This window comes from Coffea eugenioides, chromosome 7, assembly GCF_003713205.1.
Source record: "Coffea eugenioides isolate CCC68of chromosome 7, Ceug_1.0, whole genome shotgun sequence".
Classification (NCBI taxonomy): domain Eukaryota; kingdom Viridiplantae; phylum Streptophyta; class Magnoliopsida; order Gentianales; family Rubiaceae; genus Coffea; species Coffea eugenioides.
Window position 1 is genome coordinate 30,797,699 of NC_040041.1, and position 72,089 is coordinate 30,869,787.

Sequence of the window (72,089 nt, forward strand, 5' to 3'; positions counted from 1 at the left end):
AAAATGTCTTCTACAGTATCTGTTTTCACAACTTGGATCCAAGCAAAACAGATTTTACAAAGTACTTATTCTTACTCGAACTAGAAAACTAGCACAAAGATCACCGTTGTGCAAGTTGATTGAGAATTACTTATATCACAAATAATAGAGCAGTATCCTCTTGCACTAACCTCTAGCACTCATCATCCTCTCTAGTCTAATTACTGAGCACGTAGCATAGCCTTTTAAAATGGTGTAGAATTGTGAATCAAATTCTCCCAACTCCTGAAGAAACACCCACTACCAACTGCAAATGCCAACTTATAGCTCTAGTTCATAATTTGGCATGTGATTTGCAATTTGGTCACAGGTTTACCATTCAAAATTGCACCTTTCCTCATTTAGTCGGAAACTTATCTCAATGCCATATCTACATGTGAAAGAAGATCTAGAATAGATACCATAGAAAACGAGAAAACAAGTGATTGCTATGCTTATTACAAGCAATTCACCAAGACAACACCAAAAAGATACATAAATCACTGCCAATTACATGAATCAATTTTTTTAGCAACAGTTGCAAATACAGAAAATGAGCACGAAAGCAAAACAAACGGTACATTGTTAATTTACAACAAAAATAAAACGTCAATTTTCCTTATCTGAAACACTAACAAAAACTAACACAGTAGAACAAACTAAAATCAAGAAACTAGAAATGTGACAAGAATGGGCATAAAAAGCATGATCAAGCAGAGCCGAAATTCAAAAATCCGAAACTACGAGCGAACATGAAAAAGAATGAAACACAAAGTTCAATCGAAGCTTCCCAAATTGCTTTTGCCAACGAACATGAAAAAGAATCCTTTTCACCAAAAATCAAGATTAAGATCAACACAAGTATCACACCCACAAATGAAATCCTTAAACCATACAAAAATCCAAAAGAAATTCGAACAAAGCAAATAATGCACCTACGCATTGAACTTCCCTACTAGCAGCCTTGACACCCTAAAATCGTCACCAGAATCAACCAAATCATTAGCATCCCCAATTGAACTCAATTGTATAGTGAAGCATCCCCAATTAGCATCCCCAAATCGTTATCAGAACCAGAATCACTAAGTTTTATACTGATTATATCCCCGGGCACAAGAACTGAAGCATCTTCCTAGGTTTTGACGAATAGAGAAAGGCAGAGATGAATAAAATACCCACTATAAAAATAAAAAAATGGAACCAATTAAGGACAAAATTGAAGGGGGATTTGGAGAAAGGGAACCGATTCAAGACAAATTTGAAGGATTATTTGATTTTTACATCACCTTAAACCATCGTGTTGTCTCTCTTGTTGAAAGAGATGAAGACAAGTTCGGAGTTCGTTGTCGTTCTTTGTTGTTGGAGATGAAGACAAGTTACAGATTTGGAGAAGTGTTTCTTTGTCGTCGTTGCTCCAAAAGAAAGAGAGATGGAAAAAGTGTTTCTTTATTTCCCGGTTTCTATTTTACAAGTTAATGTCCTTCTAAATTCTTTTTTGGTCCAAAAGGAAAAAAACTGGTGGGAAAAAATGGTGGGAGAACCAAAACTTTTCCTGACGAATTGACGTGGGCAAAAGTAGGGAAATATGTTTAAAGTAGCAGTGCCTTTTGAAGGATATTTGCTTGACGAATTGTCATAAAAGGTGTGATTTTTCTGACAAATAAGTTTGTTGTCAGGAAAAATTTGTCACGAAAGAAATAATTTTTTGTAGTGAAAAGCGAAAAGTAAATGAACTAATTGAAAGAAATTTAGACGAGGCGAGGAAAGCGAAGTAGACATGCATATCCACATAACACGTAGGAGCACGTAGGGTCAAATAAAGTGCAAATGAGGGATAGAGTGTACCTCCCTTGAATGGAGTCCAAATGAAAGAAAAATGGCTTCAAAACAATAAAACGGTCAAGGTACCACTTTATTTGGGAAAATTAAAGAAAATAAGCAAACACAAGCTCATTTGGTCATAAAGCCCTTAAAGTCATGAATTAAGTGCAATTAAAACAAAACATGGTAGACAAATGAAACAAACAAGCAATGAAGTTGTAGTATTAAAACTGCCAAGGGCCAAGTTGATGAAATTATTCAATTGATTGGGCCCTAGTGGAACAAGGGAAGACTTAGGGGGCCAAAGGGTAATTTCTTGGATCAATTTCCATGCATGCATGCAGACTAGCGTAAGATAACATTCTGCAACAAGAAAACAAACAATTGCTGCACTTTGTTTCACTTTCAAACATAATTTCAGACTTGATGTCACAATTTCCCAAAGCTTTCTTGATCCAACATTCAATTGTAAACTAAACAACACAAAACAGGAGCTGGACATCCGAACAAGCAAAAACATAAAAGGAAATCATGCAACATTTAAAAAACTTCATGCCAACCGAAACTAAAAAAAACTTCTCACAACAAGCAAATTGCTGCGGCCATGTTTCCAAATAAACACTTCAGATTTGAACACCAACCTTAACCATAAACCTTTCAATCAAACCTCTAAACTTTGAACTAAACATTATGACACACAAATGCAAAATCCAAACCAGTCAAGACGTAGAAGATACATCATGTTCATGCTGAAAATTTTTATGCGACAGGTTCAGCAGGTTCAGCAATCCTGATGAATTTTCCAGCAAATGCTCAAACACGATTCAAATATTTTAGACTCAAACATGCCAACTCAAACCAATCTTCACCCATCCAATTCCTTTCTCCAAATAAGATCAGACATCAAGTTGAATGGCCAAAATTGTTGAAACAAATGCAAGAAACAAAACAGCAAAAGGTAAGACCGAATGCAGCAGCCTTTGTTTCTCTTATCTTAGTTTAAAAGTATTGACATGAAAAACTCAAATAAGCTTTACCCACTTGTCATCTAAAGACTACATGTAAGGAATTTACCCCCCATTATCATCAAATGTGCGTACCCAAAGAAACCCAAAGAAGCTACAGCCAAAGAAACATCAGAACAGACCTGTCTGCAATTTTTAAGACATTTATCTGGGTTTGCCTATTCACATATGTAAAGACTGAATGTAAACTTAAAACCCATGAGTTCATCGGGTGGCTACTATAAGATCTAAACCCTTGTTATTGATCATACCCTTCCTACGGAATCATAACTTAGCAAATGGACAGTATGACAGAATCCTAGAATCAGCAAGAGCTTGAACCAGTAGTAATCATCAAGAAAATGACATCTGATGGCTTCATCTTTTGTGAAAACATGTAGAAATCCTCACAAATAAGGGAAAATCTTTACCTGAAAGTGTTAGCGTGTTTGATTGACCTTGAAATCTGCCCAGATACGCATGAGGGTTCCCAAAGACACGCTCGGGCACTTTTGCTGCAGAAATGGCTGATTCGTTGAGTGATCCTCCTCCTCCCGTTCTCAGCTTTGAAGTTTCTCTCAAATTTTCCCCAGATTTCCTTTGCTTGCTCTCCCTTTTCCAGCTGTCTTCCCCTTGGGTTTTCCTTCCTTCAGATTCGCAGCCGTCACTCGATGCTCAGCTCCCTACCTTTTTGTTTTCAGCTGTTACTCTGCAGATTCTCTTGCCGTTGCTCTTCACTCTGTTTATGAAGCCGCCAACCTCAGATCCTCTTGACGAAAACCCTCAGCCCCTCTGTTTTTCACAGCCCAGCCATCATCTAGTCCTCTCTGCGTTTCCCCCCCCGGTTTCTAGCCGTCACTCCCCAACTTTTTCTTTTGCTGTTTTTTTTCTTTCCTCCCGTCAGCTCCCTCCTCCTTTGCGGCTTCTGATTTTTCTTTTAGTTTGCAGCCGCCCACTCTCCCCTGCTCTCTTTTCTCCCCTCTCTTTCTGTTCTAGGCGTCCCTTTCTATCTTAAACCCTCGCTGTTACCTTCTGATTTTTCCTCCAGCCTGCTGTGTTATCCTTTCTTTTCCTTTTGCTCTCTTTCTATCTCCCCCCCGACTCTCTACTCTATTTCTCTCTCAGACCTCAGCCCAGATTTTTCTCCTTTTCTCTCGGTTTTGTTTAGCCCAGAAAAGCTTCCTCTCCTTTGTTTTCTTTTCAGCCGCTTAACTCTCTCCAACTTCCCCCCTTGCGGCTGTAGCTTTTCATTCTACTTATACGGGGTACCCAACCCTAAAACCTTCAGTCCTTCTTCTGCAATTTGCAGCCAGGGGCTGCCCCAAAGTTCTCTTGCAAGCTGCGACCAAAACGCAGCTTGCGTGCCGCGATTCTCATCATCATTTTTCTTTTTCTTTTTTTCTTTTTTTCATCAAGCAAAATTGATAAAAATAAAGATAAATAAATAATAATAACAAATTAACAAAATTGTCAACAAAACTAAGTAACAATAATAATAATAATTTAAAAAAATCTAAACCACTAAAACAACAAAAATGGACATTTTTAAACTCTTTTTTTCCAAAATCTTTCCCTCCTTTTTTCCTTTTCTTTTCTTTCCAAAATAACTTAATAAAAATAAAACGCCAAAAGATTGAATAAAAAACATATTTTTGTGAACAAATTTTCCTTTTTTCCCCTTCTTTTTCCATTTTTCATGATTTTCTCTTTTTCCTTTTTTCCAAATGAACCAAATAAAAAATAAATTAAGTAGAAATGACTAAAATAGATAAATAAAGCTGAATAAAACAAAATTTCTATTTTTTCATTTCATTTTTCATTCATTTTTTTTTTCAAGAAACTCTATGCTAAAACTTAAAAACAAAAACTAGAAACTAAAAACTAAAAAACGAGCACGACAAATAAACTAAAAATGAAATTACATCAAAATTTTGGTGTCTACAGTTTGCCCTTCTTTGTCAGAGTTTTGGAAAAACTTGAGACAAAGAAGTAGACACCAAATGCTTACCTGTGCCATGCGGTTGCCCCTATTCGGAGGACTGACTTAAACAAGGAATTTTAAACGTGGGACTGGCCCGAACAGAAATATAAACGGGGTAGACCCGGACGGAAATGTAAATGGGATAGACCCACGGGATAGACCCGGACTGAAAAGTAAATGAGATAGACCCACGGGATAGACCCGGACAGAAATGTAAATGGGATAGACCCGGACAAAAAAGTAAATGGGATAGACCCACGGGATAGACCCGGACTGAAATGTAAATGAGATAGACCCACGGGATAGATAGACCCACGGGATAGACCCGGACAGAAAAGTAAATGGGATAGACCCACGGGATAGACCCGGACTGAAATGTAAATGGGATGACAGAAAAGTAAATGGATAGACCCACGGGATAGACCCGGACTGAAATGTAAATGGGATAGACCCACGGGATAGACCCGGACAGAAATGTAAATGGGATAGACCCACGGGATAGACCCGGACAGAAAGGTAAATGGGATTGACCCGAACAGAATTTAAACGGGACTGACCCGAACAGGAATTTAAACGGGACTGACCCGAACAAGAATTTAAAACGGGACTGACCCGAGCAGAAATTTAAACGGGACTGACCCGAACAGGAATTTAAACGGGACTGACCCGAACAGGAATTTAAATCAGATGAATTGAAGTGAGATGGAGTGTTGGTGGGATTGACCCATGTTTATTGGTGATGCAAATGAAAGAAGTGAAATGAAGTGTTAATGGGACTGACCCATGTTTGTTAGTGATGCAAATAAAAATTGAAAGGCACACTAGTGGGACAAACCCAACGGCTAGCGGCGAATGCAAATGAAAGGCACACTAGTGGGACAAACCCACGCTCCAGTGGCGGTGAAAATGAAATGTCTTGACAATCGGACAGTGGGATCAAACCCGAACCTGCCGTGAGAACTTGATTTGATTTTTTGATTTTTGGATTTTTGGATTTTTTTGATTTTTTGATTTTTCTGATTTTTTTTTGAGGGAATCTTTTCAAAATTTGCCCCAGTATGATGAGTTGGTCAGTGAGACGACATCTGAGCCTGACGGGGTGTGGACGGTCAGCGGGATAAAACCCGGTCCTGCCGAGATTGGCGGGATAAAACCCGGTCCCAATGTGAGAAAAGCGGTCAGCGGGATTAAACCCGGTCCTGCCGAGATTGGCGGGATAAAACCCGGTCCCAATGTGAGATAAGCGGTCAGCGGGATTAAACCCGGTCCTGCCGAGATTGGTGGGATAAAACCCGGTCCCAATGTGAGAAAAACGGTCAGCGGGATTATACCCGGTCCTGCCGAGATTGGCGGGATAAAACCCAGTCCCAATTTGATAAAAGCGGTCAGCGGGATTATACCCGGTCCTGCCGAGATTGGCGGGATAAAACCCAGTCCCAATTTGATAAAAGCGGTCAGCGGGATTATACCCGGTCCTGCCGAGATTGGCGGGATGAAACCCGGTCCCAATTTGATAAAAGCGGTCAGCGGGATTATACCCGGTCCTGCCGAGATTGGCGGGATAAAACCCAGTCCCAATTTGATAAAAGCGGTCAGCGGGATTATACCCGATCCTGCCGAGATTGGCGGGATGAAACCCGGTCCCAACGTGATTTTTGTGAAGTTGGTGGCACGGAAACCAAGCCCAACGGGATCTTTGAAATGTTGGCGGCACGAAATCCAGGCCCAACGTGATCTTTGGAATGTTGACATTTGGAATCAGTAGGATAAGATCCAATCTGATTTTCCCTGAGAAAATCTTGCCAAAAATAATTTGCCCCCGTGTCGGGTCCTTTTTCTTCCTTTTCTTTTCCAATATCAGACTTCTGCCTCACTGGATGCTTTTTGACATTTTGAACCATGAATACCTGCACCAGGGGTTCATCAAAGTATAACATGCACTCAAACTTCTTATTTGAAAAGAGCAGCGTGATTGGTTTGAAAGTCTTGCTTGACCCTTTGATGAATTCCTCAAACAAGCAATAAAAAATTTGCCCCAATGTAGGCTTATTTTGTGAAATCTTGGAAATAAAAATTTTGCCCCAGTATGGGCCCATTTGATTGCAAAAAATTGGGTTGGATGCCTTTCCATTTGCTTGAACAAAGTAAGAAACTGAATGTCTTGCTTAAAACCCCACAGAAAATTTCATGATGAATTCCTCAAAATAATGCCAAATTACAAGAGATTTCTTCCCTACCTTAGCATCGAAGCTTTGGGTAATGGGCGTTATTTCTGATTTGGAATTGAGAAGTCAAGATTTGTCTTATTCATGTGCTCAGATGGTATGTAATCCCTTCAATACCATATCTTAGTGAAAGCAAAGAGTTTGTCACCCTCATGTCTTAAGAAAACTTAGTCAACGTATAAGCTTCATGGGCTTGCAAAATTTCGGGTAGAAATGATAGCTAAACATGTAAAAACTGGTTATACCCTTATGATCATGAGTGATCGATGAATTTTTATGAGCATAATCCTCACTTTGGATTGTCACGAAGGAATAAGTCAACGATGGACTTTATTAGCTTGTAATTTGGCTTGAAAACGATAGCTAAAGAAATAATTTTCAAAGGACATTGCACCGAAGATCGCATTTTTCAACATTGCCCTCATCTGGACTCCAAACTCTTGGACTTTGTTTGACTTTTTATCATCACCCAACAGCATCAAAACTTTTTGCATCTTTCTTTTGCATTCATTTCGCTCGTTTCTCTTTTCTTTTCCCCCTTTTCCAAAAATACCCACGCGGGGTTTCACATGTAGAGCAGTGTCAACCTCACACCTAATCAATTTAGCAATTCAGAAATACAGCTAAAATTTTCGACATCAGAGATTTCCTTGACAAGGCCAGTGCAAAGAACAGAAGTCAGGACTTTCGGCTTTGTAATGGGGTCAGGTGGGGTGCTTAGAAAAGTTAAGGCTTGAAAGCGGATTCCAAAAGCGGTTTGAAAAATCTGAGATCGCATTGTTGCGTCAACCTTATTTTAGGGTTAAACCAAAGCTTGCCCCAGTTTATGCTCAATTGAGGCTTTTCACTTTCATTTTCTTTCTTCTTTTGACTTTTCGGCTTTTTGCCATTCTTTGAAATTTGCCCCAGTTTATTTTTGAACTGAGGTACTCTTTTCTTCTTTTGCTTTTGATTTTGTTGCATTTCACTTTTTCACTTCTTGAAACTTTTCCTTTTTTCAACTCAACTTGCCCCAGTGTGGGGTTTGCGATTCTCAGGGGTTGCCAAACGAAATATTTTATTCTGAAGGCTCAAAAAGGATAACTAGGGATAGAACGTTTGATTGGAAAAGAAGATGGCCTGACTTGTATTCCGTTCTGAAAAGAAACTTTCATTAATTGGGAAATTTTTGGCATGTATCTGAATTAACTGATTGAGGAAGACCCTTGCTCATTCATATCTATGAAACATAAGTGATCCACCGGATAGAACTTGTCCTTTTCTTTTTTTCAAAATTGGAACCCAAGTGGAATCAAATTTCCCCAAATTGCGGTTCCCTCATTATTCTAGCATTTTTGCTTTTTCCCTTTTTGGAAAATTCTCCAATCTCCCTCCCCAATGTGGGGTACGATCGTGAGTACTTTGAAAAGAACCACCAATTTTAGCTCAAATGAGGATGCAAGAGATGATCAGTGTTTAGGTTGTAGAAATGATGGCCAAAGTATCATTCTTACGCTTCATGACAATCAAAATAATGCAATGCTCATTGAGAACCATTCCCTTTTGAAAGTTTTCCAATGTAGGGTAGAGATCATTAAGGCCTTTATTTGAAACAAAATTATCCTTTCAAAGGCTCAAATGGGAGAGCAAATGATAAAATGTGTATAGGTAGAGAAACGAATGCTCAAAGTATCATTCCAAATTTTCAAAACAAACAAGAATAATGCACATTTTTGCTTTCACTTAGATGTGAATTGAATATAATTATACACAGTGGACATTTCTCAAACAAAGATTGCCCCAACTTGCAACTATCAATCAATGTGACTGATTTTATTTTGGGGTTGAATGAAATGGGCAAAATATGAATTGTACAGCGAATTGTACAGTGAAGGAGAAAATGTATCTCATGAGGCCTTTGGAGTGACCATTCACCTTTTTTCTGAGCACTCTTATTGTATAGCTCGGATCACCAATCTAGTGTATATGAGGATTTTAGAGAGTATACACTTGCGAAATTCAGGCTATAGGTTGAAAAAATCTCAATTTGGTCTTATTTCTCAAAATTCATCATGAAATCTCCAATGAGTAAGAATAAAGAATGAAATGTACATAAATATATACAAAACAATGATTGTCCAAAAATTTTATTGCTGAAAAAGTTTGAAACAAAAATTCTCATTCAATTATGATACAAATGAGAAAAGAGAAACTTGTAAAGAGCTCCACATATACACTTTTTGTCTCCTTTTCTTTTGACACAAAAATATATTAACAAGTCAAATATACAAAATTTTCCTTGAAAACAATTATGAAATCTCTTAGAAGCTCTTAGCCTAGAGCTTTCAGATGGATCTTTCAGGTTTCCATTATTGGATCTGCCCAAGAATCAAATAATACTTTCCAAACTTTATCGGACCAAAAAATTGTTATCCAATATAGGGAAATATTTTCATCTTATTGAAACCTTTTTTATGAATGTAGGGGAGGGGGGAAACAAAAGAAAAATACCCCGAGTTAGTAAACAAGAATATAAAATCGGTATGCATGTCCTATGGGGGAACCCTTTTATGCCAAGGGTAGGCCTAGCATGAAAATGCAATCCTCTAGGGTAGGCACTATACCATACCTGATGGATCCGATCAGCTTATGGAGTGAAAAATAATTTGAAAAAATTTGGCCCTTTGGAATGAGAAGGGACGTTTGTCAAAATGAGGATTTCGTCCGAAGGGATTGATCACTTTTGATCGATACAAGAACTTGCAAAAACGCACGGGTTTGACCTTGACGAACTTCCTATCGAAGAGATTGGAATTCGTTTTGACAACTTTTCTCAGTGAAGCACGGGTCAAAACTCCAGCTGATCAAATGGCTGGATGCCATGGATGTTTTTCTCAAAATCGACTAGGTTTTCCATTTTGAAATTCGACATTAAAATCCTAATTGGTCAAATGAAATCAAAAATCGACCGGATTACCCTAAAAAGGGAAACAGGTCAAATGAATTGAATGAACTTTAATTTATCCAAAACTAATCAGATCACCCTAAAAAGGGTAAATTGATCAAATAGATTGAACGAAACTTGATTTATTCAAAATCGGCTCGGTTGCCCTAAAAATGAATGAAATTGAACTAGTGATTTATTCAAAAATCGGCCGAATGACCCTAAAAAGGGTAAATTGGTCAAATGAATTGACGATTTATTCAAAATCGACCAGGTGACCCTAAAAGGGTAAGTTGGTCAAATGAATTGATGATTTATTTAAAAATCGACCAGGTGACCCTAAAAAGGGTAAATCGACCAGGTGACCCTAAAAGGGTAAATTGGTCAAATGAATTGACGATTTATTGAAAAATCGACCAGGTGACCCCAAAAAGGGTAAATTGGTCAAATGAATTGATGCTTTATTGAATGAATTGGCAAAATGGATTGGTTGAATTGTCCGGCCATTGGTTATTTCAAAGTTATTGAGGTGCATTAGTCTATGAGCTTCTAAAAATCAAATTTTGGCCTCAATTTATTTATCGTCTCAATAGGAGGAATCATTTGTGAATTTCTTCAAATTAATGTCCTTCTCGCAAGGGATTTTTACCAATTTTTGATAAAATGGCCAAAAAGTGATTATTAGATGCTCATATTCCAAAGATCACCCTATGAAAATGATCGGATCCTACCTTACCTTGTGCACTACCCCTTTGGATGGTACAGGAAATATAAACATGCAAGTCTCATTGGATTATGTATCCGAGACACAGGGCGGTTTATTCCTAGCACGGGATCGCCTAAATGGCATTCCCTTTTCTAGGGTTTAATGCATGATGCCATTTATTAAAGCGATGTAAACATGTGACAAATATGGCCTAAAGGACATAAATAATGCATCGGGGGGAAAAGGTCTAACATGAAATGTATTTATTAAGTATAATGACTGAAATTTAAACATGTGAGTTAACTAGTGGGTGAGCCACTAAAAGAGTGCCAAAAGGCCTCTTATTGCTACGGCACATGAATGCAATTGATAGTACACATAACATATTGGGAGCAATTAAGAAAAAGAAATACAATAAAACAAGTAAAAGGGGTGGAACCCCTTCCCTCGTGCCTAATGTGCTTAAAAGAGGGTGAGGCTGACTCTAACCTAGGAAAATTCTAACATGGATGCATGAGGTTGGGGTTCACTAATGCATCTAGACTCGATAAGGCTTCGGCTCCCAAGCCTTCAGACCTAAAGGCGAAGGGTCATCACTCCCAGGGCCTTCGGTCGGTGGCTCGAGTGATCCCTTAGGTAGCGCTATGGGCGCAGAGCACACCATCCGCCTACCCAAGGCAATCGATCCTAGTCCTACAAGGCGGTGTGGGATGGCGCCCACGAAAAATAAAATAAAATGGGATAAAAGCAAGTAAACGTGCACGTATGAAGTATTCCCCTATTTTGAGGGAAGGGGTTGAGAACCAACGCGAGGCTCTAAAGGTGACACACCCCCTCCCAAATGCAATGCAAGCGCGAGATAAACAAGTAAACATACATCCAATCAACCAAACATACATTCGTGAGCGAAGGAGTAGTTTGAGACGCGAGTGAGGCAAAGGGTCCTAAAAAGGAAAAATGCAACCCTAATATCCACATGCTATACATAAAAAGGGTAGAAAAAGGAAATGAATGGCTAAATCAAATGCTTGGACCCACTTAGGAAATCCCCAGTGGAGTCGCCAACTGTCGCGCCCCACTTTTCGAATGATGTGTGATGTGTGTATAGTGTGGTGTGAACGTGTGCAAAATGAAAATAAAGGCCATGGGACTTGATAATGCGACGGTTTGGCCATATAAAGTTCAAAAAGGGTTTTTTGTATCAAAAATGGAGTCGCCACTTGGTATAGAGTTAGGGTGTACCAAGTCACCCAAAAATGATTTTTGTTTTTGAATGAAAAAGTAAATAAACCCTTTTAGAGAACCTTTGGGTCTACGTAACCAAAAGAGGGATCGGGGGTCACATTTGACGAAGGGGAAGGCAAGGATAAAAATCCAAGGCACCCCTTCGACCTAGCCAAGGCTAGTTGCGTGACTTAAACCAATTTCTCCTAATTTTTCTACCCAAGGTATGTATCGCATGTTGGATATGACTACGTGAATGCAAAAACCTAAACCTAGGGGACATGGGGCAAATTTCTCTTCAAAGGTTGAGTGGTGCCAATCACATTAATTGTGAAGCCCAGTAATAATCCTTTGGAGAGGTCACACATAAATCTAAATGACGTACAAATGAGTGGAATGCATGCCATGTGAAAATGTGAGTTTGTGTGAAATGAGAAAAATGATAAAAATAATAGGATGTAAGTGGAGGTGTGCAAATGAAGATAAAAAGTGTTCGTGTGCAAGTGAAGGGATATAAAGGTGCACGTGTGCAAATAAAAGTGTAAAGTGTGAGTAGTTAAGTGAAAACGTCCAAAAATATTGTGAAGTGAGAATGTGGCAAAAGGGTTAGAATATAAAGTAAGTGTATGTGATATTGAATGAATAGAATGCATGAATCCTATAGGAATGCAGCAAGACGGGAACGGGGAGTCCTAACTTTGTGACTTAATCTTCCCTTTGATTAGAAGGCAAAACTAGCGTGCTAAGGCTATCGAGTAGCCACACTCGCTCGTTTCCCTTATCGAAAGGGGACTCTCAAGCAAATGAGCCCTATAACTAGTATGAGATGCAAAACCTAAAAATGAGGGGAAAAAGGGGTTCGAGGAGCATGCCAATGATAAAACTAAGAAAAATGCATGACATGTAGTGAACATGCAAATATGCACTAACAAAAGGGGATGGCCTATTGGGTCTAGCGTTGGACTAGCCCTTTCTATGAATTCCTAATGAAATAATGAGCCACAACTAGCATTGGACTAGTGTGGTGACGTACATTCATCCATCACATTCATTCATGGCTATGGAAAGCGATTAGACATGCCAAACACCCATAAACACATAGCACATAACAATTAGCATGCTCGACTAAATGCAAGGCCCTAACAAAGCAAATTAACACGTAGCAACTAAGCATGCAAGACACATGAGGCAATTAAAGCCCTAACTATTACATTTGCTAGCTAGGCACACGTCTTCGATAGGTCTTCATTGAATGCTCCTCCAAGCCCTATCTATTACAAGCCAAGAGGTGTACACATACCCCACAATGAGACTTAAATAAAATTGCTCGCCAAGCCCTATCTATTACAAGCCAAGAGGTGTACACATACCCCATAATGAATAACTTAAACAAAAGCGAAAAGTAAATGAACTAATTGAAAGAAATTTAGACGAGGCGAGGAAAGCGAAGTAGACATGCATATCCACATAACACGTAGGAGCACGTAGGGTCAAATAAAGTGCAAATGAGGGATAGAGTGTACCTCCCTTGAATGGAGTCCAAATGAAAGAAAAATGGCTTCAAAACAATAAAACGGTCAAGGTACCACTTTATTTGGGAAAATTAAAGAAAATAAGCAAACACAAGCTCATTTGGTCATAAAGCCCTTAAAGTCATGAATTAAGTGCAATTAAAACAAAACATGGTAGACAAATGAAACAAACAAGCAATGAAGTTGTAGTATTAAAACTGCCAAGGGCCAAGTTGATGAAATTATTCAATTGATTGGGCCCTAGTGGAACAAGGGAAGACTTAGGGGGCCAAAGGGTAATTTCTTGGATCAATTTCCATGCATGCATGCAGACTAGCGTAAGATAACATTCTGCAACAAGAAAACAAACAATTGCTGCACTTTGTTTCACTTTCAAACATAATTTCAGACTTGATGTCACAATTTCCCAAAGCTTTCTTGATCCAACATTCAATTGTAAACTAAACAACACAAAACAGGAGCTGGACATCCGAACAAGCAAAAACATAAAAGGAAATCATGCAACATTTAAAAAACTTCATGCCAACCGAAACTAAAAAAAACTTCTCACAACAAGCAAATTGCTGCGGCCATGTTTCCAAATAAACACTTCAGATTTGAACACCAACCTTAACCATAAACCTTTCAATCAAACCTCTAAACTTTGAACTAAACATTATGACACACAAATGCAAAATCCAAACCAGTCAAGACGTAGAAGATACATCATGTTCATGCTGAAAATTTTTATGCGACAGGTTCAGCAGGTTCAGCAATCCTGATGAATTTTCCAGCAAATGCTCAAACACGATTCAAATATTTTAGACTCAAACATGCCAACTCAAACCAATCTTCACCCATCCAATTCCTTTCTCCAAATAAGATCAGACATCAAGTTGAATGGCCAAAATTGTTGAAACAAATGCAAGAAACAAAACAGCAAAAGGTAAGACCGAATGCAGCAGCCTTTGTTTCTCTTATCTTAGTTTAAAAGTATTGACATGAAAAACTCAAATAAGCTTTACCCACTTGTCATCTAAAGACTACATGTAAGGAATTTACCCCCCATTATCATCAAATGTGCGTACCCAAAGAAACCCAAAGAAGCTACAGCCAAAGAAACATCAGAACAGACCTGTCTGCAATTTTTAAGACATTTATCTGGGTTTGCCTATTCACATATGTAAAGACTGAATGTAAACTTAAAACCCATGAGTTCATCGGGTGGCTACTATAAGATCTAAACCCTTGTTATTGATCATACCCTTCCTACGGAATCATAACTTAGCAAATGGACAGTATGACAGAATCCTAGAATCAGCAAGAGCTTGAACCAGTAGTAATCATCAAGAAAATGACATCTGATGGCTTCATCTTTTGTGAAAACATGTAGAAATCCTCACAAATAAGGGAAAATCTTTACCTGAAAGTGTTAGCGTGTTTGATTGACCTTGAAATCTGCCCAGATACGCATGAGGGTTCCCAAAGACACGCTCGGGCACTTTTGCTGCAGAAATGGCTGATTCGTTGAGTGATCCTCCTCCTCCCGTTCTCAGCTTTGAAGTTTCTCTCAAATTTTCCCCAGATTTCCTTTGCTTGCTCTCCCTTTTCCAGCTGTCTTCCCCTTGGGTTTTCCTTCCTTCAGATTCGCAGCCGTCACTCGATGCTCAGCTCCCTACCTTTTTGTTTTCAGCTGTTACTCTGCAGATTCTCTTGCCGTTGCTCTTCACTCTGTTTATGAAGCCGCCAACCTCAGATCCTCTTGACGAAAACCCTCAGCCCCTCTGTTTTTCACAGCCCAGCCATCATCTAGTCCTCTCTGCGTTTCCCCCCCCGGTTTCTAGCCGTCACTCCCCAACTTTTTCTTTTGCTGTTTTTTTTCTTTCCTCCCGTCAGCTCCCTCCTCCTTTGCGGCTTCTGATTTTTCTTTTAGTTTGCAGCCGCCCACTCTCCCCTGCTCTCTTTTCTCCCCTCTCTTTCTGTTCTAGGCGTCCCTTTCTATCTTAAACCCTCGCTGTTACCTTCTGATTTTTCCTCCAGCCTGCTGTGTTATCCTTTCTTTTCCTTTTGCTCTCTTTCTATCTCCCCCCCGACTCTCTACTCTATTTCTCTCTCAGACCTCAGCCCAGATTTTTCTCCTTTTCTCTCGGTTTTGTTTAGCCCAGAAAAGCTTCCTCTCCTTTGTTTTCTTTTCAGCCGCTTAACTCTCTCCAACTTCCCCCCTTGCGGCTGTAGCTTTTCATTCTACTTATACGGGGTACCCAACCCTAAAACCTTCAGTCCTTCTTCTGCAATTTGCAGCCAGGGGCTGCCCCAAAGTTCTCTTGCAAGCTGCGACCAAAACGCAGCTTGCGTGCCGCGATTCTCATCATCATTTTTCTTTTTCTTTTTTTCTTTTTTTCATCAAGCAAAATTGATAAAAATAAAGATAAATAAATAATAATAACAAATTAACAAAATTGTCAACAAAACTAAGTAACAATAATAATAATAATTTAAAAAAATCTAAACCACTAAAACAACAAAAATGGACATTTTTAAACTCTTTTTTTCCAAAATCTTTCCCTCCTTTTTTCCTTTTCTTTTCTTTCCAAAATAACTTAATAAAAATAAAACGCCAAAAGATTGAATAAAAAACATATTTTTGTGAACAAATTTTCCTTTTTTCCCCTTCTTTTTCCATTTTTCATGATTTTCTCTTTTTCCTTTTTTCCAAATGAACCAAATAAAAAATAAATTAAGTAGAAATGACTAAAATAGATAAATAAAGCTGAATAAAACAAAATTTCTATTTTTTCATTTCATTTTTCATTCATTTTTTTTTTCAAGAAACTCTATGCTAAAACTTAAAAACAAAAACTAGAAACTAAAAACTAAAAAACGAGCACGACAAATAAACTAAAAATGAAATTACATCAAAATTTTGGTGTCTACACTTAGAAGCTAATAACATCAGAATTTCCTTCCTCTCATACACTCAAACAGCCGAGCAACAAAGGAAGAAAGACCAGAAAATTCCTCCACCCTCTCTCCTCAATTCCTTGCTCAAATTACCTCCAAATTTTACACACAACCCTCAAATCACTTGGTGATCAAGATAAGCTAGGAAAGGAGCTGCCTCTCACGGTTTTTCTCCAGCTCAAAGTGATCGAAAATTTTTGTCTTGGCTCTCTAAGAAAGTAAGTAATGATCAACCACTTAATTCTTGATTTGTGGAAGATAGATTACACTCATGAGCTCTTGGATTCTCATGGGCAGCTTTGAATTGTTGGAAAATTGGTGAGTGGGCTCTATGAAATCCCACAATGACTTTGATGATCTGACTTGATAGGATTGGATGCTAATTGTGTTGATTAAGTGCTAATTTAGTAGAGTTAAGTGACAAAAGTGAAAAGGAAGTCAAATGAGGGGTTGCATGTGAAGGTGCCGATTCTGCCCTGCCATTTTCGCGCATTTTAGTGTACTTTCTTGAAGCCCAATTGACTTGTTTCTGATGCAAATGTAAAATATAGGTTGTGTTTAAAGTTTCCTCAAAATTTTACGTGATTTGGGTAAGTGCATGTTGAGATTTAGAAAATCTGCCAAAACTGGAAAATGATTCCCGTCACTACCAGACAGCCATCTTGTTTCGGCTATAATTCATCGCTCCAATGTCGGAATCGAGTGCCATTTACGGCACTGGAAACTAGACATTCCCATCTTTCATTTGGTATAAAATACAACCCCTAATTCCACCCGAGTACCCCGTACCAACCGTTTAAAGATGACTATCCTGTTCCTCTGTTTTCCTGGAACGAAGTTCAGAAGCTACAACTTGAGGCTCGAATTTGAGCTAGTTGTGTGCTGAATTTCAAAATGATTTCTTCTGTGAAATTATAGTTTTATGAATGTATTTTTCAATACCACCAACCATGTTCAATTCCGAGTTGAATTGGGTGATTTGTGATCAAAATACGAAACCTGCCCTGTTCTCGAAAACCCTAAATTTTGGGCAGAATTGATGCTAGACTTGGTGTGGACTTGCCAATTGAGTTTCTTGGAGTTAAAACACTTACCAAATGTACCATGAATGTTCCTTAAGCTTTTCCTACACAAATGAACCATGTTTGAAGGATTTTCCTTGGCCAAATGTTTGGAATGGAAAACAAAAAATTCAAGACAGTTTTGCCTTAGGATTTTTCCAAACTTGGGTTATTTGGTTGACTACCTTTCCGAAGTTATTTCTTCATGAAATTTGGTAGAGGGACAACTATTATATGGTAGTATTATACTACTAATTATGGTGTTATTCTGAGGCCATTTCATGGCTCAAATAAATTACCAAAGTTCATGACTCGAGTTTGGAAAACCCATGTTTCACAAGGGAATTTTAGTAACTTTGAGTTGCCATATCTTAGTACTCAAAACTCCGTTTTTAATTCTGCTTTTTTTGTTGTAAACTTGGATTGTGACTCTAAAATATTTCCAAATTTCAAAAGCTAGTTCCAATCGAGTGAATTTTGCCGAATTTTCAAAGTTGGCCAAAAACCAACTTAAATCTGCCTTATGAACCAAAACAGCGACTTCGAGCTTATTTTTGAATGTTTTCCATTTGGAATCTTAGAAAAGTGTATTTTAGGAACTTTTAGTACCGTGGAAGAGGTTTCCAACGGTATCAAGTTTTCCAATTTTTGACTTGTAAAGCGTGAGATACGATTTTTCTAATGTATCGTATCAAAACTGAAATTTTTCGAATTCCAAGGAAATGGAGTTTTTCAAGTACTCCTTATTCCTTCGAGATTACTTGAATGTTTTATACTTGATTTCCAAGATGAAAACTAAATTTCTCGTGTACTTTGGAACCCCACTTGAGAGCCTCGATTTAGGATAATTTAGGCTCGTTTCACGAGACTTTCTAAGATTGTACTATGATACGATCTTCTTTAACAGTAGGGATTTGTGAATGATAGTCTATTATTATTTACTCAGGTGCACACGAGAACTTTAAAGAGGATCCCACAGTGAACGCCTAAAGCTCCGAGGGACATTTCTTTCTCATTACTTATATTGGTGAGTGTCAAGTGCATGTTTACTTGCACTTCACTTGAGATCTGTTACCTACATGAACTCTACTTGAACTTGTTGTTACATGAACTATACTTGTTGGGGAAAGTGTGTACTTTACTGCACTTCATCTCCTTTACTTGGATCAATACATGACTTGCTACATGAATTACATGAAATTGCTGGATTTTACCTGTACATTACCTAAAGTCGAATGCAGAGAAAATCTCATCGACTAAAACTTGATTTGTTTCTGAAAACCTGACCTGTGGGGACGCCCAAAACCCAATGGTTAAACGTCGTAATCTCGCAGCCAATCGTGAGGTCTTGGTCGGAAAAACTTGGTAAATCTTGGGAGATGATGTTTGATCTTTTGAGATCTTGCTTGGCATACTTGTATAGTATCGCCTTCATATGCCTGTTGGTTACGGATCCGAGAGGGTGAAATGATGGATGGAGGGAAGTGAGTGGAGATCTACGGTTTGGAAATACCGATCCAGTTGATGGAGAGTCATCGCGGGAAGGTATATGAATGACCCTGGCAATGCAAGTGGAACTTAGCTCCTGAGAGCTACCATATCCTTGAATTGTTTCTGTTTACATTTCATTGGAATTGACGATTACTTGTACTTTATCATTTGACCTATTAATTAAGCTTGTTACTTGGATTATGTGCTTGCATGTGTGTCCTTGGCCTCACGAGCGTTTTGCTTACCCTGTATATTTATTTTCCTTAACAGGATTGGGCACGGAATGAGACTTGGAGGAACCTTTTGATATACTTCTGGCTTAGGGTTTCTAATATATTTTGGGTTAGACCTCTTATTGGTTGTACTTTGGAAACCTAATGTGTGATTTGGATATTTGATGTATCCGGATGTAGTATATTTTGGGTATTGATGTACCTTTTTGGAATTTGATGTAATGATTGGATAAGCGTTATATATATTGTTAAATTTGGAAGTTTTCCACACTTTCTTACTTATCTAGTGTTGTTGAATGGTTTTGCTTTAAGTTTGAATGGAAACTGCTTGAGTCCTGGCGAGAACTGGGCAGGCGTCCCGCGGATACCCTCTGGTTCGCCTTAGGGAGAAGTGGGGGCGTCACAGTTGGTATCAGAGCAGTAGGTTAGAGATCTATATGGGAGACATACTAGATACTCTACCCTTAAGATCTGAGACCGGATAGCTTAGTCATACCTTAAGTAATATTTGGACGAAATAGTGACTGAGTTAGACATACCCTAAGTGACATCCGTGCTAGTTAGCGATTGAAGTTCTAACCAAAAAGTGTAATTGTTTTGCAGGGATGAAAAATGGAAACGGAGCCCCGACAACTAACAGGAATGGCCATGCTAATGGTCATGTAGAGCTTCCTAGGCCCATTTACTACCGAGCTATTAGGGGAGGAGCTCGTGTGCGATATGCACCTTATGATAGATATCCTCGTTGCCCATGTAGGGTGACATTTGCCTACCCGAACCACATTGTGCTAGCATTGGACGACGAGCGTCGTCAGTTGGTGACTGCCAACTTAGACTTACAGGCAGAGGTGGACGAGTTTAGACAGATGGTTAATACTCAGGGCGAGAGGATCGTTGAGCTTGAGGAGGTAGTACAGGGCGAGGTGGCTATAACTGCAGTTGTTCGTGAGGAGCTCCAGAGTACTCGGGCTCGACTCACTAGATTAGGAGAGGAGGTCCGTGATCGGGCTTCCAGGATCATGGCTGATGCTGCTGAGATGATAGAGGGAGTGGCGGATATAGTTCAGAACCCGGTCCAGGAGGAGGACCCTGAGGAGGATCCGGAGGAGGATCCTGAGGAGAAGATTCCGCCTAGTAGCCCTGCTGTGGACTAAGTCCCTAGTATCGACTCTTTTGCCCCTTTTGACTGGTGTAGATAAGATTAGCAGGGGTGATGCTAAGTGCTGAGACCATTGTATTTTGTATGACTGTGTGGCCAATTTTTGTGGCACTTACTTTTACTATAGTCTTCTGTGACTAAAAGTACTTTTGTAGCCCTTGCGTGCTATATTTTGTAATTTTTCCATGACTTGCTAATTGTATGAACTTGAAGTGATAATGAATGTAAATTACTGTTATTTTCAATGCTTTCGTGATTGGTTCTTGTTTTAAGCATTTTCTCGCGAAATTGATTCATTTCTTGCACTAGGCATATCTAGGATAATGGACGGACGAAGGAGTGGTCGAGACCGTGGGCGAGGGACTGGACAGGCCCAACCTCATGGAGATGACCAGGAATCGGCAACTGGACCGACCCAAGGCCAGGAAAATATTGAGTAAAATCAAGTGGCTACTGCCATCAATAGGACGACTGATATCCTAGAATGCTTAGCTGATAGGCAAGGTCCTGGACCACTTAACCAACCTGGGGAACGGAAAAGAGAAGAGGACCGAGTCTTAGAAAGATTTTTGAAGTTTAATCTGCCTAAGTTCATTGGTGAACCCGATCCCGAGGTAGCAGAGAATTGGTTGGAAAGAATGACCAATATATTCGCCGCCTTAAACTATACTGAGGATAGGCAAGTGAATTTTGCTGCTTTCCAATTTGAGGGAGTGGCTCGTGCTTGGTGGGACATGATAAAAGGAAAATGGGAGAGAGTTCAAACCCCTTGGACTTGGGAGAATTTCACAGGGGAGTTTAATGAAAAATTTCTTCCACCTCTGATTCAAGAAAAAAGGGAGGATGAATTTATCAAATTGAAACAAGGGACCCTTAGTGTAGCTGAGTACGAAGGAAAATTTACTAAACTTTCTAAGTATGCTCCTGAATTGGTAACCAATGAGCGGAAGAGGATAAGGCGGTTTGTGCAGGAACTTAACGTATAGATCAGGAGGGCTTGGCTACAGCCCAAATCTCCACCTTTACTGAGACTTTAGAGAAAGTGCAACAAGTGGAAACTGTAAGAATGCAAGTTAAAGACTTTCACAATAGGAAGAGGAACTTTTCTAGTTGTACTTCTGGACAGACTAGTAAGAGTTCACAACCTTCTAAAGTTGGAAGAGGAATGGGAGGAATAAAGACTACTGGACCTTCTAGGGGGGTTTTTATCCAGAGGAGGTCGTAGTGGACCGGTTCATACTAGGGGAGCGCCTTCTAGTGGTTCAACCGTGACCCCTCAAGTCACTTGTGTATAGTGTGGAAAACCCAACCACTCTGAGAATGAATGTTAGAGGAAATCTGGGAAGTGTTTGGCTTGTGGTAGCATGGAGCACCAACTCGTGAACTATCCAAGTAAAACGAAGATTGGAGGCAACACTCAGAGGCCAGAAAAGTAAATCTCTAAACAGACCAGTGTTGGAGGAAGTCGACCTAAGGTACCGGCTAGGGTTTATGCGCTGGATCATTAGCAGATACCAGATGCAACTGAGGTGGTTGAAGGTACGGTTCCTGTCTTCCACTGTTTAGCTAAGATTTTGATTGATCCGGGTGCCACTCATTCTTTTGTAAACCCTAATTTCATGAATGGAATAGACTTGAAACCAATTAAGTTACCTTATGACTTGGAAGTTAAAACGCCTACTGGAGACAAAAGTTTAATTGCTAACCTGGTGTATAGGGATTGTGAAATCTGTGTTGGTGAATGAAAATTGTTGGCTGATTTGATAGGTTTAGCAATTAAGGGGTATGATGTGATTTTAGAGATGGATTGGTTAGCCCGTTATACTGCCCAGTTGAATTGTAGGACAAAAATTGTAGAATTGGATATTCCAGGGGAGGCAATCCTGAAGCTGGATGTGAGGGGTAAGTTGGATTCGTCTGCACTTATTTCAGAAATTCGGGCTAGAAGGTTATTAAGTAGAGGAGCTCAAGGATATTTGGCCTTCCTTATCAACACCCCTAGTGATAAGGTGAATTTGGAAGACATGCCTGTAGTGAAAGATTTTCTAGATGTTTTTCCTGAAGAGCTAGAATTTTTGCCCCCGGAACGGGATATAGTTTTTAAAATTGATGTGACCCCGGGAGTAACACTTATCCCCAAGACGCCATATCGAATAGCTCCAGCCGAATTGAAAGAATTAAAATTACAACTACAAGATTTGTTGAAACGGGATTTTATAAGGGAAAATGATTCACCGTGAGGATCCCCGATTTTATTTGTTAAGAAAAAGGATGGGAGTTTGAAACTGTGTATAGATTACCGAGGCTTAAATAATGTTACAGTTCAGAATAAATTCCCACTGCCCCACATTGAAAGAATAAATTCCTACTGCCCCAATGAAGGGCTTAAGAAGGAAATTTTAGAGGAGGCACACCGATCGAAGTTTACGGTACACCCTGGAGGGAATAAAATGTACCAAAATTTGAAGAGATTGTACTGGTGGGAGAGCATGAAAAAGGAAATTGCTCAATTTGTCCAAACCTGTTTAATTTATCAACAAGTTAAAGCCGAACATCAGAAACCATCAGAACTTTTGCAACCTTTGGAAATACCTGAGTGGAAATGGGAGAACATCACTATGGACTTTGTATTAGGATTATCGAGGACACAGAAAGGCCATGATGCTATTTGGGTAATAGTGGATAGATTGACCAAATCGGCTCATTTTCTACCGATTAACATGAGGTACCCATTGGAGAAGTTGGCCAAGTTGTATTTGGATGAGATCATTAGGTTACATGGAATCCCTGTCAGTATCGTTTCGGATAGAGATCCAAGATTTGTTTCGAGATTCTAGCAAAAGATGCAAGAGGTGTTGGAGACTAAATTGAATTTCAGTACTACTTACCATCCCCAGACCGATAGACAGTCCGAGCGGACGATTCAAACCCTTGAGAATATGTTGAGGACTTGTGTGTTGGACTTTGGGGAGAGTTGGAACAAGTATTTAACTTTGGTAGAATTTCCTTATAATAATAATTACCACTCTTCTATTCAAATGGCCTCGTATGAAGCACTTTATGGTCGAAAGTGTAGGTCTCCGATTTGTTGGGAGGAAATAAGTGAACGAAAGATCTTGGACCCGACTACAGTGCCATGGATTGAGGAAGTTAATGAGAAAGTAAAGTTAGTACGTCAGAGAATTCAAACCGCATAAAGTCGTCAAAAGAGTTACGTAGATAACCGAAGGAAAAATTTAGAATTTGCGGTTAGAGATCTAGTATTTCTCAAGATCACACCTTTGAAAGAGAGCTTGATGTCTGGAAAGGGGAAGAAACTACAACCAAGGTTCGTAGGGCCTTATAACATTATCCAGCATGTGGGGAGTGCAGCCTATAAATTGAAATTGCCTTCGAATCTGTCTCGGATCCATAATATTTTCCATGTATCCATACTTAAGAAGTACCATCCAGACCCTTCTCACAGTTTGCAACTGAAAAATATTGATATTAATGAGACTTTGACCTATGAGGAGAAACCGGTGAAATTTCTAGATAGAAAGGTGAAAGAATTGAGAAATAAGAAAATACCTTCAGTAAAAGTTCTCTAGAGGAACCACGAGTTAGAGGAAGCGACTTGGAAAGTTGAAGAGGCAATCTGAGAAAAGTATCCAGACCTGTTCGTAGATCAAGGTAAATTTCGAGGATGAAATTTTCTTAAGGGGGAGAGGATGTAAAGACTCACAAAAATTTATTTAATTTAAACTCCAAATTCCAACTCATTTAATTATTTATTTGACCAAATACTCCGATTATTATTTTCTAACCTTTTTAGACCTAATTAAATGGATCCATAGCTTAGTTATATTTTTAAAGTGACTCGTCTCAAAATTTAATTTCTGAAGGCTCGTTAAGTGAAAATAGTGAATACGCGGTTGGAGTAAATAATCGATTCAAGAATACAATAAGCTTGGAAAATTGGAAACTTGTACATTAGTTTCAAAATAGGTATTTTTATAGTTAAGTGTTCAAAGGTTAGGTAGTTATATTACCGTCATAAGAACTTCTTAGAAATTTCACTATCTCGCGCTTAAATTGGAAATACGCGTTTTTACGCGCGCGAGTAATTGAGGAGCCTTAGACCATTATTTTGGGACTATTAAGAGTGAATAATAATAATATGAATGTAAGTGTATTAGAGGTTTAGTGCACTCGTGCAATAAACTCACGAGGAATCGAGTACGAAACGCACGCGCACGTGCATTATTTTAGTGGACAGTTTTGAGTAAATTTGAGCCACAAGTTTTAAGCTTACCTTAGAAGCTAATAACATCAGAATTTCCTTCCTCTCATACTCTCAAACAGCCGAGCAACAAAGGAAGAAAGACCAGAAAATTCCTCCACCTTCGAGATTACTTGAACGTTTTATACTTGATTTCCAAGATGAAAACTAAATTTCTCTTGTACTTTGGAACCCCACTTCAGAGCCTCGATTTAGGATAATTTAGGTTCGTTTCACGAGACTTTCTAAGATTGTACTATGGAACGATCTTCTTCAATAGTAGTGGTTTGTGAATGATAGTCTATTATTATTTGTTCAGGCGCACACGAGGACCTTCAAGAGGATCCCACAGTGAACGCCTAAAGCTCCGAAGGACATTTCTTCCTCATTACTTATATTGGTGAGTGTCAAGTGCATGTTTACTTGCACTTCACTTGAGATCTGTTGCCTACATGAACTCTACTTGAACTTGTTGTTACATGAACTATACTTATTGGGGAAAGTGTGTACTTTACCGCACTTCATCTCCTTTACTTGGATCAATACATGACTTGCTACATGAATTACATGAAATTGTTGGATTTTACCTGTACATGACTTAAAGTCGAATGCAGAGAAAATCTCATCGACTAAAACTTGATTTGTTTCTGAAAACCTGACCTGTGGGGACGCCCAAAACCCAATGGTTAAACCTCGTAATCTCGCAGCCAATCGTGAGGTCTTGGTCGGGAAAACTTGGTAAATCTTGGGACTTGAAGCTTGATCTTTTGAGATCTTGCTTGGCATACTTGTGTAGTATCGCCTTCACATGCCTGTTGGTTACGGATCCGAGAGGGTGAAATGATGGATGGAGGGAAGCGAGTGGAGATCTACGGATTGGAAATACCGACTCGGTTGACGGAGAGTCATCGCGGGAAGGTATACGAATGACCCTGGCAATGCAAGTGGAACTTAGCTCCTGAGAGCTACCGTATCCTTGAATTGTTTCTGTTTACATTTCATTGGATTTGACGATTACTTGTACTTTATCATTTGACCTATTAATTGAGCTTGTTACTTGGATTATGTCCTTGCATGTGTGTCCTTGGCCTCACGAGCGTTTTGCTTACCCTGTAGATTTATTTTTCTTAACAGGATTGGGCATGGAATGAGACTTGGAGGAACCTTTTGATATACTTCTGGCTTAGCATTTCTAATATATTTTGGGTTAGACATCTTATTGGTTGTACTTTGGAAACCTAATATGTGATTTGGATATTTGATGTACCCGGATGTAGTATATTTTGGGTTTTGATGTACCTTTTGGGAATTTAATGTAATGATTGGATAAGTGTTATATATATTGTTAAGTTTGGAAGTTTTCCTTACTTTCTTACTTATCTAGTGTTGTTGAATGGTTTTGCTTTAAGCTTGAATGGAAACTGCTTGAGTCCTGGCGAGAGTTGGGCAGGCGTCCCGCGGATACCCTCGATTTCCCCTTAGGGAAAAGTGGGGGTGTCACAAATATTATCTCCCATGATTATTGGATTTTATGGCTTATGATCGATCAAGTTTGAATAATAGATAGGATATGAGTTGATTATGTAATCCCTAAAATCATGGTTCTATTACCTTAAGTTGTGGCAGAACTATGATAGAGTTGTCCTATAAATGCCTACTTGTAAGCATATTTGGAGTGTAGGAAAATAAAGAAAAGCTGAGTTTTTTATTTATTTCCTTTTCTTTTAAAAAAACTTTCATGGTATCAGAGCTCCGGCTCTGTACCAATTCCTGCCATGAACTACCGAGCAACCATGACTGGATCTACTGCTCACAAAAGAGAAGACTCATCCTCGTTTTCAGTAGTTATCCAAACTACAGATTACTCTGCTTCAAATTCTCTTTCCCTACAAATAACCGTTCATAAATTAAAAGGTTCCAATTATCTGGAATGGGCTCAATCCTTAAAACTGGCTATTGATGGCAGAGGTAAACTCGGCCACCTTACTGGAGAAATTCAACAACCAGCTGCTGAAGATCCCAATTTGAAGAGATTTCAGAGAACTCTCTAGTTATCGATTGGTTGATAAACTCTATGGAACCAGCGATAGGAAAGCCACACTTATTTCTGCCCACAGCAAAAGATGTGTGGGACGCTGTCCGGGATATGTATTCCGATATAGAGAATTCGTCTCAAATTTTCCATCTCAAGACGAAATTGTGGAAATCAAGACAAGAAGATAGAGATGTTACAACCCATTACAATCAAATGGTAACTTTATGGCAGGAATTGGATCTTTGTTATGAGGATGAATGGGACTGCCGTGCAGACAGTGTTTGATACAAGAAACAGGAGAAGAATGACAGAGTCTATGTCTTCCAAGCTAGACTAAATCAAGAACTTGATGAGGTGCGAGGTCGTATTTTGGGCAAGAAGCCTCTTCCCTCCATTCATGAAGTATTTTCTGAGGTCAGAAGAGAAGAATCAAGGCGTAAGGTGATGCTAAAGTCCACGGCAGAGTATGAAGTTGAGACTTTAGCATTGGTTTCTAAGGGTGTGACAGCCCCATCTCCCCCCTAGGGCGTATCCAAAGGTTTGGCGGACCACTTACCCAACTCTCACTAGGACTCACTCACTCACTCAACTCTCAAGAGCAAGTAAAGATGTGCCAATGAAACTTAACATATATACACACATTAACACAGATATACAATCCTCAAGGTTAGTACAACAGTTCAGGATCAAGTCAACTACTAATACTATCACTATTACATAACAAAAGTTCTAATAAAAAATTTAGTCTTCCTCTAATCACTCGTCCTTGCTCTCAAACCCTGTAAGAAAAACAAAAATAACGGAATAGAGAGGTGAGCTAAAACTCAGTGAGGTTCCCATACACATAATCAAGCAATTGAAACAAGGACATTAGTCCTTTAATAAAAATCAATCGAGAAAACTCACAATATAAAAGCAATGAGAACACACTCATTAAAAGGATACATGCTCACGTGGAGCCATTCGTTCATTCATTCGCCAATCATTTTCTTTATCCCTCCAATATTAGAAAAACATTTGCAAGTGAAAACTCCTCCAGTGTTCTTGACATTCATTCATTGATTTCATTTCCCGCCACTAGCCAATTCACTGGCCAGTTCTCCACCAACCTTCGTAGTCATACTCGAGTATATCAAACATTATCCCAGAGTCACCAGTCATCCGACCGAGTCCATTTCTAGCTCAAGTTGACTGGCAACAAAGGGCAAGGGCCCAGTTCAGCCAAAAGCTTACATTTATGCACAAGTAGCATTCAATCAATGAAAATTCACTTTTACTTGGGTCGAGTGCGATAAAGTACATACTCACCTGTCGAAAATCCATTTAGCATTCATCAAAAAGCATTTAACACTCAATCAAATATTCACAACAAGTACACAGTCATTTAATACACAAACATGCAAGAAACACTCACCCTAAACAAGTCACGTTTTATCAAAATTCAGTTCAGGGCCGGCACCTTAGCCACTCTCGAAATTTGTAGTCAAATATTGTCCACAAAGAGCCAATCATACACGGGTGCAAGCTGCATAATTTATGTGTCTATATCAAAGGAGAAAGACATGAAAAGTATAGTAAGTCATATAGGCAATGTGCATGCATAATTTGTAAAAGAAAATGATCAAAATGGTTAAGTTCAAAGACAATATGTGCAACTAAAAATCATATTTTGAATACTTGTTTAGAATGTTAGAAATTAGGTTTAGAACACTTGAGAAGTACATGTTAAGTTGGACTAAGGAAAAGGAAAACAAAAGACAGGCAACAAGAAACAATGAAGATGGTAGTTTTGCCATTCTTTAGTATTTTGATCACAACTTAAGCTACACTTAGTAGACTGAGACAAATTTTATGGCGTTTCGAAACTAAGACATAGACCTACATTTCCTATGAAAACACCGACACCCAGTTCTCGCATTTTTAGGGTAAAAAATGGACGGTCAGAAACACATGAAAAACAGGTCAGGAAAATGAGAGTTTTTGCACAGTCAGGAGTGCTCTAGCCAAATCATAAGCTAAAATGACCAATTGATCTAACATTTTGTAGGTAGAAATTTAACTCAAATCTCTATAACTTTCATGTTTTGTCCAAAAGCTGATTCAGTCCATAAGTCAATCAAATTCGAGTCTCAAATTGCTACTTCATCCAGTAAAAGACAAAACAGGTATGCAATTTCAGTCAATTTTGAAAAATCACAAATATTCATGGAAATTGAGAAAAATGTTGAAATTTTCACAGTTGATAGTATTCTGACTCTAGTCAAACGCAATAAATGGAACTAAATTTTGACTTTTCTACAACAAGATATAGCAGATTTCCTAAAGTTGCCCAAGATTTCTTGTGGACAAAATTTTCAGCGGCACCTCTTTTGTGTTTACTACTATTTAGCCAATTCAAGACTTTATTCTTACCACAAAACAGTATCAACTCAAGCATATACATACCAAGCCAATACCTTACTAAATCAAGCATATGTCCATTATCTACTTAAGTTAGAAAATGGAACCCTAAGTTGAAATTTATGCACCCAAGTTGGAAATTTCTTTAGGCAAAGTAAACTAGCACATAAAAGCTAGCTATTTTATATGGTAAAACTATCAAACCATGGCAAATCCTTAAGCATCATCCATAGACAGAAAATTCACCATAAAACTGAAAATTTTCACAACATCACTTCAAATCATGAAACTTTCTCATAAAACTACCAATTTTGCGATACTAATAGACTAATTTGCATATATTTGAAGTAGAGGAAAGTGTATTGCCAAAGTTACCTTGTCCCTCCAAGAAAGATGGAAGCTTAATGCTTTTCCTCTAAAAATCTCTTCACTCGAGCCCTTAATCTTCCCTAGTGAACCACTTTTATGGAGTATTTTGTAAAATCTATGGTTGGAACTCAAGATTCAAGCAAGGAATGGAGGTTGAAAATTAACTTTGCTCTCTTGTTTCTCCTCTCCATATGGCCAGCCAAGCAAGAGCAAAAATGAAGCATTTTTGGGTCAAATTTGGTTTTAGTAAAGGTTAAGGAAAGTCCAAATCAAAGTCCAACTCCCAATAGTTTCTTGACAAATGGCGTCCTAAGGTTTTAATCTCACCTTCTTGTCTTCCAATGGTTAAACTATCTAGCTAACCTCTAATTATTCCTTAATACCTTATAACTAATATCCCTTTATACAAAATTTCACCTAGTTGTCAAAAATTTATAGCACTTACCGTGCTAGCGGGTCCTACGTCCATAGTGCGCTACGAATTTAACATGAACCAACTTATTCAAGGAAAATGATTTAAAAACTTGACTCACTTATAAAAATATCGAGAAAATTAAGGCAATAATTTAAAGTAAAGAAAATGCATTCAAAGAAATAAAATAAAATATAACCTAATTTTTCGGATTCTCACAAAGGGGACAAATTTGGACAGAGATAAACGAAGGAAGCCTTGGTGTGAACACTGTAAAAAGTCGTGGCACACAAAGGACACGTACTGGAAATTACATGGGAAACCATCGAATTTCAAGAAGAAAAATGGAGGTGATAGCAAGGTGTTGCAGACTGTGAATGAGGATTCTCAAAAGCAACAAACTGATTCTGAGACACCGGCCTTCACAAAGGAACAATTAAGCCAATTGTGCAAACTCTTTAAGTCTCCACAATTTTCAGTCACTGAGCCAAAAAGCTTCACTCCCTTTTGTTCTTTTGCTAAAAATAGTAATTTTTTTACTATTGCTCTTTCATGTAAAACATCAAATGCATCTTGTCCACGGATTGTATGAGTTATTGATTCTGGGGCAACTGACCATATGACCAATTCATCACAATTATTTTCTACCTACAGTCCATATGTAGGCAATAAAAAAGTCAAGGTTGCTGACGGATCATTATCCGTCATAGTTGGCATAGGTTCCGTTGTCATCTCTCCTACTCTAACACTTCATAGAGTTCTTCATGTTCCAAATTTATCATGCAATTTGCTGTCCATAAGTAAATTAACTAAGGATCTCAAGTGTCGGATTAATTTTTTCCCCTCTTTTTGTGAGTTTCAGGAACTGACCACGGGGAGGATGATTGGATGTGTTAGAGAAAATGGGGGACTTTACTTCCTCGAATGCGGATCAAATATGACAACACCAATCAAAAACACATGTTACGGGTCTGTCTCTATTACTAGTAATAAAGAGATTATGTTATGGCACTTTAGACTAAGACATCCTAGTTTTTATTACATGAAATATTTATTGCCAAATTTGTTTAAGAATAAAGATTCATCTTTCTTTCAATGTGAAATCTGCAAATTGGCTAAACATCATCGGTCTACATCTTCTATACAGGCTTATCAACCCTCAAAACCGTTTTTTCTATTACATACTGATATTTGGAGTCCCTCTAGAATTTCAACTCCATCTGAAAAAAATGATTTGTTACATTCATCAATGATCACACAAGAGTTTGTTGGGTATATTTGTTAAGAAAGAAATCAGAGGTTGCAAGTGTGTTTCAAAATTTCTACCGCATGGTTTTGACCAAATTTCAAGGAAAAATCAAAATTGTTCGGAGTGACAATGGAAAAGAATATTTCAATAAAATTTTGGGAAGTTTTTTTCTTGAAAAAGGGATTGTGCATCAAAGCTCCTACAACGATACCCCACAACAGAATGGGGTAGCTGAAAGAAAAAATAAACATCTTTTAGAAGTGGCGAGGGCATTATTTTTTCAAGAAATGTTCCTAAATATCTATGGGGCGAAGCAATTTTAACTGCTATATATCTCATAACCAGAATGCTCTCAAGAACCTTGAATTTCCAAAACTACTCTTTGAAATCAAAGATTTGGGATCACTACGATATGTCTTAGGGATAGAGGTAGCTCGATCCAAGAAGGGCATGGTTGTGTCCTAATGCAAGTATGTTTTGGATCTTTTAAAGGAAACAAGGATGAGTGGATGTCGACCTGCAGACACTCCTATAGATCTGAATCACAAGTTAGCAGATATAAAAGATGGAACAATAGTGATACTGCTCGATACCAAAAGTTAGTAGGTAAGCTTATTTACTTGGCTCACACTTGTCCTGATATAGCCTTTTCAGTGAGTGTTGTGAGCCAGTTTATGCATTCTCCATATGAAGAGCACCTTGATGCAGTATATCGAATTCTGAGGTACTTAAAAAGTACTCCAGGAAAGGATTGTTCTTTAAAAAGGGAGATCAAAAGACCATTGAAACTTATACAGATGTTGATTTGGCAAGATCAGTCATTGATAGAAGATCAACCTCAGGGTATTGTACCTTTGTATGGGGCAATTTGGTTACTTGGAAAAGTTAGAAACAAAGTGTTTTAACTCGTAGTAATGCAGAGGCAGAGTACCGAGCTATGGCTCATGGTGTGTGTGAGATGTTATGGCTGAAGAGAGTTTTAGAGGAGCTGAAAAGACCTATTGAACTTCCAAATGAGGCTCTATGGTGATAACTAGGCGACAATTAGCATTGCTCACAATCCTATGCAACATGATAGAACCAAACATATTGAGATTGACCGCCACTTCATAAAAGAGAAACTTGAAGGAGGAATTATCTGCATGCCATTCATTCCATTAGCTGAGTAGATAGCTGACATTCTCACCAAAGGACTCTTTAGACCAAATTTTGAACTTCTTACAAGCAAGTTGGGTATGATAAATATATATACACCAACTTGAGGGGGGGTGTCGAAGATATTATCTCCTATGATTATGTGAGATATTATCTCCCATGATTATGGGATTTTATTGCTTATCATCAATCAAGTTTGAATAGAAGATAAGATATAAGTTGATTATGTAATCCCTAAAATCATGGTTCTATTATCTTAAGTTGTGGCAGAACTATGATAGGGTTGTCCTATAAATGCCTACCTTGTAAGCATATTTGGAGTATGGGAAAATAAAGAAAAGCAGAGTTTTTTATTTATTTCCTTTTCTTTTAAAAAAACTTTCATGTTCCTTGTGTGTTTTTACAATAAGTGACTATGTGACCATTTATGAATGGTTGCTTGAATGTTAAATGCTTTCCAAAGATTGCTAAATGAATTTTCGATAGGCGAGTGTGTACTTTATCACGCTCGACCCGAGCCAAAGTGAATTTTCAATGATTGAGTGCTACTTGTGCATGAATGTAAGCCTTTTGGTTGAACTGGACCCTTGCCCTTCGTTGCCAGTCGACTTGAGCCAGAAGCGGACTCGGTCGGGCGGTTGGTGACTCTGGATAGTGTTTTGGTATACTCGAATATGACCACGAAGGTTAATGGAGAACTAGCCAGTGAATTGACTAGTGGTGGAAAATGAAATGAATGAATTGAAATGTTGAAGTAAAGGGAAGAGATGAATGATTGAATGACTGGCGGAATGAATGAGTGGCTCCACGTGAACATGTATCTTTTTAATGAGTGTGTTTTCATTGCTTTTATATTGTGAATGTTTTCTCGATTGATTGTTATTAAATGACTAATGTCCTTGTTTCAATTGCTTGGTTATGTGTATGGGAACCTCACTGAGTTTTAACTCATCCCTCTATTCCGTTAAATTTGTTTTCCTTATAGAGTTTGAGAGTAAGGACGGGTGATTAGTGGAAGACTAAACTTTTGACTAGAACTTTTGTTGTGTAATAGTCATAGTATTAGTAGTTGGTTGGATCCTGAACTTTTGTACCTAACCTTGAGGATTGTATATCTGTAATAGTGATTGTATACAAGTTAAGTTTGATTGGCGCATCTTTACTTGCTCTTGAGAGTTGATTAAGTGAGTGAATGAGTCCTGGCGAGATTTGGATAGGCGGTCCGTCGAACCCTTGGGTACGCCTAGGAGAAGGTAGGGTCGTCACAATGCTAGCTTCAATTCTACTATTATTCGTGGCTACATCAACGTGTAACAATATTGTGTATTGTGCTTGTAACCTTGTGAGAAGGCCTTGCCCATCCTTCATCGAGTTAGGAGCCTTAGTTGTGTTTTAAACTTTGCTTAGTCCTTTTCCACAGTTTTCTTAGAATGTGATGACGTTGTTTTTTTTTTTTTTTGCTGAAATTCCATTCATTTCTTGCATTGCATAGTTGCTACATAAAATTAGTAGTGCAGTGAATTTCTTCTCTTGTTCATACTTCTTAAATTGATTCTAATCAAAGCCCAAAATTCCACCTGTGTTCTTCTTTTCATCCCAATCTATAAGAAAGATTTCCATGCCGATTTTCTAGATTTACAAGAAAGCATGCTCCAAATTTTTAGTAGCTTTACCACAAACACTTGTAGCATGGATCAACTTTTTTGGTCATTTTGAATATCTCTGAAGTGGCAGGCAAGATACAATGTTAGTAGAGTTTTTAACGAATCAACCTGTTTGTGAACGTATTTGTATTCGACTCGTTCGAATTCAAAAAAAGTTTGATCATTTAATAATATTAGGATTGTTTAATAATCGATCCAAACATGAACTTATTTGCGAACTATTTGAATTGTTCGTGAAAACATATAAATTTAAATTTAAATACATTTAATATCGTTAAATATATATTATATTTTACTTAAAAATTAATTATACATAAATTAGTATTATTTATTTCAATAAATAAATTAAACTTATTCTAAATGATGTATTATTTATGATGAGAATATAAAGACCAAGGCTCATTCAAGCACATGGGGAATTGGAAGATTCAAGTGAAGACTAGTTGATTGCACAAATGCTTGAGTTTAGTAGGATTATTTGATTTTCCTCGTTGATTTTGGTTATTTCTCACTTTAGAAAGTCTAGGTAATTAAGCTAGTTTAATTGCGGCCCATTCGTTAGTAAGTGAGGCCCAAAATCTTCCTTAAGTATGTAGGGTAGTTTAGTCAATTTTTGGATTAGGGTTAATGCTTGTAAGGGCTATAAATAGCCCCACTTCCTCTTTGTTTGGGATCAATTTTTTAGCTATTAAATACAATTAGTGAGTTTTCACTTTCTCTTTGGCAAGAGAGTTTCCTTTGAATACTTGAGAATCTTCTCAAGTTATTCACCCGAACTTATCAATCGAGTATCTCCTTGATTGTGGTGTTCTACTACCTTCAATTTGGTTCGTTAATTCGAGTAGTTACTGTAACAGCCCCACCTTCCCCTAAGGCGAACCAAAGGGGTTAGCGGACTGCCTGCCCAGCTCTCGCCAGGACTACGGTACAGTTACACGCGTTCGAATACGTTTTGGGAAACAAAAGTGCGCTCGGACAAGCCATAAGTATCAAAATAGCAAAATAAAAAAAAATGGAAAACTGAATAGTGGCCTGGATAGAAGAATCCAAACATCAATTTAACATATACACATTGAAATCCAACATTTACAACCATAGTGGCATGCCACAGACATTCATTAAGGAAGTACATATTCAGTTTGCCTATCAAAAGGAAATGAACCCGTTACACATTAAGGCTTCATTTCAAGAGCTATACAAAAGACATTTACAAGCTCAACTTGGCAAGTGACTATCCAATCCATTCTCAAAAGTAATTATATCCCTGTAAGGAAAACAAATAACACGGAATGAGCTAAAGCCCAGTGGTATATTACTACATAAGCAACCAAAGTCACATAAGGATGAACTTTCATTTAAAGTGCACAAATAAGCAGTAAAACAAAACGGAAAAGGATACGGTCGGCTCTCAAGAGCCCATTTCCACGCTTGCAATCTTGATCCAACCTCATTGACCCTCCGTCAATGAAAAGTAACCATCCGTAGACATCACTTACATCCAACCGTCCAACTATCATACCCCAACCGGGCCCGCACTCCATTCAGTCATTTTGGTAATACTCGAGTATACCGGAACCAAAGGTCTCATTACCACAAGATTCCACAGTACAGTCCCCGTGGCATGACAATTTTCACGACCAAGCCCTCGCCGGCTCGATCCAATTGACTACCAAACGGGGTTGAGCTCAGTGATACAGTAAAGCCATTGGACATTCGCCCAAATGATACCAAATCAGTTTCCATGAATGGAATTCAGTATTTCATATATCAAGTGCAGTAATTCAGTAATGCAAGCACTAGCCATGCATGGAATCACAAGGGGTGAGGGCGGTCAAGTACACCCTCACCTCAATCATTTCCAATAACCAATTAAGCCTTCAAGGCATCAATACACATAGCACAAAGCCACATTATAACAAGTAAGTGAGTAGTATACTCACCAAGTAAGAAAATGGTGTTTCATACACCGCGGTCACCAAGACGTCGTGAGCTACCGTCACGCCCTAGAATCACGCAACAAATGCAATGAGACTCGATAACGAGTCATATAGAAATGCTAAACACAACCCCAATAGGGTTTCATATGCGTAAATGAGCATAATAGCAAACCAGAAATTAGAAAATGGCCTTAGTCTTGGCCCCAAATAGAAAACTGTTTTGCCCTTATTATGCGGTAATGGTGTAAAATTCTCTACGGTTATCGGATGGGGGTGTAAGACCCACCGTTTCAAAGCTATGAAACAGGGCTACAACAATGTAGAAGGTCACTCAATCCAGTTCCTAGCTTAACTAGGTCGAAAATGCCAAATACCATACCATGATCATCAAAACAGGTTTGCAAAACACATAAAACTGTAATCGGTATATCTCAGTCCATACAAGTCCAAATGCCGAAATTCCAAAGGCATATGTTAGCTAAGACCTCCATCTTCCTTTCATCAGAAGACACCAACTTCAAAATCCAAACCAAAACCAGTCAAAATGTCCAATTACTATCGCAGTTTTCGCATTCTGTCCAAAGCAGAACAGCTACAGTAATTTCGTCATAACTCATTCTACATTGATCCAAATGACCTGAAATTTACAGGCATCTCCATCACATCAATAGCTACAACTTTCATGTTTTGAGAAAAGTCAAATTCGGCCTCTAACCCTATGATCCAAAACCGGACAGAATTGGGGATTTAAGAACCCTAACTTTTCAATTGTCACACCAAATCCAAAATTGATTGCATTTTCCTATCCAATACACCTCATAGAATCATTATCAGCCATTACCATTCATCATACAAGGCCACAACATCCCATTCATATTAAACCAGAAAAATTCCCAATAAAATAAAAACTTCACCAAAACTCTTCAAATCAAGATAAAAACCAGAAATTTCAGCACTCTTATCACTAATAAGCACAACATAAGCATCATTAGGTGTAGTAGGGTGTTTCAAGCTTCACTTACCAAGAACCAAGAGAGAGGAAGATGTTGTGCACCTTAGTCCTTCAAACAAAGTTCACCAAACAACTTACTATCACTAGAAGGAAGAATTTTATGGAGTGAAATGGATGGAAGCAAATGTTTTTGGTTGATTTGCACCAAGTAGAAGCTTGAAAATTGAAGAAATCTCCTTCCTTTCTTGCTCAAGGTGGCCGGCCAACAAGGAGAGAAAAATGGTGAATTTTGTGCAATTTTTGGATATTTAACCTTTGGTCAAAAAAGTCAAAATTGTGAATAGTAATTCTTAAAAGGCATCCAATAAGAAGATGACATGTGGCACTCTATTAAATGCATTCCTATCTTTCTTTTCTCTCTCACATCAATCACTTCACACACTCTACTTATCACTTAACACCCGATAAATTTTAAACAGTATCCGAAACTTAACCTTAATGGCCGAATTTTTTCGAACTTTTCGCACTAGTGGGTCCCACGTCCAATATATATTCTTAATTTTCTAAAAATTCTCCAATACTAGAAAAATCATCTAAAAACCATAATTGCTCATAAAAGCCACCAAGAAAATATTCCTAGGCCAGAAAATGCAGAAAACATGAAATTTAAGGGGAAAAACCCTAGGAAAAGTATTAGGGCAATACGGGTTCTCACACTCTCTCCCCCTTAAAAGAATTTCGTCCTCGAAATTCCTTATCATTGACTACTCCGGGATTACATTGAGCAGTATACTTAGCTAACAGATCTGTACCCCTTCACTGGCCAGGTTCATTAAATTCTTACCTTCCACGTCCTCTGATGGGTCAACATCTAAGGAGTACACCCGAGAGGACACTTTCGATCCATCCTTGTCCCCCTTCGACTGGGCAGGGTTGGTCGTAGTTGGTGGCAGAGTCCCTTGCCGCTCGCGCAGGCGAGCTGGACAGTTAGCAATTTGATGTTCGGCACTCCCACAGAGCAAGCATTTTCCTCCTTTCCTCCAGCAATTGTCCTCCGAGTGGTTTAATTTTCCGCAATACCCGCAGGGTCCACGTGCTGTAGAAGCTGAGCTTCCTCTTGACAGGCTCTCGTGTGACACTCCCGGCATTCTTACTCCTCCCGTTCCCCGCCCAAACTTGGGAGGGGTACTTTCATCCTCCTGTCCCGAACTACTTCCAGGAAATCTCCTCTTTTTCGCCTGGAAGTTTTTCACCTGGAGCCTAGCATTCTCTACTCGTTGTGCCTTCTCCACTGCTTCGCTGAAGGCGTTAATTTGGGCTGCCGCGAGATCCTTCTGGATTTCTACGTTCAGGCCCTGGACAAATCGCCGTATTCTTCGTTGCTCGGTCATGATGAGTTCGGGCGCAAATTTGGATAGGCGGGTGAACTGGCTCTCATACTCCGCCACAGTTTGGGCTCCTTGGCGAAGTCGAATGAACTCGTCTTCCTTCCTCTCCTGAACTAGAGGAGGGAAAAACTTCGCATTGAACTCTCTGATGAAGTTCACCCAAGTCCTAGGTGTCTGTTCTTGTTCCCACTTCTGCCTAATTACGTTCCACCAGGAACGGGCTGCCCCTTCAAGCTGGAACACGGCAAAAGTCACCTGCCGTTCGTCAGGGTAGTGTAAGGCTGCAAAAATGTCTACCATCTTCTCAAGCCACTTCTCAGCCACATCAGGATCGGGTCCCCCAACAAACTTTGGCGGGGAAAACTTTTGAAAGCGTTCTAGAGCTCTATCCTCGCTCTCAATATGATGGCCAGGGTTTCCGGGGTTTCCAGGGTTAGGGTTTGGGTTCTGAGCTTGTTGCTGCACTACTTGTGCAAGCAGGTTTGTCATTTGCTGCATAGCAGCAGCTATCTGGGCATTAGGGTTGGCTTGGGGTTCAGGATCAGGTCCAGTCGAGATTTCCCCCGCACCCCTAACCGGTGTAGGTTGTCTAGTTCTGCGTCCACGGCCTCGACCACTCCGAGTGCCTTCCATCAACCTAAGTCAATCTAGGTCACCAAATAAATATACTGTTAAAGGGCACCTAACCCTCCTTTCCGTAGCACCAGACAGGAACAATGAAACAAGAATAAGCAACTCAAACATTTACTGCGAAGAGCATTTAAACACATAACACGTATACATAGATCACATAACCAGATTAAGCAATCATGCGGAACAGTCAGTCAAGTACATACAATAGTACTATGAACAACTACTAGGTCACAACTAGGTCACAAGTGCAAAAGAACTCACGAAAAGCTTTTCCCCTTCTAGGGCTTCGTCCAAATACTTATATCTTAATCAAGGTTGATCATGCTTAACCTCACCCGATCAAACCACACAAAGTTCCATAGAATCGCCTTTCTAGTTCACCACATCCTTTCGTATCCGGGCGCAAGAATCTCGTCTAAGATAATTCACATCTCGAGCCGGCCGGTCCCAAGAGTAAACCATCCTTATTAAAGATTCCTATCCGACATACATACCTAGCTTCCTTGAGTCCCATGATAATGATTCGTACACTTATCACATGCCCGGATCATAACTTACGCTCAAACGAGCACTTAGACATATCCATGAAATTAGGACCACAACACCACTTGGCCCAGTCGCACTCCGCGCAGAGACCACGCGAAGTGGCTCTGATACCACCTGTAACAGCCCCACCTTCCCCTAAGGCGAACCAAAGGGGTTAGCGGACTGCCTGCCCAGCTCTCGCCAGGACTGCGGTACAGTTACACGCGTTCGAATACGTTTTGGGAAACAAAAGTGCGCTCGGACAAGCCATAAGTATCAAAATAGCAAAATAAAAAAAAATGGAAAACTGAATAGTGGCCTGGATAGAAGAATCCAAACATCAATTTAACATATACACATTGAAATCCAACATTTACAACCATAGTGGCATGCCACAGACATTCATTAAGGAAGTACATATTCAGTTTGCCTATCAAAAGGAAATGAACCCGTTACACATTAAGGCTTCATTTCAAGAGCTATACAAAAGACATTTACAAGCTCAACTTGGCAAGTGACTATCCAATCCATTCTCAAAAGTAATTATATCCCTGTAAGGAAAACAAATAACACGGAATGAGCTAAAGCCCAGTGGTATATTACTACATAAGCAACCAAAGTCACATAAGGATGAACTTTCATTTAAAGTGCACAAATAAGCAGTAAAACAAAACGGAAAAGGATACGGTCGGCTCTCAAGAGCCCATTTCCACGCTTGCAATCTTGATCCAACCTCATTGACCCTCCGTCAATGAAAAGTAACCATCCGTAGACATCACTTACATCCAACCGTCCAACTATCATACCCCAACCGGGCCCGCACTCCATTCAGTCATTTTGGTAATACTCGAGTATACCGGAACCAAAGGTCTCATTACCACAAGATTCCACAGTACAGTCCCCGTGGCATGACAATTTTCACGACCAAGCCCTCGCCGGCTCGATCCAATTGACTACCAAACGGGGTTGAGCTCAGTGATACAGTAAAGCCATTGGACATTCGCCCAAATGATACCAAATCAGTTTCCATGAATGGAATTCAGTATTTCATATATCAAGTGCAGTAATTCAGTAATGCAAGCACTAGCCATGCATGGAATCACAAGGGGTGAGGGCGGTCAAGTACACCCTCACCTCAATCATTTCCAATAACCAATTAAGCCTTCAAGGCATCAATACACATAGCACAAAGCCACATTATAACAAGTAAGTGAGTAGTATACTCACCAAGTAAGAAAATGGTGTTTCATACACCGCGGTCACCAAGACGTCGTGAGCTACCGTCACGCCCTAGAATCACGCAACAAATGCAATGAGACTCGATAACGAGTCATATAGAAATGCTAAACACAACCCCAATAGGGTTTCATATGCGTAAATGAGCATAATAGCAAACCAGAAATTAGAAAATGGCCTTAGTCTTGGCCCCAAATAGAAAACTGTTTTGCCCTTATTATGCGGTAATGGTGTAAAATTCTCTACGGTTATCGGATGGGGGTGTAAGACCCACCGTTTCAAAGCTATGAAACAGGGCTACAACAATGTAGAAGGTCACTCAATCCAGTTCCTAGCTTAACTAGGTCGAAAATGCCAAATACCATACCATGATCATCAAAACAGGTTTGCAAAACACATAAAACTGTAATCGGTATATCTCAGTCCATACAAGTCCAAATGCCGAAATTCCAAAGGCATATGTTAGCTAAGACCTCCATATTCCTTTCATCAGAAGACACCAACTTCAAAATCCAAACCAAAACCAGTCAAAATGTCCAATTACTATCGCAGTTTTCGCATTCTGTCCAAAGCAGAACAGCTACAGTAATTTCGTCATAACTCATTCTACATTGATCCAAATGACCTGAAATTTTACAGGCATCTCCATCACATCAATAGCTACAACTTTCATGTTTTGAGAAAAGTCAAATTCGGCCTCTAACCCTATGATCCAAAACCGGACAGAATTGGGGATTTAAGAACCCTAACTTTTCAATTGTCACACCAAATCCAAAATTGATTGCATTTTCCTATCCAATACACCTCATAGAGTCATTATCAGCCATTACCATTCATCATACAAGGCCACAACATCCCATTCATATTAAACCAGAAAAATTCCCAATAAAATAAAAACTTCACCAAAACTCTTCAAATCAAGATAAAAACCAGAAATTTCAGCACTCTTATCACTAATAAGCACAACATAAGCATCATTAGGTGTAGTAGGGTGTTTCAAGCTTCACTTACCAAGAACCAAGAGAGAGGAAGATGTTGTGCACCTTAGTCCTTCAAACAAAGTTCACCAAACAACTTACTATCACTAGAAGGAAGAATTTTATGGAGTGGAAACTAAGTTAAGCAAGTGGTTTAGTTGATTTGAGCTAGGAGTTTGCTAAAATGGTGAAGAGTTTTGTCTTTCTTCTTGCTTAGAGAGGGCCGACCATAAGGAGGAGAAAAATGGTGAATTTGTGCAATTTTTTGGATATTTAACCTTTGGTCAAAAAAGTCAAAATTGTGAATAGTAATTCTTAAAAGGCATCCAATAAGAAGGTGACACTTGTCACCTTCATTAATGCATTCTTATCTTTCTTTTCTCTCTCACATCAATCACTTCACACTCTCTACTAATCTCTTAACACCCGATAAATTTAAACAGTATCCGAAACTTAACCTTATTGGCCGAATTTTTCCGAACTTTTCGCACTAGTGGGTCCCACGTCCAATATATATTCTTAATTTTCTAAAAATTCTCCAATACTAGAAAAATCATCTAAAAACCATCATTGCTCATAAAAGCCACCAAGAAAATATTCCTAGGCCAGAAAATGCAGAAAACATGAAATTTAAGGGGAAAAACCCTAGGAAAAGTATTAGGGCAATACGGGTTCTCACAGTTACGGGTTGAGATAATATCAAAATTGTTCGTGACTTCTAGGGATTAGTTGGGTCAAATTTCCGCTGCCTAAGCCATGGTGTTTTGGTTGTCTAGATCGGGGTTTCACGAAATTTGAAACCCCGATCTAGACAACCAAAACACCATGGCTTAGGCAGCGGAAATTTGACCCAACTAATCCCTAGAAGTCACGAACAATTTTGATATTATCTCAACCCGTAACTACTCGAATTAACGAACCAAATTGAAGGTAGTAGAACGCCACAATCAAGGAGATACTCGATTGATAAGTTCGGGTGAATAACTTGAGAAGATTCTCAAGTATTCAAAGGAAACTCTCTTGCCAAAGAGAAAGTGAAAACTCACTAATTGTATTTAATAGCCAAAAAATTGATCCCAAACAAAGAGGAAGTGGGGCTATTTATAGCCCTTACAAGCATTAACCCTAATCCAAAAATTGACCAAACTACCCTACATACTTAAGGAAGATTTTGGGCCTCACTTACTAACAAATAGGCCGCAATTAAACTAGCTTAATTACCTAGACTTTCTAAAGTGAGAAATAACCAAAATCAACGAGGAAAATCAAATAATCCTACTAAACTCAAGCATTTGTGCAATCAACTAGTCTTCACTTGAATCCTCCAATTCCCCATGTGCTTGAATGAGCCTTGGTCTTTATATTCTCATCAATTTATTAAAAATATAATTAAATCATCTTCAAAATCAAATTCAAGTTCGAGTTCGAATTCAAATATTTATACAAATAAACGAATCAAATTTGAACAATATTTATAATTCCTTAACATTCGAGTTGAACTCGAACCTTGTTCATATATTATACGAACAATGTCTGAACAGCAAGTATTTGCCTATTAAAAGCTCTAAATGTAAGCATTTTTGCAAGAAGTAATTCACTTTGTGCTTACATTCAACCCTGAAACTTGATTCCACAGTTTTCAATTCCTTTGGTTGAAAGGATCAATGTTAATCAAGATGGTGATGTCATCTTCCAAGAAGCCATAATGGTTGATCAAACAAGCATACATGCATTAGGCATTGTTGTTGCATCATTTGAGCTTGGCCTACATGCAATTAGTTGCAGCTAATCAGTATTGCCATCTTGGCTAAGAGGAGATAAAGAGGATTTAGTAATCTATACGAGGCTAGTGATATTTGTTTTACACGTTTGACCTCAAGTGCACCAAGTATGTGTTTATTTAACTGCAAAGGACTAACTACCCCTTCTCCTTGTGCTTTCTCACTTCTAGGAAACCTATCTAGAAAATATCTTTCCCATTCTTTTTGCAGTCCAGCCACTTCTGAGCAAAACTTTGCAATCATCACAATCCCTCTGACGAGGTTTAATCCTATACACCAAATTTTGAAAGTCTAAATACCCCATTCTCTGCAAGTATATAAATCATTTATTGAGTTCAGGGAATATTAGGTGTCGATTCTACAGGAAAGATTGTCAATTATCGATGATTTTCAAATTCCTCTATAATTTAGACTATCACAAATAGAACAAGCAAATCTATAATAAAAATGACAATAATGTGACACCCCCACCTCTCCCTAGGGCGAACCCTAGAGTATCAGCGAAACGCCTGCCCAACTCTCGTCAGGACTCACGCACTTGTTCAAGCTTAATATAGAGCCATAGAACAACCATTGACTTAATTAAGAAATATTTCGAATATACAAGCCACAACTTCTAAGGCTAGAAATTATAATTACAATCAACCAACCAACAATAACAAAATTTACACTTTAAGAGTCACCAATTTCATACAAAAGGTATACTAGCTTCCATCACAAGTTGCTAGTCTAGAACTTCCAATCCACCTCCAAAGTCTGTTAAGGAAAACAAATTTAAAAGGATGAGTGAACGCTCAGCGAGGCCAAGAAAACTCAAACAAGTAAGCAAGTAGCACCCAATCAATCAAATAACATACTTGAAAGCAACTTTAAACATGAAGTTTCATTTACGTGCACAAGTAGGAAACAACATACATGAAAGGATACAGGAGCTCTTAGAAATTATATCCACATCTCGACCGATTCAAGCCATTTGAGGTTGACTCTCAGTCAACTCCAGTAGTAATAGGATTGTAGCGCTCCATTTACTACCTCCATCCAATAACACCCACTCGGATCTTTAACCAAACATTCATGTAGTGGCGATACTATTCGACTATGTCAAATGAGATCTCAAAAGATCAAACTATTTCATTTTCCAAAGTTCACCAAACTTCTCGATCAAACCCTTGCGGGCTCGAGTTACAAGGTTAGCCAATGGGTTGGAGTGTCCCCACAAACATGATTGGTCGATGAAACAACGCTCCAATCGACTTAAAATCATTCATAGCACTGAATCGGGATGAGCGGTACCTCCCACCCGAATAGAGTGTTTCTGTCGCTTAGTGCTCACAAGTTAGAACATTTTCAAGTACAAGTGCAAGTCATATACATTCATTTAATAAGTATCATTCGATCACAAGAGAGAGAGAATGAGGGCGATAAAGTACACCCTCGTCTCGGCAAGTTCACATATCATATAGCATTTGTACAAATATCATTTCAATCGCATTAGCATTGAACATTCACTTGACACTCACAAAAAGATATGGGCAAAATAAGAGCAAAGCGAGAAGCCAGACGAGGTCTTCGGCGTCCTCGTGACCGCCTGAGACATACACAATCATGATTACCTTGGTACTTGACCAAGGGTAATAAGAAAAATATTTTCTCGCTACCCACTCTCAAGGTCACAAATTCGAGTCAAGTTAAAAGAGCCTTTCTTGGTAAATCATTGAAATAATGCTCAAAGAGAACTCAAAGGTCGTTTTTTATTCAAGTCGTGGTAAGTAAATCTCAATTCCAAAAGAAAGTACCATATTTACTTTTGACACGAAAATCGAGAAAAAGGTAGATGGTTTTTATCACTCAAAACTTCTAATCTTATGTCCAAATTTTGGAATATAAAGAGCATTCACATTTTTCAAACTAATGGAGTTAAAACTCATCCAAAACTCCACTCATTTTCATAGTAAATGTCAAAGCCAAAGGTTCTAAGTTTCGAGTATAAAACTTGTGAAATTCTCCAAAAATTACTTTAGTTAAAATGCTCCCTTTTAAAGTTCAATCTCATGGAAATCGAGGGCATAAGACTAGGGGTTGAAATCCATTTTTCAAGTATGAAAAGAGGTGCCATTAACTAAGGAAGTTAGGCAACCAAGAAGAATCATCAAAAGAGGATTAATCTTTTGGAAACTAAGGGGGCGCTTGGTTCAAGCTTAGGAATTGGAATTGTAATTGGAATCATACAAAAAAACTCAGTATGGGTTTTGGACAAAGATATGATTACAAATGGGGGTGCTTGGTAAATATTGATAAGGAATGGGTATCAACTTTAATAATCAAATTTTTACCTTTACTTTTTTTTTCTTTTCATATCTTTCTTCTTCCTCGTTCGAATGTGTATCCCACATACACATCCACCATAATCCCATTGAACCAGCACCCAACCATGACAACACCCATTAAACCAGCACCTAACCACCACCAATTAGTATCAATATTCAATTTTTGGTAAAGACAAAACAGCTTGAGAAGCAGCAGTCCCACTGACGCAACGAGGAAGCAGATTTGGATTTGATTTTGTCAAATCCCCACCATTGTTAGGAAACTGACCTTCCTTCAATTGCATCCAACATTTATGGGTTGTTAATTTATATGCTTTCTTGCAGTTTGTCGGTGGATTGGGTCTATCTTGGCAGCTTTCTTTCGGCATTCTTGTTCTTCTCTACTTCTATTCTCACTACTTCTTTGCTAGTGGGGCTGCTCATATTGGTGTCATGTTGCCAGTGCTTTAGACACTCCATCATACCTTGGTGCATTGGATCGGCACCTGTGTTCTATGGTGCTGTGTGCCCCTAGCACAGGTTTTTTTTTTTAAAAGATTTTGGAATCAAATGTGGGATTCATCAAAACCCTCCAATCTAGTTGGGTATTGAGAGTGGCTGATTTTTCATGATTCATTCCAAGATTTCAAAACCCATACCCATTAGCCAAGCAACAATTTTGGGACTCAATCCAATTCCTGATTCCTATACCCTCCAACCAAGCAGCCCCTAAGATTCAAGATAAGAGACCTTGTATCCAACCATGAAATTAAACTTAAAACGAACCCACAATCGTAAAGGAAGGTGGAAAGTTCTTAAAAGAATACTTTGTTTGAAACCAGAAAATTTTCAGCTTGGTATGACACTACTTGGAAAAATCATATCTCTAGTTCCATACGTCCAAATATTGAAAAGTTTATACCGTTGGAAACTAGACTCAATGCACTAAAACTCTATAGAAGACACTTTTCTCAGACTCCAATTCGAAATCATTCAAATTTTAGCTCAAAATTACTGTTCCAGACAGAACAGAGCAAAACAGGCTTACAATTTTAGTAAAATTTGGAAATTCAGCAAAATTCATAGAAATAGAATCAGCCCTTGAAATTTAACCAGTAATAGAACTCCAAACCTAGTTTCAAATAAAATAAATGGAACTTAATTTGAACCTTTCTACCCCAACACAACGGTTTTAAGAAAGCTGAGTTTTGGAACCTATTTCACGGAATTTCCAGTTTTGAGGTACTTGACAGAGTTTCAAAATCTGATCATAACTAGAGCTACACAACTCAAAATTTAGCGTGGTTTGTGGGTTGAAAACTAGGTTCAAAATTTTAAAAATCACTAGAAGGAACTGTCTTAAAATTCATTTTACAAGATAGGTGAAATTTAGCTACAAACTGTAGCTATGACTATTTCTCGGATGAAAACATTGAGGAAAATCAGTCATCTTTGCCGGTTTACTACGGCTCATAGAAAACGAATTAAGGGTGTATTTTATACCGTTGGAAAGCCCTCGGAGTCTAATTTTAAATGCCACAAATGACACTTGATTTTAACTCCTAGACAAAAGGTTATGGGCCAAAACGTGAACACTGGTCGGGTCTCTTGATCAAAAATTTTTCAGATTTGCAACCTCACTTTCACCTACTTTACCTCAACCAATTGTTAAGTTTTTTGGGAGATATTTAACACACATAAACACCATCATATAACAAATATTATAGCACCAAAATAACAACAAAATTCAAAATTAACATGAGGGATTCAACCAGCCAAAATTCGGATAGCAAGCCTCTACCATTATTCAAGTTTTCTTTTCAACTTTCCAACCAAAACTAAGCCATAATTCCTCAAAATAAACACCAAACAAACATGTAAACAAACAATAATCCTCAAAGCCTCTACCTATGAAGCCACCTCAAGTCCTCTACCTAGTGTCAAGGTTCTTACGAACCCATCAACAACCCAAAGATTAACTTGATAGAACTATCTAACTACTATAAGTTGAGAGGAAAAGATGATAGCTTTGGAGGATTACCTTAATTCCAAGAATGAAGACCTACCACTAGTGTATAAGCTCTTAAACCACCAAAGTTCTTTCCTCCTTCAAGTCACCCTTCAAACTTGTGTGATGAACCAAGAAAAGAAGCAAGTTTGGAGTGTTTTCTTGGAGCAAAAATGGAAGAAAGCTAGCTGAAATTTTGTTAAGAAATAGTAGAGGAAGAGTCGGCCAAGAGGAGAAGGAGAAGAAAGAGTTTGTGTGGTTAGGTGGTGAAATGATGGAATGAAAAGGAAGAAATGACATAAAGGTGCTCTGGTACCCAAAAGTCAACAAATGAATAGGAGGCCATTAGTACTCCTAATTGAGCTTAATTAACTCTCTAATCCCTCAATTAACTTTTCTTAGTCTACTATTGATCATCCTTAATTCTCCAAGATTATTGTACTCTCGAACTAAATTTTGCCTCGAAAAATGTGAAATCGCTATTTTTTACTAAACGAGCCGCAGAAAAATTAATTTTATTAGCGAAACATTTTAAAATATAAAATGAGACATTGATCAATGCAAATGAAATTAAAATGAATGAAATAAATTAATCAGAATAAATGAATAATTAAATAAGTAAATAAGCCAATAATATAAAATAAAAGGAAGTAAAATAAAAATTCGGGTCCTCACATCCTTCCCCCTTAAAAGAATTTTGTTCTCAAAATTCATATCTTGATTCATAAACAACTCTAGATACTTCTTTCGAATCTCCTCTTCTACTTCCCAAGTCATTTCCTCCATTCCATGATTTCTCCATAAGACCTTCACTAGAAGGATTTGCTTGCGTCTTAATTCCTTCACTTTTCGATTCAAAAGTCTTACCGGCCTTTCTTCATATGACTAATTCTCATCAATCTCTACTTCTTCCGGTTGTAACACATGGGACGGGTCAGGATGATATTTCTTAAGCATGGAGACATGGAAGACATCATGAATCCTGGACAAAGTTAAAGGCAATTCCAACTTGTAAGCCACATTTCCTACGCGTTGGATAATCTTATAGAGTCCCACAAATCTTGATTGCAACTTTTTCCCTTTTCCCGCCATTAGACTTACTTTCAAGGGTATAATTTTAAGAAATACTTTATCTCCAACCTCGAATTCCAAATCTTTTTTTCGATTATCCGCATAACTCTTTTGGCGGCTTTGAACTGTTCGAATCATCTGACGTATCAGTTTCACCTTCTCATAAACTTCCTCAACCTAAGGTACAGTAGTCGGGTTCAAAATCTTCTTTTCTCCAATTTCGTTCCAATGAATTGGAGATCGACACTTTTGACCATAAAGACATTCGTAAGGAGCTATTTGTATTAAGGAATGATAAGTGTTATTATAAGTAAATTCTACCAACAGATACTGACTCCAATTTTCTCCAAAATCCACAATACACGACCTCAACATATCCTCTAGGGTTTGGATTGTCCTTTCCGATTATCCATTGGTCTGCGGGTGGTAAGTGATACTAAAATTCAGCTTAGTCCCTAGACTCTCTTGTATCTTTTGCCAAAATCGAGACACAAACCTAGGGTCCCGATCTGAGACTATACTCACCGGTATTCCATGCGACCTTATAATTTCGTCCAAATACAATTTAGCCGACTTTTTCAAGGAGTACATCATACTAATCGGCAAAAAATGAGCAGATTTGGTCAATCGATCCACTATTACCCAAATAGCGTCGTGCCCTCTCTGAATCCTTGGTAGCCCTTATACGAAATCTATTATGATATTTTCCCACTTCCACTCAGGTATCTCCAACTGCTGTAATAGTCCAGACGATTTTTGGTGCTCGGCCTTAATTTGCTGGCAAGTGAGACAAGCTTGAACAAATTGAGTAATTTCTCTCTTCATATTCTCCCACAAATAAAGGTTTTTCAAATCTTGATACATCTTATTACCTCCAGGGTGCACCGTATACTTAGAACGGTGAGTTTCGTCCAAAATTTCCTTCTTTAGACCTTCATCTTTTGGCACTACTAGGCGATTTCTAAATTTTAACACTCCATCGGTCCCCAAATTGAAGTCAGACTTTTTCCCATTTTGAACTTTCTTAACCCATTTTTACACTTCAGGGTCTCCTCTTTAAACTTCTTTGATTTGATCTAACAAGGTAGACCTCACAGCAATATTTTAAAAAATTACCCTCTGTAACTAAAGATGCGGATTCCAAATACTAATTTCTTTTAGCATGTGCCATTCTCTCACCATTAAACTGGCCAGTTGCACCTGTGATTTAGAACATCCGCCACTACATTAACTTTTTCAGGGTGGTAGTTAAGGGTACGATCATAATTCTCCAAAAATTTCACCCATCTACGTTGCCTCGAATTCAACTTTTTCTGGGAAAATAAATACTTAAAACTCTTGTGATCAGTGAAAATCGCAAAAGTCACTCCATATAAATAATGTCTCAACTTTTTCAAGACAAACACTATTGCCGCTAACTCTAAGTCATGGGTCAGATAATTCTGTTAATGAGGTTTCAACTTACGAGAGGCATACGCAATCACTTTTCCACTTTACATTAATACACACCCTAAACCATCCTTTGAAGCGTCTGTATAAATCACAAAACCATCTCCTCCGCTCGGCAATGGTAACACAGGTGCCTCGGTCAAACACCTTTTTAACTCTTGAAACCCTTACTCGCATTTAGAATCCCAAATGAACTTACCATACTTCTTAGTCAACTTAGTTAAGGGTTTTGCAATTTTAGAAAAGTCCTTGATAAACCGATGGTAATATCCGACTAATTCTAAGAAACTCCGAATTTCGGTAGGATTTTCTGATTGTTTCCACATAGAAACAGCTTCTACCTTAGTTGGATCCACAGTAATCCCCTCCTTAGAGATTATATGGCCTAAAAAGGCTATTTCTTCCAACCAAAACTCACATTTATTGAACTTAGTAAAAATTTGTGCTCTCTCAGGATTTGCAAAATTATTCTCAGGTGCCGTTCATGATCTTCTTGGGATTTAGAATACACTAATATGTCATTAATCAATACCACCACAAATTGATCCAAATACGGCTTAAAAACCCGATGCATCAAGTTCATAAACGCTGCTGGTGCATTAGTTAACTCAAAGGGCATCACTGCAAATTCAAAGTGCCCATATCTTGAATTGAAAGCGGTTTTGGGCACATCAGCTTCTAGAATCCTCAATTGGTAATATCCTTACCTCAAATCTAACTTGTAAAATACCACTGCCCCTTGCTACTGATCAAATAGCTCATCTATGTGAGGCAGAGGGTATTTGTTCTTAATGGTCACATTATTCAAGTCTCGATAGTCTATTCAAACTCCCATTTTTCTTCTTAACAAAGAGCACTAGAGTTCCCCATGGTGTGTCACTTTCTTTAATAAAATCTCTTCCTAATAAATCTTGTGATTGCAACTTCAATTCCTTTAATTTAGTTGGAACCATCCTGTAAGGTGTCTTAGAGATAGGGGCTGTCCCTGGAGCCACATCAATCTTAAACACTATTTATCTCTTTGGAGGTAACGTCTCTAATTTCTCAAAAAAGATGTCGGAAAACTCCTTCACTATCGACACGTTTTCCAACTTCATCTTATCCCCAAGTGTATTGATAAGAAAGGTTAGATATCCTTTAACTCCACTACTCAACAATTTCCTAACTCGAGTCGCCAAGCTTAAAACAGACGATGTTAGCCTACCCCTCACATCTAATTTTAAAGTTGCTTTCCCAGGAATGTGTAACTCTACTAGTTTCATCTTACAATCCAATTGACCATGGTATCGAACTAACCAATCCATCCCAAGTATCACGTCATATCCCTTAATTGCTAGACTCATTAAATCTGCCAATAATGTTCTCTTACCAACCCAAATCTCATAATTCCTATAAATTTTATTAGCAATAAGGCATCGGTTCCCCGTAGGAGTCTTAACTTCCAAATCAAAATGCAAGAATTCACACTTTACATCTATACCCTTCATAAAGTTAGGATCTACGAAAGAATGGGTTGCCTCAAGATCAATTAAAACTCTAGTTAGGCGATGAAAAAGGGGAATCGTACCTTCCACCATTTCAGTTGGGTTAGGGATTTCCTGATTGTCTAAAGCGTAAATCCTAGTTGGCACTTTCAGTCTGCTCCCTCCGATACTTAACTGCTTTGAAACAGACCTAGTAGGCTGTGGGGTATTTCCTCCTTCCTTAGAGGCATTAGGGCAACTCGAAATCTAATGCTCGGCATTACCGCAAATCAGACATTTTCCTTGCTTTTTCTAACACTAGGCCTCGGTGTGGTTAGGCTTGTTACAATATCCATAAATCACACGAGGGTTCACGGCCTGACTAGTTTGAAAACCCCCTTTTTACTGACCTCGTTCACTCTGATTCCCTTTTGGCAGGGCTCACCTTGATGGAGCTCCTCCGGATTTTTCAGGCATTCTTACTCCTCCAGCCCCTCTTCCTATTTTAAGGGGTTGGGTAGATTTTTTAGACAAAACAGGGGTGTTACTTGAATTACCCCTCTTTCTAGCGTGAAATGTTTTAGATTGGGACTTAGCATTTTCTACCCTCTGTGCCTTCTCCAAGGCATCCGTGAAAGTTATGATCTAAGCGGCTGTTAGGGATTCTTGGATTTCTGTATTTAATCCCTGAATAAACCTCTTTATCCTTTTATGCTCCGTGACCACAAGATCAGGGGCAAATTTGAAAAGTTTAGTGAACCGCTCCTCATACTCGCCCACACTTAGTAACCCTTGTTTCAACTTAATAAAATCATCCTCCCTCTTTTCTTGTATCATAGGCGGAAGGAATTTGGCATTGAAGTCCCTCTCAACATTTGTCCAAATCCAGAGGATTTGTTCTCTTTCCCACTTCGCCCTAACAACGTTCCACCACAAGCAGGCCGCTCCCTCAAACTGAAAAACGGCGAAATTCACTTGCCTATCCTCGACATAATCTAAAACAGAAAAAATCTCCACTATCCTTTCAAACCCTACCTCAAGATCAGACCCTCCATGAAACCTAGATGGGGGCGAACTTCAAAAAGTGCTCTAAAGCTCTATCCTCACCCCTCTCTTGGTTCCTAGGTTGGTTGACAGGTTCAGAGCCTTGGTGCTCAGCTAAACGCTCGAGAACCTCAGTTGTACGGTTAAGGGCCGTAGCCACTTAGTCACCCTTTTCGTTCCTAGGGTTTTGGTTTGGACCAGTCGCAAATCCCCCACCTCTCTCGGGAATGCGGGGTTGCCGAATCCCACACTCACGCCTCCCTCCATGTCCTTGTCGATCCATTTAGTAAGATTCTAGACGTATAATTAAAAGCGGAAAAATAAGTATAGAAATTTAAAAACATGTACAAGTTGCAAAAACACGTTAAAATCAAAGCATAGATCTTTACATAAGTTAGAAGTCATGTCACATGTCAAGAGTGCATACAACGAGTTAATAATATCAAATACAGGACATAGGTGCCTCAAAATACAGGAGTATATGCAACAAAATACAAAATGTCTCAAGGCGAAGTTCATCCCTTCTAAATCCTGAACAAAAGTCAAAAGTCAAAAGGGTCGGGAAATCACTAATACAAGTGAACAGAACTAGAAAACCCTACAGCCTCAGAAGGGTCCTCCTCGGGGTCCTCCTTGGGACAGTCGGCCATAGTCACACACTCAGTCATATTGCCATCCACGCGGTTCCTCGCCTCCTGGACAATCCGGATAAGGCGCCCATCAGTCTCCTGAAACTGTGCATAGGAGGCGTCAGCCCTCTGATACTCCTCAAGCATCTCAGCTTCTAACTCCTAGATCCGGGTAGTCTGGGCCTCCATAGTGGCCTCCATCTCCTCTCTCTCAACTCGTGCAATGCTGAGGTCACGAACACCAAACGGTTAGGGTAGGAGAATCTCTCTTGGCATGGGCACGTCCTACCCTGCCTAGCAGGTGAGTACCGCAGGAGGGGTCCGCCTTCTACCATACGATACGGGATCACGGGGAGAGGTCTCTCAACCCTATCATCATCACTGCTGCTGTCCATATCCTACAAATAACCCACAAAACTAAAGGTCAAGCCTTTATAGTCACTGATACCAATTAAAACTTCAACTTAAGGTCTATCATGGATTTCTATGATCAAAAGTTCACGACTAAGAACTCCTAACCCTACTCCAGGTATTTCAAACCTAGCGCTCTGATACCAACTGTGACGCCCCCACCTCTCCTTAGAGCGAAACCTAGAGTATCAATGGAATACTTGCCCGACTCTCGTCAGGACTCACGTACTCGTTCAAACTTAATATAGAGCTACGGAACAACCATCGATTTAATTAAGAAGTACTTAGAATATACAAGCCACAACTTCTCAGGCTAGCAATTATAATTACAATCCATCAACCAACAATAACAAAATTTACATTTTAAGAGTCACCAATTTCATACAAAAGGTATACTAGTTTCCACCACAAGTCACTAATCTAGAACCTCCAATCCACCTCCAAAGCCTGTTAAAGAAAGCAAACTTAAATGGATGAGCGAACGTTCAGTGAGGCCAAAAAAACTCAAACAAGCAAGCAAGTAGCACCCAATCAATCAAATAACATACTTGAAAATAACTTTAAACATAAAATTTCATTTACGTGCATAAGTAGGAAATAACACACGTGGAAGGATACAGGAGCTCTCAGGAGCTATATCTACGTCTCGACCGATTCAAGCCATTTGGGGTTGACTCTTCGTCAACTCAAGTAGTAATAGGACCGTAGCGCTCCACTTACTAGCTCCACCCAACAACAGCCTCTTGGATCCGTAAACAAATATTCATGTAGTGGCGATACTATTCGAGTATGTCAAGTGATATTTGAAAAGATCAAACTATATCATTTTCCAAGATTCACCAAACTTCTCGACCAAACCCTTGCTGGCTCGAGTTACAAGATTAGCCAATGGGTTGGAGTGTCCCCACAAATATGATTGGTCGATGAGACAACACGAATAGAGTGGTACCTCCTACCCGAAGAGAGTGTGATACATTCTGCCGTTCAGTGCTCACGAGTTAGAACATTTCAAGTACAAGTGCAAGTCATATACATTTATTTAACAAGTATCATTCAATCACAAGAGAGAGAGAACGAGGGCGGTAAAGTATACCCTTGTCTCGACAAGTTCACGTATTATACAGCATTTGTACAAATATCATTTCAATTACATTAGCATTGAACATGCACTTGACACTCACCAAAAGTTAAGGGCAAAAAAAGCGAGAAGTCAGACGAACTCTTCGACGTCCTCGTGACCACCTGAGACATGGACAATTATGATTACCTAAGTACTCGACCAAAGTTAATAAGAAAAATATTTTCTCACCACCCACTCTTAAGGTCATAAGTTCGATTCAAGTTAAAAGAGCCTTTCTCGATAAATCTTTGAAATAATGCTCAAAGAGAACTCAAAGGTCATTTTTTATCTAAGTCGTAGTAAGTAAATCTCAATTCTAAAAGAAATTACCATATTTACTTTCGGCACAAAAATCGAGGAAAAGATAGATGGTTTTCATCTCTCAAAACTTCTAATCTGATGTCTAAATTTGGAATATAAAGAGTATTCACATTTTTCAAACTAATGGAGTCAAAACTCATCCAAAACTCCACTCATTTTCATAGTAAATGTCAAAACTAAAGGTTCCAAGTTTCGAGTATAAAACTAGTGAAATTCTCCAAAAATTACTCTAGTTAAACCACTCCCTTTTTAAAGTTCAATCTCATGAAAATCGAGGGCATAAGACTAGAGGTTGAAGTCCATTTCTCAAGTATGAAAAGAGGTGCCATTAACCAAGGAAGTTAGGCAACCAAGAAGAATCATCAAAAGAGAATTAATCCTTTGGAAACTAAGTTTCAAGATGAAGGTTTAAAATTCAAAGAGACCTTGTATCCAACCATGAAATTAAACTTAAAATGGACCCATAATCGCAAAGGAAGGTGGAAAGTTCTTAAAAGAGTACTTTGTTTGAAGCCAGAAAATTTCCAACTTGGTACGACACTATTTGAAAAAATCATATCTCGAGTTTCATAAGTCCAAAAATTGAAAATTTATACCGTTGAAAACTAGACTCAATGCACTAAAACGCTCTAGAAGACTTTTCTCAGACTCTAATTCGAAATCATTCAAATTTTAGTTCAAATTCACTATTTCAGATAGGACAGAGCAAAGCAAGCTTGCAATTTCAGTAAAGTTTGGAAATTCAACAAAATTCATAGAAATAGAAACAGCCCTTGAAATTTATATCAGTAATAAAACTCCAAACATAGTTTCAAATGCAACAAATGGAACTTAATTTGGACCTTTCTACACCAAGACAGAATGGTTTTAAGAAAGATTAGTTTTGGAACCTGTTTCACACGGAATTTCCAGTTTTGAGGTACTTGACAGAGTTTCAAAATCTGATCATAACTAGAGTTACACAACTCAAAATTTAGCATGGTTTGTGGTTTTGAAAACTAGGTTCAAAATGATAAAAATCACTAGAAGGAACTGTCTTAAAATTCGTTTTGCAAGATAGGTGAAATTGAGCTACAAACTGCAGCTATGACTGTTTCTTGGATGAAAGCAGTGAGGAAAATCAATTATCTTTGCTGGTTCACTATGGCTCATAGAAAACGAATTAGGGGGTGCATTTTATACCGTTGGAAAGCCCTCAGAATCTAATTTTAGATGCCATAAATGACACTTGATTTTAACTCCAAGACAAAAGGTTATGGCCCAAAATGTGAACACTGGTCGGGTCTCCTGATCAGAAAATTTTTCAGATTTGCAACCTCACTTTCCCCTAGTTTAACTCAACCAATTGTAAAGTTTTTTGGGAGATATTTAACATACATAAACACCATCATATAACAAACATTATAATACCAAAACAACAACAAATTCAAAATTAACATCAGGGATTCAACCAGCCAAAATTCGGACAGCAAGCCTCTACTATTCTTCAAGTTTTCTTTTCAATTTTCCAACCAAAACTAAACCATAATTCCTCAAAACAAGCAACAAACAAACAAGTAAACTGACAATAATCCTCAAGGCCTCTACTTATGAAGCCACCTCAAGTCCTCTATCTAGTGTCAAGGTTCTTGTGAACCCATCAACAACTCAAAGATTAACTAGATAGAACTATCAAACTACTATAAGTTGAGAGGAAAAGATGAGAGCTTTGGAGGATTAACTTGCTTCCAAGAATGAAGACCAACCACTAGTGTATAAGCTCTTAAACCACCAAAGTTCCTTCTTCCTTCAAGTCACCCTTCAAACTTGTGTGATAAACCAAGAAAAGAAGCAAGTTTGGAGTGTCTTCTTGGAGTAAAAATGGAAGAAAGCTAGCTGAAATTTTGTTGAGAAATGGTGGAGGAAGAGTCGGCCAAGAGGAGAAAGAGAAGAAAGGGTTTGTGTGTGTGAGGTTCCGCAAAAATTCCTTATTTTATATTACTTTATCTTATTTTCGCCTGCATTTTCTTTACTTTACTTTATTATATTAATTTTTCAGAGATTTCTATGCATGAATATAGTTTTAAAATTTTTTTTCTGGTATAAGTTAGATCATGTTTATTTGAAAGTGTATTAAGGACATGGGACCCGCTAGTGCGGTTAGTGCGATAAAATTTTGACGATTAGTTGAAGTTTTGCATAAAGGGATATTATTCTACAAGGTGTTAAGAGATAATTAGAGATTAGTTTTGTAGATTGGTGTTAGAAGACAAGGAAAATTGAAGTAAACTCTAGAAGGCCAAGTATCATGAAACCTAAGGATGTTGGACTTTGACCAATTTTCACATTTACTAAATACAAAAAAATTGACCAAACCTTCTTCATTTTTCTTGTGCCTTGGTCAAACCTTTGAGGGAGAGAGGGAGAGAAGACTTCATCCTTCATTTCAATTTCTTGCTTCAATAATTTCAACCATAACTTTTGCAAATCACTCCGTAAAAGTGCTAGCCAAGGTAGTTTCCAAGGTAGTTGTGGAGTAAATTTGGGAGGAAGAATCCTAAACTACCATCTTTCTTGTGGTTATAAGGTAACTTACCAAGAAAATCCCTCTTTATTTCTATTAATTGCATAATAGTGGTTTAGGGTTGCTAAGTGTGTAGTTTTGTGAGCAATTTCATGAGTTGAAGTGATATTATGGAGATTTTCAGTTTTAATCATGAATTTTCTGTCCATATATGAAACTTAAAGGTTGGCCATGATTTTCTAGCTTTGACATGTGAAATATCTAGTGTTTATGTGTTATTTTACTTTGCCTAAAGAAATTTCCTACTTCGATGCATAAATTTCAGGTTTAGGGTTTCTAATTTGAATAAGATTAGAGTTAGCTCTGGAGTTATCAATTGGTTGTGATTGAAGGGTATTGTGGCCAAAACTAAGTGTGTTTAATAGCTTGTGGTTTGTATGTGGAATTATGGCTGAATTAAAATGTGTTTGGGTATGGATGTTAGCATGGAAAAAGTAAAGAAATTTAGGGGAAATGCTGCCCGATTTTTGAGACCGTTTGGTTCCTTCGAGTTTATGTTGATTTTGGTAGAAATGAAGGGCTCTTGGGTTGTCTATGTCCCTAGATCCGCATGTTTCCTTTTCGCCCCAAAATCACCTTCTGTATCATTGCATTAGTGGTTAACTTGATTAGGAATACGACTCATAATCGAGCCTCAATTGTATCTTCTGTTCATTGGGTTTCCGGGTGTTGGAACCATAATTGTTTATCCTTGGTTGTTCTTAGGACGTGTCGGTGATCAAGGGCATTCCTTGGGAGGAAACTTTTGAAGTTATCCATGTTTGAATTGGTGAGTGTACCACTCACATGACTTATTGCTTAACTATTTTACCTGTACCTGCAATATGTGACCTGAATGACTATAACACATGCTTAATTCTGGACGAGACGAGGGTTACTTCATCACACTCGTCTCTCTTTCTTATTTGTCGAGTCACTGTATATGCTTAAACCTGTTACTTGTACCTGTTATAAGCTTGAACCTGTTATCTGTGCCTATTATGATGTCGTTTGGAGGCTTGTATCCAACGACCTTCCTGTGAAATCTGAGCTCAGCTTCATTGGTAGTTAATTGAATCGAGCCAGCAAGGGGCTTGGTCGAGGAAAATTGACAAGCCAGGAGGGTCTGTTTCTTGGGAATCTTTGGGTATTGGAGACTCTGGATTCCTGGTATACTCGATTATTACCATTCCTGTTCTTGTTTGGCATTCGGGCCCGGCAAGGGGTATGTTTGGTGAACGGAATTTGGCGTAAGAGGGGTCTACGGACATGTTTGTTTCATTAAACATTGACGGAGGGTCAACGAGTTTGGATCAAGTACTGCAACGGGAGTTTGGCTCTTGAGAGCCATATGTATCCTTTCTATTTGAGGTGTTTGTTCATTTCTTTATTTGGTGTGTATATGATTGATTAAAAGGATGATCCATGATCCATGATTCTTGACTGCTTGTACTTTTGGTACCTCACAGAGCATAAGCTCACCCCTGTTACTTTTATTTCTTTACAGGAGCAATATTTTGGAAACCATGATTTTGAAGAAAAGAATAGAGCTAATTATAGTTATAGTTTTGATTAAGCTCCTCTGTAATAGCAAAACCCTAATTGTACTTTGATCATATGAATATTCCGACTTGTATTACTAGTTAAACTGTTGAACCTTCTAATGTATATATCGCTAAGTGTTTAACCATGTAAATTAAGTGTACTTGTTTGAGATGGTACTTTTATTTGGCTTTGGTGACCTCTTCTTATATCCATTAGGAAACCGGGTGAGTGCAGAACTTGAATGAGGAAGAAAAACAATTCTAGCGGGAATAACTGTACCAAATTTGGCCGTGTATCCGGCCAGATATTGGCTAGATACCTGGTCGGATTGACAGGGGACGTTGATCATTTTTGTTTCGAGCCACTGCCTTGAATCCGGCCAACAATCCGACCGAAAATCCGGCTAAAAAGTGGCCGAATTATGACGTGGCACCTGTTCCTTTCCGCTTTCGTTGAAGCGTTCAATCAAAATTCTATTGCACCGTTTGAGTTAGCTAGTTCCATTTCCAACCGTTCATGTTCTCGAAGTTCTTTCACACATCTGTAGGGTTTACGTGTGTTTCAGTTTAGTAGTCCTGGCGAGAGTTAGGCAGGTAGTTCGCTAACCCTTAAGGTACGCCCTAGAGGAAGGTGGGGCTGTCACAGTGTGGTTAGGTGGTGAAGTGATGGAATGAAAAGGAAGAAATGACATAAAGGTGCTTTGGTACCCAAAGTCAACAAATGAATAGGAGACCATTAGTGCTCCTAATTGAGCTTAATTAACTCATTCACCTCTAATCTCTCAATTAACTTTTCTTAGTCTACTATTGATCATCTTTAATTCTCCAAGATTATTGCACTCTAGGACCGAATTTTGTCTCGAAAAATGTGAAATCACTATTTCTTACTAAACGAGCTGCAGAAAAGTTAATTTTACTAGCGAAACGTTTTAAAATATAAAATAAGACATTGATCCATGCAAATGAAATTAAAATAAATGAAATAAATTAATCGGAGTAAACGAATAATTAAATAAGTAAATAAGCCAATAATATAAAATAAAAGTAAGTAAAATAAAAATTCGGGTCCTCACAATTTAAATGTTGGGCAAAAAATCTCAGCGGGCACTAAAGTATTGGTCAGATCATGTTTTAGCCATCAAACTATTTTTGATCTGTAATTAGCCACTAAACAACTTAATCAGTAAATCCGTGACCATTTAGTCGATAATTGCTCTTAATTTGTGAAATTAGCTGCACACGTGGCAAAGTGCGCGGTAATTTTGTCCAACAACTATGCGACCCTATTTCACAGATTAATTGCTAATTTTACAGATTAAGAGCAATTATCGACTAAATGGTCACGAGTTTACTGATTAAGTTGTTTAGTGGCTAATTGCTGATGAAAAATAGTTTGATGGCTAAAACACGATCTGACCAATACTTTAGCGGCCACTGAGGTTTTTTGCCCAACATTTTATTTGTGAGGACCCGAATTTTTATTTTACTTACTTTTATTTTATATTACTGGCTTATTTACTTATTTAATTATTCGTTTACTCCGATTAATTTATTTCATTCATTTTAATTTCATTTGCATGGATTGATGTCTCATTTTATATTTTAAAATGTTTCGCTAGTAAAATTAACTTTTCTGCAGCTCGTTTAGTACCCTCTACTGTTTAGCACTTTGATAAGTTGGAAACACTCAAGGTCAATTCTCAAGTATTCAAATGAAGATCTCCTGGATAAGAGAGTAGCAAAACACAAGGATTTTGGTTGGGAAAATTCATTCTTAAAAATCTAGAAAACACGTGACTAAAGGTTGTATTTATAGCCTTTTACAAGACACAAGAAACCTATTCAATATTGGAAACGAATTATGACTTTCCTAAAACCCTAACTCACTAGAATAGGAAACTAATTAATTTAATTTGGCTCAATAGTTGCCCACATGACTTGACTTTTATTCCTTAACTAATGACTCAACTTAACACTTAAATTAACTCTAATTTAACAACTAACAATGTTGGACATCATCTAAACAAATGACACAAAAGAATGAAACTTGAAATTTGTTCGGTTCTTCATCAATTCATGCAACCCGATTTCACTTCTCCATCTTGAGACTAAGTAAATGAAAATTTCATAGAGTTTAATGGGAATCTCGGATCTTCATCCTGATGTTCTCATCAAAGTGGATGTCCGAATTGATAGATGTTGAAGAATTAGTAGATAAGTTATGGTTAGGGGTGAAATGACACTCAAACCTAGAGCTAGCTGGTTCTCCCCAAAATGCGTTAAGATTCAACAGTTGATTAGACATCTAGGGGTAAAGCACCATTTTGGTGCGGTCAAGCTCTGAATACGAGATATGACCTCAAAACAATAGGGATCAAGGTCGGCCAGTGAGACGATGGGGGATAAGTTTCATCGTCGAGAAGGAAACAGCCCGGATCACCAACTAAGGCCCTAAATGACCGTTCAGTGATAAAAGAGGTAGGGGTATAGAGATAGCTGGGAGATTTGCCTAGAAGCACCCACTCTTGAAAGAGTGCATAATCGCTCACTGATCGAGCTTTTTTGTGCCGAAAATGAAAGGAGCTAAGCAATTTGTTGAAGTTGTGGGATGTAAAAATACATAGGTAAGGGAGTGTTCCATCTTAGAGAGAAGCCTCCACACGAACAGTCATAGACAAAGCGAAAGTGAGAATGTCAGCTTGAGTAACACAAACATTGGTAAGAATCCAATACCCCGAAAACTTAAGGGTTCCTCCACAAGGTTCGTCCGTGGAGGGTGAGTCAGGGTCTAAGATCAGGCTGAAAGGCATAGTCAATGGACAATAGGTGAATATTCTTGTACTATCATTTGTTTGTCCCAAGGGACGGATAAGACTAGGTTAGCAGAAAGATGGTTATCGGTTCAAGAACGTAAGGTGCCCCTACTTTTTCGGAGTAAAAGTGGTAGAGAAATGTTTCAAACCAATGTTCATACTGTGAGAACCCGTAAAACCCTAATATTTTCCTAGGGTTTATTACCCTTTAATTGCTTATATTTTTGCATTTTCGGGCTTAGAAATATTTTCTGGTAGATTTTATGCTTAATTATAGATTTAAGATGATTTTTATAGTATGGGAGAATTTTTAGAAAATTAAGCATATATATTGGACGTGGGACCCACTAGTGCGATAAGTTCGGAAAAATTCGGCCAATAAGGTTAAGTTTCGGATACTGTGAAAATTTTATCGGGTGTTAAGAGATAAGTAGTGTGTGTGAAGTGATTGATGTGAGAGAGAAAAGAAAGGATTGGAATGCATTTAATGAGTGTGACAAGTGTCACAATCTCATTGGTTGGACTTTAAGAATTACTATTCACTTTCTTGACTTTTTTGACCAAAGGATTAAATATCAAAAATTCACAAAATTTCCTCATTTTTCTTTCTCCTTGGCCGGCTCTCTCTCACTCTCTTGCAAGAAGAAGAACTCTTCAATCTTCAAGCTTTTTACTAGCAAATCATCTAAATCAACCAAATAAACAAGATTCCACTCCATAAAATCCTACCTTCTAGTGCTAGTAAGGGTTGTAGTGAAGTTGTTTTGAAGAGCAAAGGTGTCCACAATCTCTCTTTCCCTTGTTTCTTGGTAAGTGATGCTACAACCTCTTCCCTATACCTAATGATGGTTATATTATGCTTAGAAGTGGCTAAAGTGATGGATTATATGATTTATTTCTTGGTTTGGCTTGATTTGGTGAAGTTTTCCATTTTATGATGAATTTTCTGGTTTCATATGATTTTGATGTTGTGGACTAGTATGATGGTTGGTAATAAGGGGCTTTGGCTTTAGTAGGTGTGAATTGTTGTGAAATGCAATCAATTTTGGATTTGAATGGAATTGTGAAAAGTTAGGGTTCATGAACCCCTAATCTGCCCGAAATTTTAGGTCATATCTAGAGGCCGAATTGGACTTTTCTCAAAACATGAAAGTTGTAGGTATTGATGATTTTAGTGTGCCTGCAAAATTTCAGGGCAATTGGACTAGTGTAGAGTGAGTTATGCCGTTTTTTCTGTTGCTGTTTTTGGTGCACAGAATGTCCGAACTGCGATAGTAATTTCCTGTTTCGACTGGAATTGGTTTGGATTTTGAAGTTGGTGTCTTCTGAGGAAATGTAGCTGGATGTCTTAGCTAACTTATTCCTTTGGAATTTCGGCATTTGGACCTGTGTAGGCTGAGATTGACGTATTACAGTTTTGTGTGTTTTGCAAACCTGTTTTGGTAATTCTGGTTTGGTATTTGGTACTTTTGACCTAGTTGTGCTAGGATTTGGACTGAGAGGCCTTCTACATTGTTGTAGCTCTGTTTCTTGGCTTCGAAATGGGGGGTCTTACACCCCCATCCGACATTTGTAGTGAGAGTTGTGCCATTACCGCATTATGAGGTCGAATCCGGTTTTCTTATCAAGGCTTAGGTTAAAGCCCTTTCTTAATTTCTGGTTTGCTTTCATGCTTGTATATGTTTATAAAACCCTATTGGGGTTGTGAATTGGTGTTGTTTATGGCTCGGTATGGTTTCTTGTTTTATGCTATTGTGAGCCTATGGAACGGCTCTTGACATGAAATGCTTATATGTGTGTTGTTGGGTTGTGATTGAAGAAAAATAATGAAGCCTTATGGCTGGAAAATTTGGTAAACACAAAGGGCATGCTGCCCGAATTTTTACTCGAGATTTAGAAAACTATATTCTCGACTTGAGTAAAGGTTAAGTATTTAACACTTGAATTTCCATGCATGAAACCCTATTGGGCGATAATTGGTTTGACTTTATGACTCGTTATCGAGTCTTATGGTATTTGTTTACATGCTCTAGGGCGTGACGATAGCTCACGACGTCTTGGTGATCGTGGTGCATGAAATACCACTTTCTTGCTTGGTGAGTATACTACTCACTTACTTGTTATAATGTGGCTTTGTGCTATGTGTATTGATGCCTTGAAGGCTTAATTGGTTATTGGAAATGATTGAGGTGAGGGTGTACTTGACCGCCCTCACCCCTTGTGATTCCATGCATGGCTAGTGCTTGCATTACTGAATTACTGCACTTGATATATGAAATACTGAATTCCATTCATGGAAACTGATTTGGTATCATTTGGGCGAATGTCCAATGGCTTTACTGTATCACTGAGCTCAACCCCGTTTGGTAGTCAATTGGATCGAGCCGGCGAGGGCTTGGTCGTGAAAATTGTCATGCCACGGGGACTGTACTGTGGAATCTTGTGGTAATGAGACCTTTGGTTCCGGTATACTCGAGTATTACCAAAATGACTGAATGGAGTGCGGGCCCGGTTGGGGTATGATAGTTGGACGGTTGGATGTAAGTGATGTCTACGGATGGTTACTTTTCATTGACGGAGGGTCAATGAGGTTGGATCAAGATTGCAAGCGTGGAAATGGGCTCTTGAGAGCCGACCGTATCCTTTTCCGTTTTGTTTTACTGCTTATTTGTGCACTTTAAATGAAAGTTCATCCTTATGTGACTTTGGTTGCTTATGTAGTAGTATACCACTGGGCTTTAGCTCATTCCGTGTTATTTGTTTTCCTTACAGGGATATAATTACTTTTGAGAATGGATTGGATAGTCACTTGCCAAGTTGAGCTTATAAATGTCTTTTGTATAGCTCTTGAAATGAAGCCTTAATGTGTAACGGGTTCATTTCCTTTTGATAGGCAAACTGAATATGTACTTCCTTTATGAATGTCTGTGGCATGCCACTATGGTTGTAAATGTTGGATTTCAATGTGTATATTCTACTATCCAGGCCACTATTCAGTTTTCCATTTTTTTTTATTTTGCTATTTCGATACTTATGGCTTGTCCGAGCGCACTTTTGTTTTTCTCAAAACGTATTCGAACGGGTGTAACTGTACCGTAGTCCTGGCGAGAGCTGGGCAGGCAGTCCGCTAACCCCTTTGGTTCGCCTTAGGGGAAGGCGGGGCTGTCACAGGTGGTATCAGAGCCTAGGTTTGAATTAGCCTGGGTGTTATCGGATTGTTTGACTTGCGGATTGTTGCTTTTGGCCTTTAAGCTGATATTGATGATTACATGTTCTTGTGATGTAGGATGGCCGGACAGGGTGACCCTAATGCTAGTCCTTCGGGGGCTAGACCTCGCAAAGTACTCCCCGTGATTCCCTATCAGATACGGCCGGGAGGGGCCGTCATTCGTTGGAGCCCGTCTAACCGTCTTCGACGGTGCCCGTGTAAGGAGAGATATGCTTACCCGAACACTCTAGTGTTTGCGCTGGATAAAGAGCGCAAGGTATTGGCTAGAGAGAATGCTCGCCTTGAGGTCGATGCGATTCAGGATAGGGCGACGAAGGATAAGCAAGCTGCGCGTATAAAGGAGCTAGAATACGATGTGCTTGAGGCTGAAGATAGGGTTGATGACCTTTGCGCCCAACTGAGGGAGGCACGAGAGCGAGAGCTTAAGCGAGCGCGCAAGGTCAGGGGTCGCGCTGAGGCGATCCTTAATCTGTGTGACGATGGCCTTGAGGAGTGTAGCGACGAGGCGTCGTGTGCGGAGGCCGACCCTGGGGAGGAGTCTGCCCCATCGCCTGGATCCCAGACCCCGGCGACTGACTAGGCCTTGATCTTTAGGCATCTTTTGGATAGTGGTGGTTTTTGTATGTACATAGGGATAGGGATAGAGCCTTAGCTAATCGTTTAGGGTCGTTAGATTAGCTACGTGTAAATCTCTTTTGATAGGCCTATCCTCCGGTGGATCGTTTGTGTACGTACGTGCTTTGGCCGTACTTGACTGACTGATTGTATATATGTGTTTGGCTTGTATATATGTGTGGTTGTGCTTATGCTTGGATTGTATAAATGTGTTATTGTGCAAGTTTACGTGTTACTTATATGGCTTGTTATTACTGTGGTTTAGTATTCTTGCCTAGACCGAGTGGAACTTATGGAAGGTACTCGGAGTGGTCGGGGACGTGGGCGCGGTGCTAGACAACCCACACCGGTTAGGGGTGTAGGGGAAACCTCGACTGGACCCGATCCTGAACCCCAAGCCGACCCTAATGCCCAGATCGCTGCTGCTATGCAGCAAATGACAAATCTGCTTGCACAAGTAGTGCAGCAACAAGCTCAGAACCCAAACCCTAACCCTGGAAATCCCGGGAACCCTGGCCACCATGTCGAGAGCGAGGATAGAGCTCTCGAACGTTTCCAAAAGTTTTCCCCGCCAAAGTTTGTTGGGGGACCCGACCCTGACGTTGCTGAGAAATGGCTTGAGAAGATGGTAGACATTTTTGCAGCTCTACATTATCCAGACGAACGGCAGGTGACTTTTGCCGTGTTTCAACTTGAAGGGGCTGCTCGTTCCTGGTGGAACGTAATTAGGCAGAAATGGGAACGGGAGCAGACGCCTAGGACGTGGGTGAACTTCATCCGCGAATTTAACGCAAAGTTTTTCCCTCCTCTAGTCCAGGAGAGGAAGGAGGACGAGTTTATCCGGCTCCGGCAAGGGACTCAGACTGTGGCGGAGTACGAGAGTCAGTTCACCCGCCTGTCTAAATTCGCGCCTGAGCTAATCATTACTGAGCAACGACGGGTTAGGCGCTTCATTCAGGGTTTGAACGTTGAGATTCAGAAAGACCTCGCGGCAGCTCAAATTACCACGTTTAGCGAGGCGATGGAAAAAGCCCAACGAGTTGAGAGTGCACGGCTGCAGGTCCGAAACTTCCAGGCTAAGAAACGTGGTTTTCCTGGGAGTACGTCTGGACAAGGTGAGAAGAGCATTCCCTCTAAGTTCGGACGAGGATCGGGTGGTGGCCGACACTCCGGCTCGGGCAGAGGGACTCCATTCAGGGGTAGTCAAGCTGGGCGTGGACAAAGGGGAAATGCTCAGAGTGGCTCGGCTTCGGCACCTCGCGGTCCCTGTGGGCACTGTGGGAAAGCAAACCACACCGAGGATAACTGCTGGAGGAAGCAGGGTAAATGTCTGCGGTGTGGAAGTGCGGACCATCAACTGGCTACATGCCCGGTCCTGAAACAAGACGGAAAAGGGAGCCAACCACTGCCGAGGACCAATACTGGACCCGCCAAGGGAGATGGGTCCAAACCAAAGGTTCCAGTTAGGGTGTATTCTTTAGAGCCCCATCAGGTCCCAGAGTCTTCGGAGGTTGTAGAAGGTACGATCCCTATTTTCCACCGCTTTGCCAAAGTTTTAATTGATCCTGGTGCCACTCATTCGTTTGTTAACCCTGATTTCATGTGTGGCATCGATATAAAACCTGCTAGTTTACCTTATGACCTAGAAGTGAGTACACCTACGGGGAATCAACGTTTGGTGACTAGTATGGTTTATAGGGATTGCGATGTATGGGTTGGTGAGAAGAGATTTTTAGGAGACCTGATTAGCTTGTCCATTAAGGGGTACGATGTGATTCTGGGCATGGACTGGTTAGCCAAATATAACGCCCAACTGGATTGTAAAACGAAGGTGGTCGAATTTCACATTCCTGGCGAGGCAACCTTGAGGTTGGATATAAGGGGTAGGTTAGCCTCATCTGCTCTCATTTCGGGCATTCGAGCTAGGAAACTGATAAGTAGAGGAGCGTAAGGATTTTTGGCCTTTTTAATTAACACCCCTGCGGATAAGTTAAAAGTAGAAGATGTGGCCATAGTGAGGGAATTTCCGGACGTATTCCCTGATGAGTTAGTAGCTTTACCTCCAGAAAGGGAGATAGAATTCCGAATAGATCTTTTACCTGGAACTGCACCTATCTCAAAAACCCCTTACCGAATGGCGCCTGCGGAACTGAAAGAGCTTAAGTTGCAATTACAAGACCTTTTGGAGCGGGGATTCATTCACGAGAGTGGATCTCCTTGGGGAGCTCCTGTCCTGTTTGTGAAGAAAAAGGACGGAACCTTGAGGATGTGTATTGATTACCGAGGCCTGAACAACGTGACCATCAAGAATAAGTATCCACTACCTCACATCGACGAGTTGTTTGACCAGCTGCAAGGAGCAGTGGTCTTCTCGAAGTTGGACCTCCGACAAGGATACTACCAGTTGTTAATAAGGAAGGAGGACATTCCGAAAACTGCCTTCAACTCGAGATACGGGCATTACGAGTTCGCCGTTATGCCCTTTGGACTGACCAATGCTCCCGCCGCCTTTATGGACTTAATGCATAGGGTTTTCAAACCCTATCTAGACCGATTTGTTGTTGTGTTTATCGATGACATTTTGGTCTACTCGAAGACACGCGAGGAGCATGAGGAGCATTTGAGAGTGGTGTTACAAACATTGAGGGAACATCAACTGTATGCCAAGTTTAGTAAATGCGAGTTCTGGTTGGAGAAAGTAGCGTTTCTAGGGCACGTGATCTCCCACGAAGGTATTTCGGTGGACCCGGCGAAGGTCGAGGCCGTGACGAATTGGAAGAGGCCAGAAACCCCCACAGAAATTCGTAGCTTTCTAGGGCTAGCTGGGTACTACCGAAGGTTTATTAAGGATTTTTCCAAACTGGCAGGACCTTTAACTGACTTGACAAAGAAGCATGGCCAGTTTATCTGGAACGGCCGATGCGAAGCAAGTTTTCAGGAATTAAAGAAAAGATTGACCATGGCTCCAGTACTGGTCTTGCCAAATGGAGTGGGCGGGTTTGCGGTTTATGCGGACGCGTCGCGAGAAGGCCTGGGGTGTGTTTTGATGCAGAACCGAAATGTGATTGCTTTCACCTCTAGGAAATTGAAGCTTCACGAGCAGAACTACCCGACTCACGATCTAGAGTTAGTCGCAGTTGTCTTTGCACTGAAAAAGTGGAGGCATTACCTATACGGAGTGACCTTCGAAGTGTTTTCGGATCACAAAAGTCTTAGATACCTTTTCTCCCAGAAGGAATTAAACATGAGGCAACGAAGGTGGATGGAGTTCTTGGAAGATTACGACTTTACGATCAATTACCATCCGGGAAAGGCAAATGTGGTAGCAGATGCTTTGAGTCGTAAGGTGCAAATAGCAGGGCTAATGATTAAGGAGTGGGGTTTGCTAGAATCCGTGTGCGAGTGGAAACCCTGTCTAGGGAGCCATAAGGTGTTATTTGGTAATGTCAGGGTTACCTCCACTCTACTGGAACATATTAAAGAGGCACAAAAAGAAGATTTGATGGTACAGAAATGGAGAGAGAAGGTGGAAAGAGGAGAAACAACGGACTTCAATTTGAGTCCTGAGGGTATTTTGAAGTATCGGAACCGAATAGTGGTACCGAAAGTGGAGTCGATGAAAATGGAGATTTTGGAGGAAGCTCATCGGTCCAAGTATACAATCCATCCGGGCAGCAGCAAGATGTATCAAGACCTAAAAGGAACCTATTGGTGGGACAATATGAAGAAGGAAATTGCTCAATACGTACAGAAATGTCTCATTTGCCAGCAAGTGAAGGCAGAACATCAAAAACCATCGGGTCTGTTACAACCCTTGGAGATACCTGAGTGGAAGTGGGAAAACATCACCATGGACTTCGTTTCCGGTTTACCGAGGACGCAAAGAGGACACGATGCCGTTTGGGTGATCGTTGATCGATTAACCAAGTCGGCCCATTTCTTGCCGGTGAACATGAAGTATTCAATGGACAAGTTGGCTCGACTGTACATGGATGAGGTTGTAAGACTACACGGTGTTCCTGTGAGCATCGTCTCTGATCGGGATCCACGGTTTGTATCTCGATTTTGGCAGAAGTTTCAAGAAACCCTGGGGACTAAACTTAATTTGAGCACGACCTATCATCCTCAGACGGATGGCCAGTCAGAACGGACGATTCAAACTCTTGAGGACATGTTACGAACGTGCATTCTGGATTTTGGAGGCAACTGGGGTCAGCACATGACCTTGGTAGAGTTTGCGTACAACAATAGCTTCCATTCGTCGATACAAATGGCTCCGTACGAAGCTCTCTACGGACGCAAATGCCGCTCACCGATTTACTGGGATGAAGTTGGTGAAAAGAAAGCACTAGACCCGGCAACCATTCCATGGATGGAAGAAGCTCAAGAGAAGGTCAAGTTGATAAGGCAACGGATCCAAACCGCTCAAAGTCGCCAAAAGAGCTACGCGGATAATCGAAGAAAAGACTTGGAGTTTGAAGTTGGAGACTACGTATTTCTCAAAATCACACCTTTACGAAGTCTTACAGTGGGTAAAGGAAAGAAGCTTCAACCGCGGTACGTCAGACCCTACAAGATCCTTCAGAGGGTTGGAGCGGTCGCGTATCGATTGGAACTGCCATCCAGTCTATCTCGAATTCACGATGTATTTCACGTTTCGATGCTAAAGAAGTACCATCCTGATCCATCCCATGTATTGCAACCGGAGGATATCGAAGTAGATGAATCACTGGCCTATGAAGAGAAACCGGTTCAGGTACTTGATCGGAAGGTCAAAGAGCTTCGCAACAAGAAGATTCCATTAGTAAAGGTGCTGTGGAGAAACCACGGAGTTGAGGAAGCTACTTGGGAAATGGAAGAGGAAATACGAAAGAAATACCCAAACCTATTCGGGGATTAAGGTGAGAAATTTCGAGGACGAAATTCTTTTAAGTGGGGGAGAGTGTGAGAACCCGTAAAACCCTAATATTTTCCTAGGGTTTATTACCCTTTAATTGCTTATATTTTTGCATTTTCGGGCTTAGAAATATTTTCTGGTAGATTTTATGCTTAATTATAGATTTAAGATGATTTTTCTAGTATGGGAGAATTTTTAGAAAATTAAGCATATATATTGGACGTGGGACCCACTAGTGCGATAAGTTCGGAAAAATTCGGCCAATAAGGTTAAGTTTCGGATACTGTGAAAATTTTATCGGGTGTTAAGAGATAAGTAGTGTGTGTGAAGTGATTGATGTGAGAGAGAAAAGAAAGGATTGGAATGCATTTAATGAGTGTGACAAGTGTCACAATCTCATTGGTTGGACTTTAAGAATTACTATTCACTTTCTTGACTTTTTTGACCAAAGGATTAAATATCAAAAATTCACAAAATTTCCTCATTTTTCTTTCTCCTTGGCCGGCTCTCTCTCACTCTCTTGCAAGAAGAAGAACTCTTCAATCTTCAAGCTTTTTACTAGCAAATCATCTAAATCAACCAAATAAACAAGATTCCACTCCATAAAATCCTACCTTCTAGTGCTAGTAAGGGTTGTAGTGAAGTTGTTTTGAAGAGCAAAGGTGTCCATAATCTCTCTTTCCCTTGTTTCTTGGTAAGTGATGCTACAACCTCTTCCCTATACCTAATGATGGTTATATTATGCTTAGAAGTGGCTAAAGTGATGGATTATATGATTTATTTCTTGGTTTGGCTTGATTTGGTGAAGTTTTCCATTTTATGATGAATTTTCTGGTTTCATATGATTTTGATGTTGTGGACTAGTATGATGGTTGGTAATAAGGGGCTTTGGCTTTAGTAGGTGTGAATTGTTGTGAAATGCAATCAATTTTGGATTTGAATGGAATTGTGAAAAGTTAGGGTTCATGAACCCCTAATCTGCCCGAAAATTTTAGGGTCATCATCTAGAGGCGAATTGGACTCTCAGAAAAAGCTATGAAAGTTGTAGGTATTGCATGATTAGTGTTGCTGCAAAAAATTTCAGGGCAATTGGACTAGTGTAGAGTGAGTTATGCCGTTTTTTCTGTTGCTGTTTTTGGTGCACAGAATGTCCGAACTGCGATAGTAATTTCCTGTTTCGACTGGAATTGGTTTGGATTTTGAAGTTGGTGTCTTCTGAGGAAATGTAGCTGGATGTCTTAGCTAACTTATTCCTTTGGAATTTCGGCATTTGGACCTGTGTAGGCTGAGATTGACGTATTACAGTTTTGTGTGTTTTGCAAACCTGTTTTGGTA